Source organism: Archocentrus centrarchus, chromosome 13, assembly GCF_007364275.1.
Source record: "Archocentrus centrarchus isolate MPI-CPG fArcCen1 chromosome 13, fArcCen1, whole genome shotgun sequence".
Classification (NCBI taxonomy): domain Eukaryota; kingdom Metazoa; phylum Chordata; class Actinopteri; order Cichliformes; family Cichlidae; genus Archocentrus; species Archocentrus centrarchus.
In genome coordinates, this window is record NC_044358.1 from 12,395,167 (window position 1) to 12,464,898 (window position 69,732).

General features: G+C 44.7%; 2 protein-coding genes across 5 annotated transcripts; one reads left to right on the forward strand and one right to left on the reverse strand.

Annotated features, from left to right (window-relative positions):
* Positions 1-4,957: 4,957 nt before the first annotated feature.
* On the reverse strand, positions 4,958-14,452 carry bbc3 (BCL2 binding component 3). Its single transcript, XM_030743568.1, has 4 exons — positions 14,152-14,452; positions 12,551-12,932; positions 8,031-8,236; positions 4,958-5,817 (listed from the first exon to the last, which is right to left on the reverse strand). Exons 1-4 carry the CDS (start codon positions 14,221-14,223, stop codon positions 5,722-5,724), a joined length of 756 nt encoding a protein of 251 aa, XP_030599428.1. The 5' UTR covers positions 14,224-14,452; the 3' UTR covers positions 4,958-5,721.
* A 16,026-nt stretch (positions 14,453-30,478) lies between these two features.
* ccdc9 (coiled-coil domain containing 9) lies at positions 30,479-60,564 on the forward strand. Of its 4 annotated transcripts, none has more exons than XM_030744498.1 (16): positions 30,479-30,591; positions 31,154-31,216; positions 31,554-31,658; positions 32,846-32,980; positions 36,833-37,144; positions 38,561-38,644; positions 39,172-39,336; positions 39,451-39,632; positions 40,797-40,855; positions 41,430-41,474; positions 43,645-43,765; positions 43,898-44,030; positions 44,217-44,730; positions 45,764-45,898; positions 48,149-48,304; positions 58,712-60,564. In XM_030744498.1, the coding sequence occupies exons 2-16, from the start codon at positions 31,214-31,216 to the stop codon at positions 58,714-58,716; spliced, it is 2,154 nt and encodes a 717-aa protein (XP_030600358.1). In that variant the 5' UTR covers positions 30,479-30,591; positions 31,154-31,213; the 3' UTR covers positions 58,717-60,564. The 4 variants fall into 4 exon arrangements, with proteins under 4 accessions (XP_030600358.1, XP_030600357.1, XP_030600356.1 ...); XM_030744497.1 differs by having other exon boundaries at positions 39,175-39,336; positions 45,740-45,898; positions 58,712-60,563; XM_030744496.1 differs by having other exon boundaries at positions 45,740-45,898; positions 58,712-60,562.
* The last annotated feature ends 9,168 nt before the right edge of the window (positions 60,565-69,732 follow it).

Consider the following 69,732-nt stretch of genomic DNA (forward strand, 5'->3'; position numbering starts at 1 on the left):
CAGAAATGATATCTTTAAATGAAGATGGGTCTGTTCACACACGGGGTTCACTGCGAGTTCAACGCAGAATCCTGCAGAACGAGGAGAGTCTGGGTGGAGAATAATACCCACACACGCAGTAACTGCGTGTACTTTTGAGTGGTGTCGTGTCTTTGGCTGATTGAGGGCTATGAGAGCACCAAAACAAGTGCAGGCTTGTAATGAAACCAGAGGGGCGATTAGGCAGCGCGGGGTGCCACTGCTCTTTTTCTGGGATTAGGAAAGGAGATTAATTATGGAAGGTCCCTTTAAGCTCATTCTGCTCCTTTAATTAAACTTAAACTCTTATCTGCCAGCACACACACTCATTTCACTCTCTGTGCTGTCAGGACTGCATGCTGACTGCTGCACTTCATCTCTGCAGCGCCTTCTTCTTCTCTCAGCCTCTTTCTTTCTGTGTTCTCTCACACACACACACACACACACACACACACAGTTAAATCCCAGCCCGGTGCTCCTGCTGTGTGGTCACTCTCTCTGTTTCGGCCTCCACTTAGCAGCAAAAACAAGTGCCTGTTGTTGCAACCAATCATATCCCAGGTTTTACTCTGGGAGCTGTGTGATTGGCTCAGTCTGCTGAGCAGTTTTAGTGAGGATATCGAGTCCCAGCGCTGCCTGTTGACTCAGTAACAGAGTGTGTGTGCGTGTGGACTCAGCAGGTGGGTTATGTAAAATGTCTGTTATTTAATTCCAGTTAATCACCCAAATATTTGTTCTTTATTCATTTAGTGTGAGACGTGTCAGAGTGAAAATGGCCCGCTGTTCCTCAGGATGATGTAACAACCCTAAAATATCCTGATTTAACAGATATTGTGTCTAATACACTGACCTCGTTACTTATTGTGTAATATGAGCATCTTTACCTGCATGTATGTGACATGAAATGAGTCGTTAAACGATGAGATTCAGGAGAACTCGATCATATCGGCCAAAATTAAAAACTCAAAGTGGTGAATCTAATTGCTAAACTGCATTTTGTTTCCTGATTATTTTCAGCTTCTTATTTTAAATTTAAGTTGTTTATAAATGTGTTTGTTTTATTTGTTTTCATTGTATTCTGATGACTTCAGTAACAGATGAATGTGCTGCTGGCAGCTCTTCAGTCCTTAAGTTAATTGAACATCATTTTTCTGAGCCACTGAGTTTATGTACTGTTCTTTAACTAAAGCCAACTCATTGTATCTCACAGTGTGCTGTCAACACAATATCTGAAGAATAAAATGATCCCTGATGCAGTAACTGTGACAGAGAACCACCCGATACATTTGACTTACTGCTGTTTGCTAACCTTGATCTGAATTTCTCACAGAATGAAACTTTATCCGCTGAACAATGCAGGAGTTATACAGAGCACCCAAACATGTGCTCGTGTAAGTATTTTGTCCACATGTGCCAGATTGTTGTGCTGATAATCACAGTAAACACTTGTGGTGTGTCTGTGTGAGCTGCGAGGGTCTTAGCCTCATGTCTGCTAATCTGCGGAGCTCTCCAGATGTGATGAAGACCGCACCGCCCGCTGTCACGCACAGCCAGAGGGCTGTCGCTCTGCACACAGAGCCGCCAACATCTGTAAACATCTCGTGAACAACATCCTAACACACTGCCAGTGCAGTAAAAGCACCTGGATGTAAAAACACACGGGTGAACACTATCAGTCATGGTTCGGCCTCCTCAGAGCCCGGACCTCAGCATTACTGAAGCAGTGTGGGATCATCCTGACGGAAGGGAACCAAAGGCAGAAACATCCAAAGAAGAGCTTTGAAAGTTCTTCAGGAAGCTGGAGAACTGTTCCTGAAAGAGCTCAGAAGAAAGCTGCCTCAGAGACTTCAGGCAGTGCTGGAGGATTAAGGAGGTCACACCAAAGTCACCAAAGTGAATCAGCTTGTTGGAATCATACAAGCTCTGTTTTTGGCCTCATGTGCTGCATTTCCATGTTTGCACATTTCAATAACTCTCCACCTGTTTCCCATTTTCCTCGCTAGATATAACGAAATGAGGACTTAAGACTTTTGCACAGCACTGTACATAAACTATACTGTCTTCATCCAGAGGCTTTAATATGATGTGGGCCCACCCTCTGCAGCTGTAACAGCTTCAGCTCTTCTGGGAAGTCTTTCCACAGGTTTAGGAGTATTTATGGGAATTTCTGACCATTCTTCCAGAAGCACATCTGTGAGGTCAGACACTGATGTTGGACAGAAGGCCTGGCTCACAGTCTCTGCTCTAATCCATCCCAAAGGTGTTCTATCAGGCTGAGGTCAGGACTCTGTGCAGGCCAGTCAAGTTCTTCCACACCAAACTGGCTCATCCATGTCTTTATGGAGCTGCTTTGTGCACTGGTGTGCAGTCATGTTGGAACAGGAAGGGGCCATCCCCAAACTGTTCCCACAGAGTTGGAGCATCAAATTGTCCCAAATGTCTTGGTATGCTGAAGCATTAAGAGTTCCTTTGACTGGAACTAAGGGGCCGAGCCCAACTCCTGAAAAACACCCCCACACCATAACCCGTGGCCATGGAAGAGACTGGATCACCTGAACTCAATGATCTGGATGGTGAGTGAAGACTTCAGCAGTATGGTGTAGCAGTAATCCCTGTGAGCTCGAAGCTCAGGCTTCAGACTGCTGTCAGACAGCAGATATCAGTTTTGTTTTATGAGGGGCAACCAATCCAAATAAAGTTGGCATAAAGGGGGAGGGGCTAAAATGGCTGAAGAAATGTTATTTAAACTGTGACTGTGGAAAGCTGCTGTAGCAGAGTCCATGAGTTAAAATATGGAGTCAGCCCCTCTTTAAGTCAAAGTCACAGTAAAATCCTGGAATGTTACATGAACTAAGATTATATAATCTTATCAAACCAAACAAAATATCCATCAGACTGCAGTGTGTCAAAGTTAGAAATGAAACTCAAAACAAATGAAAATGTTTATTTTTATCTTTATTGTATAAAAACAAAAACAGTACAAAATTCATGTAGAAATTTTACAATAGAAAAAAAAATTGAAAACAGCAAATAGAAACTGCATGTGACCGGCCGACCGACACGGAGCGTCGCTGGTAGGAAGGAGGCGCCGAAGCAGGAGGAACATCAGCTGCGAGCAGAAGGCCCAACAAATCAGCCCAGCGTCAGCTCAACGTCTATCACTTTATTCACAAAAGCTTTCAAAAATCTTAAAAACGAGGCCCTGGGCTAAAAAGGTACAAAACGGCATGGCTAAGGCCGAGTGAGCGCGGTCTGAGGAGGCCGATCGGGGCCCGCCTTTCCAAGGAAGTGGGCACTTTAATCCAAAGGATGTTACAGTACATAAATCTGTATTTTTACCATGTGCAGCACCAGCAGCACTACAGCGGTTAAATCAAAACTAATCCCAGTTTTGGAAATAAATTTACAAAGAAAAGCCGCGGCTGTTCGGTCCCGTCATTACAAACACTGAGTATTGCTGTGAGCCTGTGACGCCTCAGTTCTTCTTCTTTGTGCTTTAAAGAGGCTAAAGGGAGACTTTTGGTACCTTCGTCCATCACACTGGTTATACACAAAGTGGCTTTCAGGTGGATCCGTGATGCTCCTCACATCTCAAAGACAGCAGATGGTGTGTGTGTGTAATGCATTAAAACTGCTGTGACTGTTTCTGTGTGATTGAGTGTGGTTCCACCCGGGGTAACGCACAAATTTCCACCTATTATTCACTCTCTGGTTTTTAACTGTTACATCTCCAGGACAGCGGAAATCATATTGATCAGGAATGTATGGAAAAAAATAATATTAACATAAAAAATGAAAACCAAAAACATGCTACAGACAGGCTACTTTCCAAAATAAATATGCTCTAAATACAAGCAATCAGTGTTTCCCCTTAAACTATGATGAAAACAGTCCCACAACCAAAAGGTCACCTGACAAACATCATCGAATACTTTTCAGCAATCAGAAGATCCAAATCATATTTTCTCTGATGGAATCTCTTCCCAAATCCACTGGATTTAAATTCAGACTAAAACATCTCCCAAACTCTCCACCAAAGTCCAGCAAAGCTTTCGGATTAAGTTCGATTCGTCTTCCGAGAGAATATTTACAGTTGATCGAGTAACTATGAACACTGTGACACAGGCGGGCGAGAGAAGCTGGAACCTCTGAAACAAATGCTCGAAATCCAGTGACGAGCCGCTCAAACATCTATGGTTTTACTGTGTGTGTGTGTGTGTGTGTGTGTGTGTGTGTGTGTGTGTGTGTGTGTGTGTGTGTGTTGATTGTCCTGGAGGCGGAGATTAAACCTCGACAGAGCGCCAAGCAGAAAGGCACATCGCACAGTGACATGAAGCAGATTGAGAGGAAGGTTCAGTCTGTGGAATCACACCGACTTTTTCCCTGCGATGCAACGACAGCGTCCAGTTTCACAGTTTTATAAGAAGGACACAGGCTGCACAATGAAGACACAACGGCAGCACGCACACATCAGACGAGGGTCAAATCATGCCTGCAAAGCTCGAATGATATTCAAAAATCCCAAATTCAGATAACGTATGGTTGGAATTAGGCTCAGAGACCTCAGGAGGTCACGTGCTACTTTTCCACCGCCGAGGAGCCGGTGCTAGTGCCGGTGCTAGTGCTGATTCAATGAACCGGTGAAACGCTTAAGAATGGGCCCACGTTCCCACCGCGTTTCTGTGAACTGCTCCTTTACGTATGAGTGTGGGCGGGTCCTCGTCTGGACACGAAGCCGAAGCGCACAAACGTGGGAGAACACGCTCCCCTTTCTGTGCTGCAGATACGTTTTAGGGTCCAAACCAAACTACTGCAGCATCTGTGTGCAGCACAGAGGGAAACACAGACAGCGATTAGAGCAAGACGACAAGTACGCACTTTGTGTCCTTTTATCTGTGATATGAACTGATACAAAGCAGCAAGTTCAGCCTTAGAGCCCAACCTAATTCACAGCCGTGAAAATTGCTTCTCTTTTCTCCTGTAATACACATGTAATATGGTAGAAAACTTGATGTTGAGAGTCACGCCCTTCTGCCGCTTTCGGCACGGGTTCCTGGTTCGAGACCAGTTAGTTTGCGGGGCCGGAGTTGAACCCGTTTTTCAGCTGAGCACCAAGTGTGTTCAAAGTGGAAAAACCGCTGAAGGGTTCAAATGCTGGCACCGGCACCGGCACCCTGTCAGTTGAAAAGCGGCCACAGTGGATTCAGGCTCCATTTACACGAGAACGTTTTCGAAAAGTATCGTTTTCACGCCGTTCTCGTGTAAACGGGAGGCCGAAGAGACCTCTCAGCTTCAGTTTGACCCCCGTCAGCCACGTGCACGCACACACACACACACATACACACACACACACCGAGTCACACCTGCTACATAAACAGCTGACCCCGAGACAGGACAAGGAGAAAAAAAATAACAGTTTTACAAAATCTACAGGTCGGTCTGTCGGCGCCGGTCTGTGCCAGCAGATGGGCCGACAGACCGATGACAGGCAGTCAGACAGGTCCGGCTTCCACAGGGAGCGATCCCGATCCAGCTGCTGATTTCAGCTTCCCAACTTCTCCTTTGTTCAAGCAAACGTTCTCAGTGGCACCTCCTGGTGTAACCTCTGACGAGGAGCAGCGCAGCACCCAATCCGGGTTGTCTTATTCACTACAACAAGTCCACAGAGTGAAAAAGCAAACCCTCAGCAGGTGAGACAGGTGTCTATGTGAGCCTGTAGAGAGTGCTGAGCGTCTGGGTGATGAAGCTGAGGAGTCCTCGGCAGATGTCTCTGAAGTCCTGCCACTGAGGCCCAACGTGCTGCGAGGTCAGAGAGAAAGAACAGACCGAATGAAACTCAGCAGCATTTCATTATTCAACAGCTGACCTTTTTAGATGCTAAAAAATGCGCATTAATTGACAGAGTGACCCAAAAACAGCTCATAGAAGAGACTTAATCACATGGCTGCAGCTTCATGCAAGTCAATGCTGTCCCCCGATGCCCTTGCTGGCATGTGTTGGAGCAGCAGCAACAAAGATGTGAGTGAAACTGCATAAATAATGTGAGGTGATCATTTCTGAGCTGGCTGAGCTGCTCTGCAGGGTCAGACCGCTCGGTGGACGAAGGTCGGCTGTGGGAGGTTTTTGGGTTCTTCAGCTGTTGTTTAGTGTAAACAGAGCTGATGGACAATGTTAAAAACCTCAACCACGGTTATTTGGATCAATATTTTTAATCTTGACTTGATTAATTAAAAACAATAATCATGCATTTACCAGAAATAAAAAATATAGATATTTATATTCCTGAACAGTGACCAGAAACAACAAGCTGTGAACCCCAGAGATCAACATATGAAGGAAACCTGAAATAACTGAGGACAAAAAGAGTTTTTCTGTCTGCATTTTAAAAAAGAAAAACAGCAACATTTGGATAAGGATGTTACCATGCTGTTATTTCTATTTTTGAAATATTAATAAAGATATTAACAGAGTAACCAGAAAGAGATCATGGAGGGAAGGACCAATAATGAGGAGCGCTGAGCCCGAACACGAGGACGATGAACGGGTTAACCCTCCCTATCTGCTTCCTTTACAACCTCCATCCCTCCTTCCTTCCTTCCTTCCTTTCCTCATTCCTTTTGTTTCCAAGTGCTCAGAAAAACTGACGAGATCATAAACAACACGCGCCGTTTCCTCAGTTTCCCCTCGAGACTGAAGCATCTCTCAGTGCACGCAGACAGAGCAGCAGACAGTTACATGAGAAGCAAACCCTGAAACCTGCTGCACTTGTCTGCAAAGGGGGGTCGGGTAGAGCGGGGTGGGGGCTGCTACAACCTCATAAAGTGAGCAGTTCATGTCTGAGTGCGAGCCCGGAGAAGGTGACGTCATCTTTGTTTATGAGCTGAAGGCAGGATGGCGAGGGAGGGAGAGGGGAGAGGAGGTCGGAGGGAGGAGGGAGGAGGTCACTGCCAGCTCCTCACGCGATGTAGAGCACAGAGGCAGGGTGGGGCAGGAGAGCGAGCGCGATAAAGAAATAACAGGCAGTGACGGGAGGAGAGCGCAGTCATTCAGAAGGATCGAAGGGCAGCGCGTGCGCTGATATCCAGAGGAAAGTCAGGATTTCTGCTGCTGCAGGACGACGTCTGTTACCTCCTGCTGAAAACACTAGATACAAGGCTTTTATTGTGCTTCTACTCTTCATCTATAACTAACCTGAGGCTCTTACTGTGAAAATCTGACATAATTATGAGCATCCTGTTAACTTTTTATAAATAAAAGGGACTTTAATTTGGAAAATCCCACAGGATTAAAACAGCTTCTGGTAACTTCCCATAAGTAACCGGAAGCTTTATTTAGGAAAAAAAACAATATTTTAAAGCATCCTAAATTCTTATAGCTAAATGATGGCTTTTAGATTGAAAATCTGAAACACCTGAACATTCTGACAACTTCCTATGACTCACTGGTGGCTTTTATTTTGAAAACTGGACATATTTTAAAGCAGATTGGCTTAAAGCAACTGTTGCCTTCTTACTGCTACCATCTAACGTATCTGCCACACCCTCATAATCCACAGTATCCTTTGCTCTTATTGGCCGTTGCTTCCATCACTAACCTCTAAGGTGAGAAAGTTTTAACTTGGGACCTGCATTCATTGCTGCTAGTTTCTTCCTGTGCGGATGCCCCTCCATGTGAACAACTAAAGGCTTTTACTTTTAAAATCTGACAGCTAAACGTTGCAGTAACGTCCTGTGGTCTCCCACAGTCAGACGGATAATGAGCAGAAGAAAACACTGAATAAAAGATGGAGGAAGGAGCGCACACAGTTGTAATTGATCCACGTTCTCACACAAATATCGATCTGTGTCCGCTCTCGTGCACGTGTGCAGTTACACACGAACTCACACGTTCCTCCATTTAAGACCCACAGGAAGAATCAATGTACCTGCTTCCAAGGACGAGACTTCACACTAAACCGGCTCAGTAATTTCAGGGTTAAAGGTTAAAAACGGAACCATCATCGCTCTCCTTACCGCTCTGCGCAGGAGCGTGGCGTTCAGTTCATCTCCAATTGCCCTCAGCTGGTTCGCCACTCTCCTGATCTGCAGCTCCTGCTCTGCGTCCCCCCCAGGGACTCGGTGGTGAGGCGAGGCCCAGGGTGGCTGCTCGTTTTGAGGCAGCATGTTATTCCGAGGTCGCTGCCGGCCGGAGGCCCGCTGGTACGCCCGTCTGCCTGAGCCTGCAGAAGGAAAGAAAGCTGGATATAAGAATTTCTCCTTCTTGTTTTGACCTTCCTCGTGCGCGCTCTCTGCCCGCCTCGTGAGAGGAAATGTTCACGTATGAACGGGCAGAAGCTCGTGCAGAGCCTCTGGTTATGCTTAATTGATTCTCAACAAGCAGCATAGATTAATGGCCTCCTTACACACTTGTGCAGACAGGTTAAGTCAGAGGGGATGTGCACACACAGTAACAGACCCTCTGCAGATTAAATATGACATACATGTTTAAAATGTTTGGATCTGAGTGGGAAAAGTGACTGAGGAGTAAATCATGGTGAAAATAGCTGTTTGGTTTTCTCACACAGGAACTACAAACGCACAGATTTCTTAGGGAGCCTGATGGGGTGACGGTGACTTATCTTCCTCTTCATGAACTTGGGAGAGTAATCTCTTAATCTGCTTAATAAGTCTGGTATGGAGAGGGTTTGTGTGTTTGTTGTGTGTTTACAGGCCGTTTTTTGGGGTTTGGTTGTGTGTTTTTGGCTGAGCAGATACCTGAGCCTTCTGTCTGCTCGATGATAAACAAACCTAAATGTGTCTGAGATATTAGGACTGTAAGAAAGTTTATGTACATCTTTACTTCCTCACGTATCTTCTTTTTTTTCTTGGCGTTTTCTTAAACCCTGTTTCATAGTGTGGGCAAAGCATCATTAACTGCCCCGGTGCTTTAATTCTGATACACAGGAACTAATTAATGTGCTCGTTTCCACATTAGATTTCAGTTTCTGATTAACTCTTCTCTTTAAGCTGAGCAGGTGCCCTCTCTGACCTCACTACGGCACACCTTTGGCTCCCCGACCTGTTTTCTATTTCATCCAATCACAGCTTTTTTATATACTGTGAAACGACCCCCGTCTCCAGCACGACGCCCGAGCGCCAGCGGCGCCCCTGGCAACCGCAGCATCCGCTTTGCTAGGAGGATTACAACTGATCCTGTAAAGATGCAGGTGACTAGACAGAGAGGCGGAGTGAGACAGCGACAGAGAGACAGAGAAAGAGGAAGAGAGAAAAGAAAAAGCAGCAGGGAGGAGAAAAAAACACAAACAGGAAAACCCTGGCTTGTTGCCAAGGTAACTCTGAGGCAGCACTCCTGGAGACATCAGCACGCGATTGGAAGACACAGCGGGGAGGCGAGCTGTGATTGGGTGACCTAGAGGAAAGGGGCGGGCCTTGGCATGAACTTGTCCGTTTGATAGGCTGATGGGCTGACAAGGTGACAGAGAGACCCCTTGACCAGTTAAATATGGGATCCAGTAGAGACAGAAGGGCTGGGTGAGGTGGGGGGTGAGGTGTGTGTGTGTGTGTGTGTGTGTGTGTGTGGGGGGGGGGGGGGGGGGGGGGGGCATTAAAAATCACAGCAGACTAAATCTGAAGCTGCGCCGACAGGGAGGGCAGGAAGCTGATAACTCCAACTTTAGCTGTGCTGATATTTCACTAATATTATAAACAATCCTCCAAACCCCTCTGCTCTCCTCACACCTCGGCTCTTCTTTAGAGGCGACGACCAAAAATACTTTTAACGATCCTTAAACACGATCATCTCAGACTAATATTAACAGGAACCCACACATCACACCAGGGGGCGAGGCCGCCGCGATACGATATCTTGGATATCTGTCACTGTTCCAGAACACCCTTATAACACTCTTATAACACTCTTATAATACCCGTATGCACCCTTAGAATAAACAGATATTTGCAGATGAACAGAAACAGGTGGAGTGGTTTTTGGTACCTGTAAGCAGTCTCAGAGAAGAGCCAAAGAGGGAACATGCTGGCTGGTTATCAAATAGGTTAAATTTCTGCTGACTGTGCTGGAAGCTCTGAAACATTAGCTGTGCTCCCACATTGTTCCCTTAACAAATAACTCTAATAAGCAGATAACCAACCGACTGACTAAGCAAATGCAGTGCAAATGAACCCGCGAATGACGTAACAGCAGAAGGAGCAGTGAACATCATCTTATCTCGATGGCAGGCTGGGCGCTTTGAACCAATTAACCGACTGATGGGTGAGCACCACAGCCACAAACTTTCCGAAGCATCACCTGAACGAGAGCGCGTGAGAGCATAAATATCTGACACTTTAGCCGCTCGTTAACCCGTCAGCTTCCTGCTAAGAAAATGTTTGATTGTGTGAATAGCTGCTCTCCAGTGTCGCCCTCACCCAAACCACACAGAGTACTTCCTGTGGACTACTTCCTGCTGTAGAGGAAAACCAGAACGTGTCCTGCCCGATCCTCCGGGAAGCATCCAAAGTTCTTGTGTGAAAACAGTCTGACTCTCTGATTTATGAAATAACTGACAGCTTCCTGACTAATTGATTAACTCGGTTTCAGTGTCGATAACTGAATAATCAACTTACCCACTCACTGAATTACAAATCCACTTGGCCATTAACTGACTTAGTGATTGACTGATAAGCCTGCTTAGCAAACCTTTAATCTGATGAACTGACTTTTCTAAAGCTGGCTGTTTAAATAAAAAATAGCTGACTGAATAAATCCCTGCAGTTTAGACTCTTTGGCCTCGTTTCCTGCTGGTGACACACTGACAGGCTAATTTGACTCTGTGCTGCTGGGCTGAAGCTCTTTTGAGGAGGAAGTGCTGCAGATTGTTTCTTTATTGCAGGCGGGGACATGTCTGAACATGCCTGCATGCACAGCTGACCTACAGCTGAGAGAGGAGGAGGAGGAGGAGGAGGAGGAGGAGGAGGAGGAGGAGGAGGAGGGGATGCTAAGATATTTGTTTACACTGCTGCAGCTCTGTCACAACACTGTGGCCCCAGAGCCAAGTTTAGGCTTACTTCACCTGATCCATGCAGTAAACACCTGCAGAGGTGACTCTTTCTGGAGCTGAGGGAAATGTCTCCAGCAAACTTAAACAGCTGCAGGCACAAATCAACAACTCGCAGACATCCAGAGTGACAGCAGCACAATGAGCTTTCAGGGCGCTTTATCCTGATATTACAAAGTAGAAGCTCCTCTAATGTCCCCTGAAATGAATCCCACCTCACACCATAAACTCAGGAACTGGTCTGAGCAGTTTGGGGGACTTCCTCCAGCATAAAGGCCTGCTCGGCTACAAGGTCACTGTGCTAAAGAGGGACCGCATGTTTATCCCTGCGACAGCTGTAGCACATCTCCACCCTCCACCTGTGCCCACTCATCAGCGCTGCCCAAACAAACTCCTGTCCAGTAAATAAAGCCCCGGCTGCAGTAAACACGTAACGAACCGACGCTCTCCCGCTTTAGGGTGGGGGTCTGCACGGCAAACGCTTGTGTGCGACCGTGGCTGAGTCGCATCTGATCGTAACCACTCCTGCTCATTGTGTACACTGCAGCTTGTTTCGTTCAGCAGTGGCTTTGAATCAGGTCTGCTGCGGCTCACCTGACCAGGCGTCACATTCTGAGACAGTTTCTGACATTTTGATTGGCTAAAGTTTACGAACTCAAAAGTCCAAGACAGAGATTTTTATCTGTGAATTAACACAACTTAAAGTCATCAAACCGCACCACAGACAGGCCCTCCACCCAAAGCTTCATTTAAACAGTTTAACACGGCCAGAGTGGATGAGTCTGAATCTCTGCAAGAAGAGGTTTGTTAAAGTGGTGCCAAAATGGCAGACTTCCTGTTGGGTACAGAAAACAGTTTGAAGGGGCTTTTTTTGGGCATGTGGGGGTTTTACACACATGCAGAGGAGGGGCTCCAGTGCTCAGGCTTTGTGTGGGGTGCTACAGCACACAAGACCCATGAAATACACACAGTTTCATCATTTCTTATGAGAGTCTGAACACGTTTAGACCCTCAAAAATGAAATTAGTTAGCATAATAATAATAATAATAATAATAATAATAATAACAATAATAACAACAATAATAAGCAAAGCCCTTTCAGTAGTAAGACCCTAATACAAACTGGGAAACTCATACCTGGATGAAACTGTGTACCAGGTGATGGATGAAATCTAATTTATTAGTAGACTGAAGGCCAGTGGAATAAAAAAAGGTAAAAAGAGTCCTGCATGAGTCAAAGTTTAGTTTCCTCCTATTCACGTCACGTGTTTGTGTTAAATCCCTGTCAGCATGTGCCTCACACAAACATACTCTCTGTCCCACATTCACTCTGCTGGACTCGCCCCAGCTGTGCCTGAAAGGCCTAATGATTAACACCCTGCTCAGACCCAGTGTTACATTGACCCCTTAACTACCTCATGTAGTTTTAATATTACACCATGCTACAACTCACTTTGTGTAATACTATGTAAATATTACCTGACTGCTCTCCTGAGAGCCTCCCACCAGGAGACGATGGGGACGCCGCAGGTAACTGCTGGTGATTACGGGGCTCGCCCTGGTCCTCTGGGTGGGAGTACGGCAGCGGGTACGACAGATAGAGAGCCTGCACGGGCTGCAGGTGATGATGGTGATGGTGATGATGGTGGATGTGTATGGCACCGGTGCCAGTCCCAGAGGAGGACAAGGAGGTGCTGGTGCTGGTGCTGGTGGTGGTACTGGTGAGCATCCCGGGCCAGGTGTGGAGGGGGCAAGGCAGCTCCACGCGGCAGGTGTTGTGGCACGGAAGAGAGGAGTTTCCTCCTGCAGGGGTCTCTCCGGCGCTCTGAACGGTCTGTGCTCGGGCCATCTCAGTGGGAGCCTAAATAGGGAAGACAGCGGTATTACAGTTTTGTGTTTATTTTCAATTTAGTTGAGTTTTTACGGTTTCAAAATGTTGTGTTTGAGTTCAGTTTTTATTGGTTTCAGTGCTCGTTTTGGTTTTTGTTATTATAATACGGCTGGTATTCATCAGAGAGTATGATTTAAGTTAAGAATACATTTAACACACATTCCAGTCTCAGTAGAAATATATACCCAAGCTTTAAGACATCTCCTATATATGATTTATATTATCTTACATATTTTAATAAATACGCAAAAATACACAAAATTACACAAAAATACACAAAATTGTTTCAGTTTGTTAGTTTGTTTTTAAAAGTGTAACTTTGCCCTTTTCTTTGACAAAGATGTTTTAGTTGTTTTTTTTTTTTTTTACTTAGTTTAACTAAAATAATATTGGTAAATAATATGCACAAATATACAAGAAAGGGTTTAAATTAATCTATTATAAAAACTAAAAATATGTCATATAATGAAACACTTAAAATAACAGGGAAAAAACTGTATTTTATTTCTGAAGCACAGAGGCAGCCGAGTGGAAAAGATTAAAATAAACCCGCAGCTCTAATTTTAGCTGCTGTCCTCCTGTTGGCCGCCAGGAGGCAGCAGCGACTCCGCTTTCGGAGCACGAGACCTGTGTTTGTAAACAAATCCGTGCCCGATGCAGCGCGCTCGCGATGTTCGCTCATCGAGCAGAAAGCGACGAGCGAACATAATCGACAAAAATCGTTCGTTTAATATTATTGCAGCACCAACGCGTCCGGTTTTGATTATTTTAAAGTCTTTATTGATTATAAAGTCAACATTTATAAATTAAGATAAAATCCACGAGCGGCCAAAAACCGGCGCTGCGCCTTTTTAGGACGCTCGTCCGGTCCGCGGCGAAACAAGACGAGCTTATGTTTCTGTTTTTACCGCTCCGCCGTCAGCGCTGCGTCCTCCGACATGTCGGGGCTTGTCTCGGTCGGAGAAACGCGAAAACGGGCTGCCGGCCGGTGGAACTCAACGCGCGACCTGGCGTGTAACCGCTCCGTGTGGGAGCGCGTTTGTACGAGTATAAACGGAGAGGAGCTGGAAGTAAACGCGGCGGTTCGGGTGAAGTTTGAGGCTCAGCGCTTTTCCTGACAGCTGGGCAGATGATGCAACTCTGCGCTGCAAACTTCTGCAGACAGAAATCTGAAGTGAAGGGTTCTTACTTGGTGGCGGTTATCGGAAGGTCCGCGGCGACGCTGCGTGCAGGTGTGAATCTGACGGTAACAGGTGTCCATGTGACGGAATCAAAGCTGCCGAAAAGAAGCCGTGGATGCGGCCGGGAGGAGGCTCGGAGATATTTAAAGTCCGCCCGGAGAAAGCCGCGTCACTCCATCTCAGGTGTTCCGATGTGAAGCGTCTCGGTGAAAATTTGTCTGTTTCTGTCTCAGGTTACGTCATCAAAACACTAACACTGATGCCGATGAGGTGCAGCGGGCTGCGTGCTGCCGGGGCGGCTGGCTGTCCGGGTTTTTTCCGACTCGGCGTCCGCCTCGGTTTTTAAGCGCATGGTCAAGCCAGACCCAGACATCAAACATCCGGTCTAACTTTCACAATAAAACCCGAAAACGCGTTCAGTAAATAAACCTTTCGGCTGCTCCCTTTAGGGGATCATTCTGATTACCGCCTCCAAAAACACGCCTTCCCTGAAACATAATGGATCTGAGTGAGGGATCATCTGACCTGACTTTAATTTTCCACTGTTATACAATCACCAGTCAAACTCCTTATGAGTAAAGTAAACAAGGGTTTTAAAAAGCTTTTCCCCATCTTTGCTGATTTTCCCATTTCAGTCCAGGGAATTTTGAGAGCCATGTCTCTGTTTTAAAATGTCTCTGAGTTAACTATGAATAGACTCAAAAAATTAAATTCATTTTAGTTCATTCTTGTTAACTGACATAAAAATTAAAACACAAATATTTATTATAATACCTGTTCTGAACTTACATATCCTGCCCCCAACAAACACCACTAATACTCCAAAAACGAGCCTGTGTAAAAACACAGTGAAGCCAAAGTAAATAAATACCATGGAAACCTCCACACCTGAGCTCACCTGATGTGCACACTGAGTCACCTGTACTTTCTTTCCCATTTGCATCACTCTAGTGTATTTGCATTGTTCTTATTGTGGCTTTTATTTTGATGGCTGGTGAGTTTGACTTCCTGCCCCTCCCTCTCTCCTCCTGCACAACAAGTGCTGACATGCTCCCCGACAGGATGCTGCTGTGTTTTACTGCCCCCTCTGCCTCCCTTCTCTCTCTCTCTCTCTCTCTCTCTCACACACACACACACACACACACACACACACACACACACACACACACACACTCACACACACACACACACACTCACACACACACACACACACACACATTTTCTTTCTATTTTAAATTCTCTGCAGCACATCTCCATCTTTGTTACCTCACACATCAAACCTCCCTCACATGAAGCCCTTCTTGTCCGCTGTTTCCTCTTCTTTCACCCCGTATCTTTAACTTTTTTCACGTCACAGCCCTGCAGAGAGATCAACAAAGCATCCCCCACCCACCCACCCACACACAGACACAGACACAGACACACACACATCCTTTCCCTCACAACCCCCCAGCCGCTTTTCCTCTAATTTCCTTCTCTTTTTCACACATCCTCAGCAGCTGTAAACAAACAAGCAGCCTTCCTGTTTGGAGTGGAGCTGAGTCAGCCTTCAGCATACAGTAACACTGTTAGTAGCACATTCATTGCATAATCAGTGTGTGACCGAAACGTTAGCACTTCTGACTGTGGTGATTTCAGGCTGCATGTGATTTCATGCAAAGAAGAATAAGGCTCTCCTCTGCACTGAGGTCACAGCCGTGGGAATTCTGTTTGCTGCGTTATTCGGCAGACTGATCCGAATTTAGATCCAGGAGCTTCAGGGATGTGTCTGTGGCTTTTTGTTTTTGCTGACTCTGCAAAATGCTCGGCACTGTTGGCAGTAAATTTGACCTTATTTGCTCTGGATCTGGAGCGTCTCCAAAATGCATGCTGACCTACTGTACTGAAGGCTTCAGTAAAGTGGAAGTCAGTGGAAGTTCCCAAATCTAAACACTGGAAACTTGTGTCCATCATACCCACAGTGCTTCCTTCTTCCTGGCAGACGTCTCAAATATCATTAATTACAGTTTTCTATGATTTCTTTTTAAATGCCAAAATTTGGCATCCCTTTTCCACCAAATCTTCAGCCATACTTGGCTGGTTTGGAAGAGCTGTGCTGCCTGGAGCTGCACCTGCTTCTGAAAGCCACCAACTGTTCATCGGCACAGAGATCAGCAGGAGGGAGAGGGAGTATTTGGGGAAAAGGGCTCCAAACATTCCTCACATATCCCTGGAAGCAGCGAGTTTGTCCGTGGCCCACCTGTCTGATCTGGTTACTCGTGTGTTAAACCTGCACACACTTCAGGGTACCTCTGAATCTGCTCCATCAGCCGTGGCTCACTGAAAAACATGACAGTGTGGTGATCAGAAGTGGAAACTATCCTTGTAGTGCCGATTCCTATAAAAAACTATGAAAAGTTGCAGGAATAGACCGAAGCACTCATCCAAATAAAAACATGACAGGAGCGCATGTACTCGGCCACTTGAAGGTTATTATTCCTTCTTTATTTCTGCTCGTTCTTTAATCTCACGGTGACACGTCACAGCTTGATTCTCAGGCTGCTGGACTCACGTGATAGTGCTGATATTTCATGCAGTGACAGAAGCCTGCAGTATGGTTGTGAGTCACAACAGCAGCCTAAGTGTTCAAGCTTTCGAACCCCAATCTGAGAGCCCTGCATAACATTAGCATGCTAAATGACATCAGAAACTCCAGTCATCCTGACCCCTGACCTTCAGATCATTGATTTTTAGGAGCACCCCTCAGCTGCAGGGTATGAGAAGGGGGGGTAGCTCAGCTGAGCAGCGGGGTTGGAGGTTGTTTAATCGGCAGGAAGTGGCAGCTTGAACCCCCTCCAGCAGCACACCCCCTTTGTTTGTCAGGGAAGGGGTGGGTCTCCCGTCAGGTACATGCCCGGGCGAACATCCTCTGCCAGCTTTGACACAAGCAGACTTTGGATGACATGTGGTCAACAGTTAGCTTGGAGAGGCAAGATAATGAATGCTAATTTGAGTCAAGACCATCAGGCTGCATCTGTTACTCATTTTGTTATGAATGCCATGAATTATTTTAAATATAATAAGCTATCAAATGTTTGTCAAAACAGTCTGAAAATGCTTGATTAACACAGAAGGTAAATTTCCTGCAACTTTGTCTCCCTGGTTGTTCTTCTTCTGTCATCTTCTGCTCTTCTTCTCAGGAGCATTGCATCATTCACATGACTGCACAGGTTTGACCACTTTTGGAAATAAACCCCTGATCAAGACAATATATTCCATCCATCCATCCATCCATCCATCCATCCATCCATCCATCCATCCATCTTCCTGACAGCTTATCCAGTTCAGGGTCGTGAGGGGGCTGGAGCCTGTCCCAGCTTGGTCAGATGCTGTTCAGTGTCTCAGACTCTTCTTGTAGAAGTTTAAACACTTTTTGTTTTCATTGTGAAACCTCCTCTGGCCTCTAATAATCAGGATTTTCATGCTGTGATCAAATGTAAACACTGAGTTTGTTGGTTACCTGTAGGGTATTGGTCACCTGTGAAGTCACCTGTGTGGTTACTTCTGCAGGCAGTAAGATAAGCTGATTGAGGGAGTATTTAAACATCCAGCAGTTGGAGGACACATGACCATAAATTTGCAGTTGTGTTTGTCTCTACCAGCTCCTCAGGCTGATATCAGCCTCTTTAGCTGCTGAATGCTGGCAGGCTGATCTGTCTGCTGTTTGCTGGTGAAGTACACTGTTGTACATTTAATAAAACAACAGCCTGTCACTGCACAGTATCCTCTAAGGTACTGCTGCCATAAGTCAGACTTGAACCTGTGGTGAAGAGTTTGTACCTTAATGCAGCAGCACAAACATGGACCTTTTCAAGAAGGTGCAAAATTAGGTACAGGGTTCCTATTTTTATCCACTCATATGCTTGGAAACGTGTCTGCACCTGTGCACACCTGTGGCCTCTTCTTTTCATTTCAATAAAAACATTTAACTGCAAAGAGGTTACATCAGCAAAACTTCAAAATCTAACAGTAAAATTAACATTTTACCAAATTTCTTTCTTTTTTTTAATGTCTGGTTAAGCACAGACTGTCTCCCGATACTAAACCTTAAAATAAAGTAAAAACAGTGCAATATTCCTTTAACAGCTTGGATACAAATTGAAGGATATGCTCTTTTTTATTATGGCACTCTTGATTTCCAGCCTCTGATACCTAAACACGACCTTTCTGATTCATCACATACTTGCAGGCTGGTTAAAATCTGCAGATTCCTGCAGCAGGAGAACAAGTACAAACTGCAGATCTCAGGCCAGCCTCCGGGCTCCCCAAACACCTGCTGATGCCACCTGTGATCGAGTCACCTGCCAGGTTTTTGGTTCCAGCTTGCATCACCAACCTTGTTTTCTATCCTGCAAAGCTCGTCTCTGTGTTGAGGGTGTTATTCGCTGTAACCCGAGGGCAGTCGTGCAACAGAGAGACGATACAACGGTGCCAGATCAGGTGTGCTCACACTCGCTTCCCTCTCTCTGACAGGTAATCTATACCTCTGAGGCTGTGATAAGCATGTAAATGAGATCTACCACCTCGAGTCTCATCTCGCTCTTTAGTTCAACTGAAAAACCTCAGCTGCTGTTTCAGGAGGTGGTCGGATTAAGTTTGATCTGAGGGTTACCTGGTGATGCAGCAGGTTGTTTGCATGGCTGACTGAACGAGCCAAAGGTGAAGAGCTCAGGTTAAATCTGATCATTTTATTATGTAAATGTGCTTTGTATTTTTCATTTTAATCAAGGAAATCTTTCTGTTACTCTTTAGCTGGATGTGAAAGAGTTTGTCTGGTTGTAGCTGCACAAACGTCCTTCTTTCTCTTTGGTGGTTCTACAGCTGGTAACACGGTGCGAGGTTACAGGAGCCTCCTGACAGGTCAGAGGACTCCCCATCGTGTGTGTGTGTGTGTGTGTGTGTGTGTGTGTGTGTGTGTGTGTGTGTGTGTGTGTGTGTGTGTGTGTGTGTGTGAAGCTGCTGTTTGTCCTGCAGTAACCAAAGCAGAAGGCCTCAGCTTTTGTCCCCACAGCTGAAAGCTGAGCCAGTGTTTGGGCTGTTACAATGACATCATCATTTTACCCCTCACCCCTCCACCCCTTCATCCCACTCCTCCTCTTCCCTGCATCCAGGGCTGGTTTCAGGCTGGGGTGCAACATTTAAAGGATGTCATAACTCAGAGGTAATCATGGAAATTACACTCTGTGCATTATGAACAATTACATATTAACTGAAGTCTAAAGTTTTAATCTTAATGGAGAAATAATCATGTGGCTGATATTTATTATTCTGACTGATAATGTTTGCAAAGGTCACCCTGCCGGGAGCCGAGAGTGCAACTTAAATGTTTTGGCAATGATAATAAATATTATGGTACATTTCTAAAAAAAAAAAAAATAAAAAATGTCAGCCTGTTATTGACATCATGCAGAGAAAAAGTCAAAAAAATCATCATCATCAGCAGCAGCAGCAGCAGCAGGGGTACTGTGTGGGTACAGTCACTAACAGGGCCGGTTATCTCTACATGTCTGGACAGAAGACAAAGCAGTGATCAGACTCTCTGAAGTCGCTTTCCTGATTTCTTTCAGCTTTTCCTGTTTCCTTTGTCACCCCTGCGCCCTTCCTCCCTGCACCAAACTAAAGGTGTGTTTGTGTGGGACACACTCGTGCTGTGAAGTGGTCTGAGATTCAAAGTGTGTTTTACTTTTTATGAGAAGAAATAGAAGCTCAAGTCTGTCGTCTCCTGTGACAGTTTTGGTACCAGCCACGGGTCAGAATGAGTTTTTATAGGAGAGGCCGGCTCAACAATGCTTTAAACCACCATAATGTGTCCATTTGTTCACTTCCTTTTTATGCCACAGTCACTGTTCAAACTGTTGTTTATCTCCTGCTCCTGCTTTAACAAATGAGCTCCCATTGCTGTGACAAGCATCCTCTAAACAGGCAGCAACAGTGGGAGAAGCAGTGGCTCTCTCTGTCATCAGCTGAGCTGCAGAAAGCTGCCTGTCAACAGGTAAATGTGAAGCTATCTGAATGTGCAGGGGGAGCCCAAAGCTGGCTGTTATCAGATGTGCGTTGTAATGCTAGCTGAGTGCTGATGGCGTGATAAAGAAGCTTTGTGCTGGGTGTTTGCAGCCAGAGATAAAATGAAGCTCTGCTGTCACGGCCCAAACAGCTCTGCCCTTTCTCTCACCTTTAGTCTGGTCCTCGTGATGGACCTGAGTTTATTTAATCTCATATTTGACCCTTGACGTATGCACTCGTGAGAAAAACCAATGATCCAGTAGCTTGTAGAGTGTGTGTGCTCAGGATCATTGTCCTGTTGCATGACAGCTGCCAATACTTTGGCACACAGAGGAGTTCACGATCGACTCAGACGCTGCAGGGTGCTCGGGTCCTGTGGCTGCAGAACAAGCCCAAACCATCCCGCCTCCGCCACCGTGCTGACAGGTGGTGACAGGTGGTGCTGTGCATTAACCAAACACCTCCACTGTTGCTGCCATCTTCTTTTTAGTGAGAAGAGGCTTTCTCCTTCCAAGCAAGTCATATTGTTCAGTCTTTTTCTAATTGTGCTGTTGTGAACTTTGACCTTTAACATGCTAACTGAGGCCTGTAGCGTCTGAGACACTCAGCTAATTCAGTGCATTTGATTAGCAGCACCTGGCTACAACTTACCCTCTTAAATCCTATGGGAGCAGTGAGGGTGTACTTAACTGATGGAGTAAATGTCCTGCTCTGGCCCTACAGGTACGAGCTACATAAACAGACTCGTTACTCACGTCAAGTCAGTTTATTTATATATTAAATTTATGCTGTGTTCCTCTTGAAGTGGGAAGTCAGAAATCTCAAGTTCCCAGTCAGAATTTTTAGCTGGAATGTCCCCTCAAGTCAGACCGTCCACTCGGAAAGTCACGCTAGCCACACCAACCAATTCACGGTGGCAGCAATGTGTGTAATAAAACTGTAGTAACACTGCAGTAAAGCTTGCAATCTGTACTGCCACTGTTGTGTATCTGTGAACGTGCTGCACCATTGTGTTATACTTCAGGTAGCGACAGTGGCTCTGCTTCATGAGATCACCTGTTTTCCTGAGTATTTCCACCTTAATGCTCCACCATCCAATTTCTGAGGTAAAAAGCCCAACAGGCATTGACCTTATGGTTAAAAATGTAATCTTTGATTCGAAGGTTTGCTCATTATTAAAGTTAAGCAAACAGCATCTGATACATTTTGACACGTTTCAGTCTGTATGTGTTGTGCGTATCGACAGCGTGGTTGTGCAGAGGTTAGCACAGTAAGAAGAACCTGGGTTCAAACCTGTGGCTGCCGGTGCTGCAAAGATGTCAGCTGATGTTTCGAGGACACAGATCACTTAATGCACGCCGGTCAGGTGTTGTACAGTGAGTTACAAAAATCAGTTTCAAACTGAGTCTGTGACTCTTCAAACCTGAGATTGTTTTTCCTTCTTCGGTTTGGTGTTGTAGTAGAAAACTTGAAATTTTAATATCTGATTAATAAAAGGTTAAAATGACCCAGCAGTGTAGAGCAGTGTTGTGCTTCCAGCTGGTTTCACAAAGCTCCTTCAGACTGCTCTGCAGGGTTAAAGCAGTCTGTTCAAAGGTTCAGTTTAGACAAGCACAGCCTGGCAGCAGCAGCAGCCTCTGCCGTCCACGGCTGCAGGAACAGGTGGGCGTCATCGAGTCTGAAACGCTGAATGTCAAAGAAAGCCGAGCGGTAAGATCTGCAGACGTGCTCTGAGCTGGAGGAGAGTAAAATCCTGCAGCTTCGCTAGATAATGCAAATCTCAAATCTGCAAACTTACAGAATAAACGTGTAAGAGCGAATAACAGGTGTCAAACTACACGGCCTCTTTTTACTTTACTCGCTTTGATAGAGGAGAAGCTTCCTTACAGACTCAACCCTGAGCCCTGAGCAGCATCATCTGATGGTGTGAGTTTACAGAGATCACAGCAGGAAACAAAGAAAACAATACAAAGAGAAATCAGGAAGAAATCTGAGAAATCTGACAGGTTTATGAAACGGGAGAGCGGAGGGGTCAGCAGCATTACCTCATCATTTCCCCTCAAACAGAGCCGGACAGATGGACCCGGTGTGTGCGCGCGCGTGCGTCCACGTGCGTGTGTGCGCGTGTGTGTCAGCCAACCAGATCCCTGTTATGATAAGTTAAATCAGCACAGAGTGGAGGAATGTGCATCTGCAGCACATCACATCTGTTCACACATGGATTTATTTCTCCTGAAGCAACAGGGCAGAACACAAGGACGGGAACATTTGGGGTCATTTAAAGAGGCTTAAATTCAGCAAAAGGCATCAAAAATCTTTCATGTTTTCACGTAAACCTGGAAATAATCACAACACTGTGACATATGAATGACAGATAAATGCTCCTGCATGGTTTTCAGGTCAGAAATCAAGGCTGATTGTTGCTGTTCGCTGTGTTAATGTGTGTGCAGAAGGTCAGATTCCCTTCATCTGGATCCCGTCCGCTGGAGCAGGAGTTGGGATGTCCGGCTCGTGGCCGCTCGAGTTTATTAATAAAGCATCGATGTCGACAACTGTCAGGGAAACATGGTTACAAAAGGAAAACAGACACAACACACACAGTAGACCGTTAAATACAGTAATGAGAAAGCCATCAAGCCATTAAAATAAATGAATTTTAAATAAATAAGGTCTGATTTAAAGGAGCCGTGAAGGGGCAGATTTGATATGGAGTGGCTCAATCTTGGAGGAACCACCAGGAGCACCTGATGAAGCGACAGTCGCTCTTGCTTAGGTCATCATCAGGGTTACACACACCAGTGGACACCCTGTGTGTAAATTAGCCACGCCAGTGATTTTGGCAAAGCGGTCCTAATTGATGCTGTGGGGTGAGAACAGGTTGCAAAGCCACATGTACCGAGTCACCAGACAAAGCCGATAAAAACATTCACTTTGGGGACTTTGGCAACGTCAGGGCTTCATTAACAGCAAACTCCAACATGCTGAGATCATCCCCACACACCTGACACGCTGGTTAACTTCCACTGTACACGTGCATCAGAGCAACCTGATTGGCTGATAAAGTACCTGTACTGGGGCTGACTCCTACGGGGACAGCCACCATCTTTACATCTTTAAAGAGTCTTTAAGTGCTCCTTATATGACATCTCTGCCTGCAGTGAACACACTATCAGATGATTAATAAATCAAGCTGTCGCCACAGAGACAAAGAAAACAAACAGACTCAAAGAACCTGTCTAAAGATGGCTGCCTGGCCGTGGTGTCAGAGAGCGAGGTCAGCATCTCTAAACTGCTTCTCAGTGTGGAAAGAGCGTTTATCAGCTGATCTGAGCTCTCTAAGGAGGAGAACTGGAGGGAGAGAGAGATCGTGGTGTATCAAGCCCACAGCCGTATGTGGCAATGTTCAAATCTGGGGTTTGTTTTGACTGTGGAATCGGACACCTGCACCACCATGACTCCATCTTACCCAGGAAGAGTGGTTGTGTATTGTTTAAGAAGTGCACCTAAACACAGAGCAGCACAAACACCCTGATATCAGATGGATCTCTGTGGAACATGATCAGATAACACGGCTCTATCAGACCTGTGGGCTTCACGCAGCTCATCTGATGAACTCTGGTGTATCCTTGAAACTGACTGATGTTGATGACCAGGTGTGTGTGTGTGTGTGTGTGTGTGTGTGTGTGAAGGCCTGCAGCAGCTCTCACCGCTTTGAAGATGAACCTCAGACTTTGCATTTCAGTGAGACGAGCTTTCAGTGGTGATTGGATCCAATAAATAAGCCTTTATTTCTCACACTAAGCACTCATTTTACTTACTTTTATTCTTATTCTGTGCTAGAATAGCTTTGCATGAGACACAGTTCAAAATAATCTGTGCTGATCCGGTGCAGCCCTTCTGTTCAAAACAAGCTGTTTTTGCTCCCTCTGACTCTAATTCAGCTCTGATGGTAAAGTATAAAATACTTACAGTATTCTGAATCATTACCACAGCTCAGACCCTACAGAGACCTCTGACCTCTGCCTAGTCAAATAATAATTTGACAAACTATTAGTTTAAGATCATTTTCACCAGGTCGTGCATCATTTTTCAGGTTTTTTCTTGTTATTTGTTTAAATTTAATTGCTGTGTTGCTTTTATTGTTGTTTCGGTAACTTTTTGCCAATCTGCGTTTTGCATTTCTGTGGAAAATATAACTTTAACTTTATCTTGTTTAGTTTAAAATGTCTGGCTTTGATTTCAGGTCCCTGCTCCTGTCTGTCTGTCAAAAACACTCTTATTATATCAATACATTTTTTTAGGGTTATCATCGTTAGTATTATTATTATTATTATTATTATTAGGATGATCAAACTGATTAACCTGGAGAACCAGTGTTGGACTAATTTGGGATATTAAAACCCTCTCGTATGACTTTGGGGTCTTTTTCTTGGGGGATTTTAGTGGAAAGAGCGCAGGACAAACGTTGAGTTGAGCGCTCATCGTTCTGAGAAAAACTGCAGGGGTTTTCCCAGAGAAGTTAACGGCTTCTCCCAAACAAACTTCAGCTGTACCCTCTGCTCGAGTCACTGACGTGAACGTCCGCATGCAGGTTGTTTATATCAACAAGAGGAGCCGTCGTCACTTTCCTCTGTCCGTGATCGCAGCCTCCAGGGATCTCATGTTATCCCGGGGGGAGGCTGCTGTTTGGCTCTCACAACAATGAGCTCATCGCTGACACCCCCCCTCCCCCCCCCTCATCCAGGCTCACAGTGAAAGCAGATCCACGTCTCTGCACAGCGCCGTCGCTTCACAGAAGGAGCTCCGGGACTTTTTACACTCACATGGACCTGTTTCATCATCAAAGCTTTAGTGAAAATACCGCAGCTAATAAATGCTGAGTGAATAACTGTAAAATACTCATTATGCTGTTTGCAATGATAGAATTTATGTTGTTGATGACATCAGCACTCAGAACATTATTATTATATTATTATATTTGTTATGATACCAAATATTATTCTTGTTTTGACCCCCCCTCCCTGGTTCTGGTTCTGATGGAGGTTTCTTCCTGTTAAAGGAGTTTTTCCTTCCCACTGTCACCAAGTGCTGCTCATAGGGGGTCGTTCTGACTGCTGGGTTTTCTCTGTATTATTGGAGGGTCTTTACCTTACAGTTTAAAGCACCCTGAGGTGGCTGTTTGTTGAATTTGGTGCTATATGAATAAAACTGTATTGAATTGAATTTTGTAATAAAGATAATGAGCGAGCCCGTCCTCATTCTCAGGGTATCAGTGTTGTAAAACATACAACCCAACATGATCTCAGTAAAGCTATGGCATAATAACCTGAAAACACACCTCCACATTTCCCTTCTGTTTAATGTAAAGAAGAAGAGTATTTTGAAAACGTTAGCATCTGATGAACAACACATTCGCTAAGCAGAAGATTTCAGCAGTACATGCAGTCATTCAGCTGAAGGCACGACGAGGCATTACTGCCATAAATCCGTACGGCTCCCGTCTTTCTTCAGGGTGGTACGGCAGGCCACAGGTGTTTGTCAGAAAGAAAGCTGTGAAGGTGATGATGATGATGATGATGAAATCAGAAATTTGGACAAAACGTTTCTCATGATGTGACTCTTTCCTAATGACTTGCAGCACAATGATTCATGGAGCAAAATAAATACAGTAAAAAGCTGAAAATGATGCTCCCTCTGGGAGGGCTAACCCTTTATAAAGCCACGCAGCGGGGCCGGTTTGGACCTTATAACAGCCGTGTTTTTGGCATCAAATACTGCCACACGGTTTCCTTTAGTGTTGCAGCACTTCCAAGTTTAACCAGAGTCTTTCAACCCAGTATGTTTGGAGACTAAAGCTGCCAAGGAGCTGCAGAAATAGGGTCAAAACCGGAGAACATAAAACTGAAGAGCTTGTGATTCACACAGCCTGCCTGCTTATTCCATTCAAGACCACCTTTATGAATGTTTGCAGATCAGCTGCACAGTCTTTATTAAACATTTACAATAATCACGATGCTCATAAATGGTTTATAAAACAATTATTAGTAAACAGGTTTAATGATTGTTATTATAAAGTCACCATTGCCTTAGATTATGTCATTTGTCACATGATATATTTCCCTAATGTATGTGATGTCATGTGACATCATGTTACATAAAGCTTGATTACACCACATCACATTGAGCCACATCACAGGTTTGTCACATCGCATTATGTTTCAGCCTAATTACGTTATGTAAGGTTACATGTTTATGTAGCCTAATGTTGTATTACCATCAGAGTCCTCCCAGCAGCACCTCTGCAGCCATCTCGATCCTGGCTCTTATTTATGTATTTATTATGAAATCTAAATGAGCTCTAGTTTCAGTGAACATAAAAACAGCCTGCACAGAACCACACGTCACGAAAAGCTTAAAAACTTTGGTGACTTTGCAGCTAAATAAGATTTTAAAAAGCTTTTTTATGCATGTGGCACCATTTCTGCTGTTGCAGACTTCTTTGTGTGCACTGTCTCACTCTCATAGTTTCCCCACTTACAGTCCACTAAGACTGCTGGGTCTGCTGGTTCTGCTGGGTCTGCTGGTTCTGCTGGTTCTGCTGGGTCTGATGGGTCTGCTGGGTCTGCTGGTTCTGCTGGGTCTGATGGGTCTGCTGGTTCTGCTGGTTCTGATGGGTCTGATGGGTCTGCTGGTTCTCCTGGGTCTGCTGGGTCTGCTGGTTCTGCTGGGTCTGCTGGGTCTGGTGGTTCTGCTGGGTCTGGTGTCTGGTGTCGTGTAACTGAGGCTGCCAGGCTGGTGTTTTCCTCCACCTGTCTCTGACTTTGGCAGCAGGTCTCCTCTGCATGTGTTCTAGTGACGGTTAGATACACTCGGTCTGGTTGCAAGATCTTATCAGGTGATTAACAAATCCTGTGTGGTCATTACTCACTCAGCCTTCTGCCTAACAACAGAGGAGCTGTTTGTTTTGACTGCGTCCACAGAAACTGGGCCACAGCAGGAAAGTCTGTCAACTTTGTGTGTGTTTGTCAGACAGAGCCAGTGAGGTGGCAGATGCTTTAAATGTATGCAACTCATATTAAATGATTTTGATTCTAAATCAATAAAAAAAAACTGCACATGAACACGCCTGCGCTCTCCGGGGGAAACATTAAAAGGAAGAAGGCCAGTGAGACGTAACCTGCTCAGCCTTATCTCACCTGTCCAGAGTAACGAGAAACAGCACGTCATCCAGGCTGCAGGGCTCTGAATGTGCTTAGTCACTGTAAAGCTGCTTGATCCCATTACCTTGTGAATTATGTGCGACAGTCAGAGTGAAACTCCTGCTGTAAAAGCATGCCTGCGTTATGGTGCTGAAACAAAAGAGTGTATATAATTTTGACAGACTGTGCAGCAGTGTCGCTTCAAAAAAATAATCCAGCAGCTTCATGGAGGAACTGAGTTCTTTCTACTGTCGACATCCACCACCCAAAAGAAAGGTGCAGGCAGCTAACATCGGGGCCTTGTGAGTTATATATGGTAGGTATGGTTTTCTAATAGTCCCCCACCAAAATAAAATGCAGTTTCCATTATAGGGTTATGGCTCTCATGTTTGCACTGGGTGAGAAGAAGAGCTTCTGCAGTGGCCGTCTACAGACACGAGTGTATCTGTGCTTCTACATCACTAATAGACTGATAAATAGGCTCGTGTTGTGTCAACACATTAAATCATTAGAGGGCAAAGAGCCAAAAAGTTTATTCTGTCGAATTACAGGAAAGGAAAATCAAATTTTCCCGAGACTCCCTGAGACACCCTCCGCTGAGGGTGGATGGCATTAATGTTCACACCCTCATCATGGCTGCATGAACAAACAGAATCTATATGTTTATGTAACGCTGCAGGGCAGAGGAAGAAGAAGTCAGATTTGGGGTGTACCGTCCCTTTAAGAGCTGCACCTTTATCAGGAGCTTTAAAGTTAATTTACTGATACAGGCTGTCATTAATTAAGTTGTCTCTGTGCTTGCTGTTAAATTGTCTAATGTACTCTGCCTGCTGCTGTGAATGTGAGTGAGTGAGTCTGTTATCTGTCCTGTCTTGTTTTGTCAGTTCATCAAGTTTAAACATGTAGATCAGCAAAGATGCAATGACTTTACCTCCTAAACTGTTACTAACGATGCTAACAAAGGCTCCGGTCTATCCACTGATCCCAGTAAAGCCTGTGTGACAGGGACCCACAGCAGCTAAATGAAACACTACTTTTTATATCTCCTGTAAAAATGCATATATATCAAATCCCTTATAAATAAATAAAATAAAATAAAATAAATGAACAATGCAAATAAAAGTGTAAAATATAACTATTGTGCTGTTTTTGTGTCACATGATGTATATGATGTCACATGATCCTGGAGCCACTGTTTACCTATATACATGTTTTTATATTTAGATCTATACCGAACAGTTGTGTTTGTTGCATTTTATTTTGCTCATTTATTTTACTTCACTTGAGCTCTTCCTTTTTTTTTACTTTATTAAGCAATTCTGTTTTGTTCTATCTTATTTGACTGATCTGATTTACTGTAACACAGGGATTTATCATTTGGGGGATATATAAAGTATATCTTATGTGTTTAATCTCACTGATATTAAGATAAATCTGAATCTGTGAAAGTAATGAGCAACTACAAGTAAATGATCAACATTTTCATTTGAAGCCGAGCTGTAAGGATGGAGCAGTGACCTATATGCTTGAAGCAGGCAGTGCACTTTGTCCTCACTTATTTTCCACCTATAAATCTTCTCAGGTCACATTTTTGTGCGCTCAGGCCAGATTACCGCTGCGCCACCGGCTCGTGTCTGCTGGCTGGTTGCTGCTGCCATCTCATGGACAACTGATGAATGACATCCACCGGCTCAGTGTGTGTTTTGGGATCCCAGTGAAAGAAAAGGTCACACACATACAGAGATTGTACTTTGTGAGAACATTACGCAGCAGTATTGGGGCCACACTGAGAAAAAAAATAAATTGTGCATTTTGAGAATAAAGTTGAATTGTGGAAATTAAAGTTGTTGTTTCACTAACTCATCTACCCGAGGCATTTGTTAGAGGGTATAGCAGCTGTTTGACTTGAAATCTCAAACTAGTGCTTCAACTTTTTTCTCAAAATTTGGACTTTATTCTCAAAATGCACAATTTAAATTTTTGTCTTAATGTGATCCTAATACTCCGTCGTAGAACATGGATCAAGAATGTACATTAAATTTTGAGCTTATTAAAACAGAAAAATGATGGTAGAGTCCTGCCATCTAAAGCAGAAGGAATATTTGATCAGTCTGCAGAGCAGTCATATGTGATGGTAGATGAGTGATTATTATCTATGCTTTAACAGACTCTGTCACCATGATTATATGGCTCAAAAATCTTTACATATTTTTAAAGATTTTTGGTCAAAAATTGCTCAAAATGATTATTTTGACAATAAAGGCTGCTGATTCCTGATACTCATAGTTCAAAACATGCAGTTAGGTGCATCGTTTGGCACAGTCCTTCTACTTTTGGGTCTGTAGATTTGAAATCAAACAGTCAACATGTGATTGAAGTGCTGACCTTCAGCTTTAGTTGAGGGCATCAACTATTTAGGAATTACAGCCAGTTTTTATATATAGTTCAGAGGCTCAAAAATAATTGGACAGTGTAACATAATTTAATGTCATAAAAATCCTTTGCAGTCAGGGACTGCTATCAGAAGTCATGTCACCAATAAACACCAGTGACCTACTTCACTCGGCAGCCATACATGCCCATGCCCTATGACCATGTGTGACAGATAATGTGGTCTGCTTTGGACCATGAGCCATTTCTCTGCTTCTCCAGACTTTTTCTTCCACCGTGCCGGCTCTGTTAGACGTTTTCTGTTGTTGAGTGTAACCAGAGATTTGCACCTTGTTGTAAGCTCTATGTTTACACTCATGAAGGTGTCTTTTGATTGCAGACTGTATGAATGATACTCCTGGAGAGTGTTCCTCACTTGGTCACATGTAGTCAGGTTGTTTTTCTTATACATGGTAATAATTCTGTCATCATGCAAATGGAGGACTGTGTATAAAAATGTCTGTAATTACCACAACAGCTGATGCTATTTTTTTGTAAAGCCCGCTGCATTGAAGCTGGAAGTCTGCACTTCAATCACATCCTTGTGATGTTTAAAAGCCACTGTGGAGGCGCTGAGGAAAAGTCCAGCACCTGCAGAGCCTGTCAGCCCCTCACAGGGAGGACTGTCTCTTTAAGAAGCAGGGGGCGGGCTTTATTTGGAAGGAAGTTAGCCGCTGCTAACAGGAAGTCGAATAGAAAGGAGGGATTGAGGCGCAGGAATTGGAGAAGAGCAGTGAGTTTCTGTTTCTTCCGTGACTACGACTCCTCCCGATACAGGTAATGTGAACAGACCGTGACTTTAGCGCGTGTATACATCCGTTCAGGTGTTTCTCTGCGCGCTGTCTGCGTGTTTGCGGCGGATTCTTCCACGTCTCGTGGGCTCCTCGGCGCTTTGTAACGGCTGAGACATGGCTCACTGTGCTCTCCTTACCCAGCACCGGCCCAGACACAGCCCACAGCATCAGACCAGTACTGTGTGTGTGTGTGTGTGTGTGTGTGTGTGTGTGTGTGTGTGTGTGTGTGTGTTGCCGTTCCTCAGGTGACATGTTTACATCCTGTGTGCAGCTCTAAGACGCTTAGAGGAGCTTTTGAGACGGTTTAATGACACACCTGGCTCTGACCTCACCTGTGATTGCCTGCGTCAGTGTTTAAAGTGAGGAAGAGGGGGCTGCAGATAATCGTTGTCTCCGTTGCTGATTAATTTAGGGATCATTTTCGTTCCTCCTTACAGACGACCCTGTAATGTCTGTATAAGTGGAGGTGAAGAAACAACAGATTTTAGGTGGAGTGCTCTTATAAAAGTGAAGGTTCTTCCTCATCCTCATCCTCTTCATAACAGGAGGAACAGGCAGTCAGCCACCAGTCTGTGTGTGTGTGTGAGGAAAAGTCGAAGGCAGCCATGGTGAGTAAAACACTGAATGCAGCGTCTGAAGTTTACTCAAAACTTTCAGGAGGACCAAAGTCATCCTGGTAACAGTTTCAGGCTCTTATTTTGAAGAGTTATCTTGTTTTTATTTATAAGGCTCTTGTTGGTTTGCTCACGTCTTATATCTGATTTTAAAAAGTGTGCAAAGTTCTTCTCTTCCACCTCGAGCCGTGCATTTAATATTGGCATGTGCATGTTTGACTCGTTAATCCTCTTTAACAACAGCAAAACAATTATGTAACTATGCGAAGACATTAAAGTAATTCAGGCTAAACTGGTCTTATCACTTTTGCTCTCCTCCTCTTTACTCCAGTCTTCAACGGTGGATCTCAAGACGAAGGAGGAGAAGGATGCAGAGCTGGACAAGCGAATTGAAGCTCTGAGGAAGAAGAATGAAGCGCTGATGAAGAGATACCAGGTATGGAGAACTAAATGTGCCTTTAATACTACCTCCATAATGTTAAAAGACAACTTGCATCACTGAAGAGTGACGATGCTCCAAAAATGTCTCAGAACAGAACGATTTGCACTTACTTACTCAGTGGACTCATTTCTGTATAGAAGCAGACAGGTACACATGTTTTCCACATTAATCTGGATTTTTACTGCGTATTAAAATCACAGCAGGACTGAGATTAAAAATATTTAACGCCACTTTCTTTTAAAATGAGCTTTAACTAACTCCAGCTTGAAACAGAGAGATGCATAGGTGTCTGTGAAGCTAACACAGACTCTTTAAGTGGCCTTTAGACACATTCAGTGGGGCCAATCATGCTACTGCACACAGTCACCCCCACAACAAACCTGAATGACTGTTTTTATTTCAGGTTATACTTTTAATCCTGACACTAAACGTATTTCCCTGCTTTTTACAGTTGTTTTAAAAGAGTTTGTCTCTGCTCAGTTTGTTTAGTCACAGAAAGCAGTTAAAAAGCTCAAGTCACCGCTCGCTGCACTGGGATCAGGATTTACTGTGCATGAGAGGAAAAAGTCACATTGGAGCATCTTTGTTGTATTTTCATTCACAGCTGCTGCTGATTACAGTTAGCCAGAAAAACAGCTTTGAATTGGAAGATTGATTTTAGGTTTAAACTGTGGCGGGCTGAGCATTTAACGTCAGGGAGTTAAATGAGAAACTTGGTCTCATCAAGAGATTTTAGAGCTGTTCAGGAAGTTAACAGCTTTCATGTGTGTTTGTGATTTCTTAGGATTCGTGGCCACTGAAATATGATGAAAATTACTTTGGAAAATGTTTAAAAACCCGTTTTGTTTTCAGATTTTGTGCTCAGTTAAGATGCCGCCGCAGCTTCAGTTTCTCCAAACCTGCAGACAGAGAAAAAGAAAATGGCTGTTTGAAGGACCGCCCACATCATCGTTCAGAATGACTCAAATAATTTTATTTTTAGTAACCAGACTGAATGGTTTTCATTTTTCCAGATATTAGTTGCCACAGTATTCCTTTGGTGCATTGCATTGTGGGAGAAAAACGTCCATCAGCAGCATTCTGATGCATTTCAGTGTTCACACTCCAAACGTGAGAAAATGAACACAGTCCGGACCTGTGTGTGTTTGGCACTAAGCATTAGTCATTATTTATTTTAACAGGAAATAGAGGAAGATAAGAAGAAAGCGGAGCAGGAGGGCATTGCCGTGACAACACCCCGTAAGCCCCGCCCCCACGAGCCGAAGACGGAGAAGGAAAACATCACCGTCACACTCGACCTGTCTAAAGCAGCAGGGGTAAGAAACCGAGCAGCGCCTGGACGTTCTGTGTGCGGTGGCGCAGGTTCAGACTCTGGAAAAACAGCTTCGCTTCTAAACTCAGAGCAGCTGCCGGGCGAGCGTTCGTGCTCTGCGTCGGCGGCGCGTGCTTTGGCCCGATTCCAGGCGGGTTCCTCTCTGTGAGGAGTCTGAGCTGCTTAAAGGTCTTTTAATGATAGAAATGCAGTTCCAAGCTTTGGGACAGCTTCACTGAACTCTGCAGAAAACACAGGTAGATGAATTCAGGATGTTCTGTTTTACTTTCATTCAGGTGTTCATCACTTCGCCCACCGATGGGTGGAGGCAGGTTATGTTTCCTGTCTCTCTGTCAGCAGGAAAACTCATCAGCAGAGTTCAGTGAAAATTCCTGGAGTTGTTGGGGGTGGTAATTCTTTAGCATTGGGAGACAGGGACAGTATTCACATATTTGTGTGTAATCTTATAGGGACAAGTCAGAATCCTCTAAAAAGCATTAGGGTCCAACACAACCTAAAGTTCTGCCATATGGCAAAGTTTGGTCATGATCGAAGGAGGATTCTGGATCCAGTGATCCAGAATGCTGAAAGTTATTGGCTCAAAATGTAATTCAGTCCTGGAGAGTAACAAATAAAGCCAGTGGCATGCAACTAACACCAAAATATGGCTGAACCTGATGGAGTATGACAGTATCGGGTGGTTTGCACTGCAGCGTAGGATCAGCACATAGAAGACTTGGGGTGGGCGAGGTTTGTGCTCTACCAAGTGCCTTTCTGCTTCATATCTGTAGATGTGAGGCGTTTACTCCAGATCACACTAACAGGTGCTGCAGCCTCAGGTTGTAGTTAGTAAGCCTGCAGACTCCAGTTAAAGAGCTTTATAACACACTTCCACTTGAGGCTAGTCGGTTACCGGCGCTCCAGGCGAGCATGCTAACAGAAGGAAGGTGTGTAGGAGGCAGGTGCCAGACTGTAACTGAGCCACATGTGTGGGAAGTACATAAATCATTACACAGTTACTTTTGTTTTATTGGATTGTTTGCATTAAAAAATGTGTTGGTTCCTTGGACACAGAGCAGTGATGACAGGGATGACTACAAATCTGTAAGTGTGATTTTTACCATGAAGCTCTTCTGCTGCCACATTCCAGTTTGGCCCAATAAAGTCCTTCGTATAAAAAACTGAAACACAGCACACACTAAAACACCCAAAGTTACCCTGTGAGAGTTCATGAGGGGAGTTTTCTGGTTAACGTGGGTATCTGTTCATGCAGCTCTGCTGGGCAAAAATTTGATTTAAGAAACATTTCGGGTAGTCAGAGCTGAGGCGATGGTACCTGTTGCACTAACGTAATGCTGTTAACAGCAGAATGAACTTGAGCCAGCTTATTAAAGTTCCCAAACATGATGGAGAATTATCCCTGTAATCTGTTTATCCAGCTCTTTCTGCTGCGTATGCAGATCATCTCTGTGTGTTACATCTGGATCTGTAACTGGAAAAACACCGTCGCTATATTTGTCCATTTTTCACATGAGGAAAAGTGCGACTTCAGTGCACGAGGAGTGATCTCCAAGTTAAAATAAATCTGCATAGTGTGAGAGGGGGGAAAATATAGATCAGATAATAGATGGAAGAAGCCACAGCAGCAGCATCTTCTGGGTTTCTAGACTCTGGTAGTTTTGAAGTCTGCATTTTAGCTGCCACCATGTTGGGTTTACTCTTGTTTGGGGGAATCAGCTAAGCTTGGCTAGCTGCGCTAATAAACTGCACCACACAGAGACCCTAGATTTACTAACGGGCCAATAAAATACTAGAATTAGGCCCTGTTTGCACGAGACGTCAAACGATGTGGTTCCAATCCCAGGCCACAAGTTGGCTGTGTGTGTGTGTGTGTGTGTGTGTGTGTGTGTGTGTGTGTGTGTGTGTGGTCGCAACCATAGTGCACATTTAGCCGTTTACACAGGGATGTGAACAGAGCTGGAACCAGTTTTCAGATTGTGCCGTTTTCAGGGTCTCCAAATAAACTGTTTTGTAAACGATGGGCCAAAATGTAACAAAATGTAACAAAATGTTACCGTTTTCACCGGAAAACGTTCTCACGCACACGGGGCCTTAAACTCAAGGAGGCAGAGGTACTTCTGGGACTACTTCTATTTTGCTCTCGCCAACAGCTCTCTGCTGTTTCTGCAAATGAATGAGGCCACACCCCTAACTGTCTGCAGAGCAACAATATGATTGATTTGGTGCTGCATTCATGGCCCATTGGTTTAAGCAGTGCTTATTTTTTGTCAGCTCTTTTTGGTCACAACCAGTTCCTGAGGGGAGGTGTTTGCCTCATTAGCTGCTTACAATTTGTCACGTTTCTAATTAGTCTCCTGTGGGCTGAGGTAGAACAGAAGTTGCTTGTAAGCAGGTCTGGGAGGGAGAGAGGAGAAAGAGCGGAGCGAGCTCCTGCTGAGATCCAGATTGCCTCAGAAATGGCTGCTGATCACGGCGGACGCCCAGATTTCAACCTGGAAAGGTTACAAGACAAAAGAAGGGCCTGGAGACCGGCAGGGGGCCTCCTGCTCCACATGAGTACCTGTCTCACCGGTTAAAGGGTTAATTTGGGCCCATTAGTCTGTTGAAGCTTTTCAGAGGGTGGATCGAGTGCTCCTGAAAGCCCTGTGAAAATCTGATGAACGACTGTGGCCTCTTTCTGTCTCATCACTCAGCCTCTCGGGGTTCATCACGTTGTAGCTCTTTGCATAATCCATGGCCCAGATTAGTCTTTTTTTCTTTGTGTGGCAGTAATTCATTAGATTGAGTTGAATTTTTGAGTGAAGGCTGCTCAGGTGGTCCTGTTTCCTCAGTGGAAGTCATTAATTGTTATTCAACGATGATGTGTTGCTATAATGTTATTATAGCTGTTATTCCCTGTAAATGGGGGGGTATAACCTCAAAATTACATCACAATAGTTCAAGAAGACTTGCAAAACGATATTTCTGATGCTACAGGAAAGAAATACCGAACACTTCTTTATGGATATGAGTGTGTGTATAATGAAGGGCATTTTCCACCTTTCTTTTCCAATGAGCTGCTGTTATTGATCACACCTCCTAATTCAGAGTGAATCTACTGAAACAACTCTTGGCTCTGTATGTCAGAGAGCAGATATCCCTAATATGGTTGTCTTTGTGCACACAGAAGCTCCGCCCACCTGCTGTTTGGCTACCTCTCATAAATAGAAGGTTTAATCAGAAAGCTGTCTTAAAGGGGGTGGAGCTTAATCGTCTTGTTTTGGACAGAGGATGAGCTGAGGGGGTGCACAGGGACAAGGGTGGAATATGAAGGATTTTATTTTGGGTTGAGTCATGCAGAGTTACTCTATCAGAGCTGGAAATAAAATATTACTTTATGACTTCTAATGTGCTCTACTGCTGACAAGTACCCTCTTTAACTAATCTAAGGCAGTCTGTACAGATTTATTTGTAGCACCACATGAACACAGAATCAGTCAGAAGCTAGAAACTTATAACTTATTAGGAGGCAAATATGATTTATAGACTGTGCAGAGGAATACTCCTATATTCATAACACCTGTGTGAGGCAGGTGCAAAGGAAGTGAGCTCTGTTATCCAGTGTGGGTAACTTTTGGATCTCAGGGAAATATAATATGATCTATAAGTTACTGATCCACATTTAAACAGCCTAAAATGTGCACTGAAGTTTATTAGTTAGAGAAGTCATCTTTTTATGCTGCATCAGACGTCACGTTGAGACCCCTCCTCTAAATGCTGACTGCAGTAATAACTAACGTAGTATTAATAACTGCCCCGTCCACACTGAAAGTTACTGCATGTGTGTTTCTGACAGGAGAAGAGAGTTGTGAACGACTGGAAACCGGCAACTCCTCGTGGCCGGAAGACATCAGAGGAGAGCGAAGGCCACAGGGGGCAGAGTGACGGCCACAGCCCCCCCAGGAGGACCGGGTCTGGGCGAATGGGTCGGGGAGGTCAGAGAGGAGGAGGAGGTGGAGGAGGAGGCGGTCGCCAAGACAGGAGAGACCGGGAACCGAGAACACCCAGAGACGGAGAGCCTGGCGAGCCAGGAGGTCCTGGACGCAGAGGAGGGAGGAGAGGAAGAGGAGGAGAAGGGACACCAGGAGGAGTGGACAGGAAATCCAAGGTGGGTGTGGATGAACTATCTTACCGAGCATTTCACAGAGGATGCAGCCGCACGCCGCGAGGTGCGAACCATTAGACATGATGGGTTTAAAGCTTGCCTGCACGAAGGCCGTTATTCCTCCCAGAAAGAAGTTCATATGATTGGCTGTGGTTCAAACATGGAGCAGAGGGAATTTTCACTCCTGTTGGAGGTTTGCCGTCTCCAACTGCTCGTTTACTTGTTGATGTGAAGTCATGGTTATTGCCATTACATCCACCTACATCAGCAGCTAATTGTGTTCACTGCGCGTGTGCAGACAGGATGCTAATCTCACCTTAGTTTGGATCCATAGTTTCTGCTTCAGTGACAGAAGAATCACCTGCTGAAAGTCTGACACATCTGTCCACAGCTGTGGGGTTACTGTAAGGTTCAGTTTAAGCCAAGCTGCAGGTAGAATTATTTTAAGTACCGGGGTGCATTGTTCAGTCTAACGACCTCTCCTTTCATCCTGCCCCTCTGTGATGTAACTTTCTCATCTGCACACGTGCATAATTATAAAAAGCTGATTACAGCCTCACTTTGTTGCAGAAGAAGTGTACTCTGGGAAATCAGGTTTCTCTGATCCTCTACACTGGAGTATAGAAACCAGGTTTGTGTTCACATGGCATTTTAGAAATCAGCTTTCCACCATCTTACAACATCTTAAGATCATGTAAGACTGACTGAAACTGTGTTTTAACAGCTACATTATTTATGTACATTTGTGTGTAAGCATCATAAACTGCACCAGAGAGCGAGCGATGCAAAGCTGATGCTGTGTTTGTGCCATGTGAGAACAAGCCCACATTTTACAGGGTTTTTTTTTTTTTGCATTTTTGGCCACAGCGGCTTTTATGGGCAGTGGAGAGTGACGGGAAATGGGGGAAAGATACAGGGAAGACACGCGGGCTAATTGACGACGGGCCGGGACTCGAGCCCGTGCCACCCGCACCTCAACGCAGCATATGTATGTGGTCGCCAGCTTCACCACTAAGACACCCAGGCGCCCCAACATTTTACAGGGTTAACACCCAAATGTTTGGTTGTGTTACTGAGCAGGAGTTGGGATCATTTCTGTGTGAAGGAAAAATGTGCTGCAAAGAATTTATGGGCTACAAATGTGCTGCCGTAGGACCTCCTATAGCCACGGCTTTGGTCCCAGCAGTTTTTGGCGCAGGTGCATGTGGGCCATTTTTTTTATTTTCAACACAGAGGTGCTAAATGTGAGCTGCCTGATTAAAATTAAGCAGCATTCTTACAGAAAAAGCTTTAATCTGGCTCCAGATTTTCTGCTGTTACCAGTCAAAGACTCCTGGTGGACGACTTTGTTAAATCTGCTCCGATCTAACATTAACATCCTGTTAACTAATAACTGGTCTGTCACAAACTTCCTGACAGGAATGGGAGGAGAAGAGACGGCAGAACATCGAGAAGATGAATGAAGAAATGGAGAGGATAGCAGAGTATGAGCGAGGACAGCGGGTATGAAAGTCACTGTTTCTACAAGTTTAATCAGATATGACAGACGGGGATTTTATGAGGTTTTAGCCATTTTTTGTTTGTTAATAGTTACTGTTGTAGGTTTCAGCCACCTTTGGCTGGCTCCGATCCCAAACTGATAGCATGCACAGTCCCTGTGACGCCAACGAAATCCTGAACAAATCTATATTTAGATTTGGGCATTTGTGGGCTGAAAACGCCTTTAAAAACACTTCCCTGCACCTTCATTCGTTCCTCTGCACCATAAACATTCACACAGAACTCAGTGCGTACACGTGACCCATCTCCAATAAAATGATGATAAAATAAGATGAAAATGCATAAACTCGTGTCCAGTAAGGTAACCTAGATGATGTCTGGGCTGTACGTGGACCCCTCATGCTTATGTGCTTCTTAATAAGTTGTCACGTTTTATTGTCATCTTAAATTAGTATACGTGTCCCCGGGATCAGGTGCTGTAGCTGTCTCTGTTTTGGTCTCACAGTTAATTGGTGGCATTCTTTTCACAGCAGGATGGAGACAAACCGTCCCGTAACTTCCTGGATGACCCGAGGCGTTCGGGTCCAGCCCCAGACACGGACCGCAAGGAGGGCAGCCGGAGACACGTGCGAAACTGGGGAGGGCTGGACTTTGACAATGTGAAGACGGGAGCTGAACTGGAAAAAGAGTGGACCGTGAGTGCTTCTTTAAAAATGGGGATGGAGGGTTCTGTTTTACAGCATTTCTGCGATTAATAACTGAGCTTTTTTTTATTTGTGGCTGAATTATTTACTGTGACGTCTCTGTAGAGCCGCAGACCTGGTCCCAAAGGCTCTGTGGATATGACCATGTCCATGACCGGCCGGGAGAGAGCGGAGTACCTGCGCTGGAAGAAGGAGCGAGAGCAGATAGATGAGGAGAGATTAGCACGCCATCGTAACGCCACAGGCCAGTGGAGACGAGAGTGGGACGCACAGAAGACGGACAGCATGTAAGCGTGGGGAGAATGGGGAGCTCTTTGTTTACTTCTTAAATTAAACTGAGGTCCTGTAGTTCAAACTGCAGAACAAACTGATGCTGTGAAGTCTAAAGTAACTTCTGCAGAGCTCTGTGATTAAAACTGTGGCACAGAAATAGATGAAGCAAGAGAATAAAACGTCTCCAGAGTCTGAGCGTTCCAGTGAGCTTAATAATAGTTAAATGGAAGATGCCAGCAGTCTCAAGAAGAGGGCACCAGAAACCTGACGGTGCTTCAGAAGTCGTCTGCAGAGTTTAGAGAATGAGCCGGAGGGGCGATCATCTCAGCAGGATTTCCATCAGTCAGCCCTTCATGCTAGAGCAGCTGGACAGAAGCCACTCAGGGGTGAAAGATGCCACAGCCTCCTTGGAGTTTATCAGATGGCGCTGAAAGGCAAGAGGAGCTCCGGGCTGCTCCATGGTACGGTGCTGCTCAGTGGCAGGGACAGAGAATAATGGCCCAGACTTAAAACCCCTCCTTGAACGTCTGTGCAGAGATGTGAAGATGACAGTTCATGCTTCCCAGGGAGACCGGGATAAACTGCCTGCATCCAGGTGTGCAAAGCTTCGAGAGACTGACCCACTCAGCCATCCCAAAAACTTCCCAAGAAGCAACTCTGGATTCCTGTTTGCAGGGCCAGATTTTCACTGAAGACTCATTAAGCTGCACGAAGCATGAAGTGTGTGTGGTCACCTTCAAAACAAAACTCCATGTGCAGTACTAATACTTAGCATCCTAATGCTGGCAGTGTGATTTGTAGCCATGCTGCAGGCGCCCAGTTTAGTCCCGAATGGCAGCGTGTGCAGATGCAGCAGCTCGGCTCGCACTCGCCATCATAAACAAAGTGTTAGCAGGAAAACTCGCTCCTTAGAGGCAGATTGCACTGCTTTTGTTGCTGCTGCCTTATTTTAATGAGACACCATTCAATGTTTAACTGTACTGTAGTATAATGAGAATAAAATTATTCTAAAGATGAAGGACGAGGTGAGCGTGATGGAGCGAGTCTGAGTGCCCGTCTGTTGGGATAAAGATGGCGACAGATGGGCGAGGAGGACGCTAATGTGTGTGTGTGTGTGTGTGTGTGTGTGTGTGTGTGTGTGTGTGTGTGTGTGTGTGACCCTGTGGCTACTTTCACAGGTTCAAAGAGGACCCATATGTGGCTGCTGAGGGCATCCCAGCGGAGGGCGGCAGGAGAGGTGAGTACACAGACACACACACTGCTGTTGCACAACAGCTGGCAGGACAAACACAGCAGCCGACCCTCGATCCGTCTGCGTGCCGAGCCTTCGCTCATCTGACATGATGAGTCTCCACAGTGCTGATTTATCAGAAACTCCTCACAGTATGTGGGACGCAGCAGTCACCCTCCTCAGTAATTAAGCTTGTTATGTAAATGCCGTATTTCCCCGGAGTCCAGATGAAACTTGGAGTTAAGCTGCGGTCGCTCTGAGGAGTCCGGATTTCCTTTATGGTGCTGACTGACTTTGGCCAGTGATACTTTGTAGCTATGACCAAAGCTCGGTACATGGTTATTTGAGCAAACAGAGATTTTAATGGTCTTTACTCTGGATTAGTACCAAGATAAATTATGTTTACGGAGTTGCAGTGTGTTTGTCTAAACCTTACTTCACAGGCAAGGTGTGTGTGTGTGTGTGTGTGTGTGTGTGTGTGTGTGTGTGTGTGTGTGTGTGTGTGTGTGTGTGTGTGTGTGTGTGTGTGTGTGTGTGTGACAGATGTACTGTAATGTGTTTGTGTGTTTCCTCTCTGCAGCGCGGGGGCATAACTCTCGTACAGAGCCTCGGGGCAGGGCCTCAGGTTAGACCACAGCATGGGCCTGAGTCTACACTGTGTGTGTGTGTGTGTGTGTGTGTGTGTGTGTGTGTGTGTGTGTGTGTGTGTGTGTGTGTGTCACAGCAGCTGCACCCCAAAAACAGCCTCACCCCAACTCACATGCCTGCCTCACCCTCATGATGACTCAGTCCTTGATGATATCGATCAATGGTGGACTCGACTTAGTCCAGCATTGATACCAGTCTTTCATTTTTTGTTGAGGCCTGTCGGGTCAGTAGGTCCGTTTGTCAAATCTACAAAATAATAATAATGTTCCACCTTTTTAACTCAAACCTGAAGTAACCTGGGTTCAGGCTCCAGAAGGTCCAAACCAAAGCACAGAGAGTAGGAAAATTATAGTCCAGCTTAAATTATGTAAATTACTGTATAACGATGTAAGAATTAAGCAGCACTACCGCCTCATGATTTGTGTAGGCTAATCTTGGGTCTCAAAGAAATCTCCAAAGACTGTGAACTCGTATCTCGACTCGCCCTTTGACCCTCGCAGACCCCAGGCTACATTTTAGCTGCTTGCATCACTAAAATCACTTGCAGCGTGTAGATTGTGAAAGTGCATCTTTAAGCTTAACCACAGCCCTGAGGGCTTTGCCTCTGGGTGAGCTAATCTTTCTGTGGCTGGCAGCACTTCAGACGCTGCTGGCTGCACACACATCGAGCTCAGGGTGTCCAGCAGTGGCTGCAGATACTTAGAGGCTCTGCTGCCTTTGGCTGCGTGTGTGTCTGCGCTCTATCTTCTCCCACTGTCTCTCATTTCCGGAGTGACGTGTGTGCCCTCCTCAGTCTCAGGCTGCTCTGTTCAGTCTTGTCATCTTCATCCTCTGTTTTCTCCTCACTGATCCTGTCGTTTCTTTTGTACGTGTATCTGTCTCTCTATGACCTTTTTTTTTTTTTTTTTTTTTTTTTTAATCCCCCCCCAATCCTCCGCCCTCGTCTGAGCTTTCGTCTCTGACCTTCTCCTCGTCTTCCCTCCCTGCCTCAAATTCACTTCAGCTCTCTTCCACATTTACGCCACATCTTTCTTTATGCAGTGAAGACATGGAAAGTTTAACCTTCGTTCTGTGAGAATTTTATGTCTGATGTATATTTAAACAGAAATGAGCATCAATGTTTGATCGTTTACTGGAGAAAACTTCAAAAACTTAACAGGCGGCCGGCCGAAACGAGCATATGGACGGTCTCTTCGACTCCTGGCTCGTCTTCTAACTGTCACTCTGTCCGTGTCCAAACAGTGACATCAAGTTGGTGCAGCTTTGCTGCTGAAACTATGACTTATGATACCGATGCTCAAGGTTGGTCATAAAAATATTATAAAACAGAGTTTTGGCTTTAGACTGACAGAGTGGGTGTAGAATAAATCTGATATGGATATTTCCTGTACTTGTGAAGTAGTGAGAGAACAAATACTCTGACCTTTTTCCTCCCTCATCCCTCCATCAGCTGCTCTTCTAATCCATTTCTCCCTTTTTGAATGCTCTTTATTTAAAGCCACCTTGACTGTTGCCTTTCTCTCGATAGAGTTTCTTTTTTTTCTCATGATCAGGAGGGAAGAGTGCCTCAGAGAAACAAGAACTGATGACATGTCAGCTGATTTAACGGCTCCCTGCCTGGTTATAAGAGGCGTGCAGAGCACTCAGCTGCTGCCACGTCTAACGATCGTCCTAAACGAGGTGGCTTTAAAATCTGGATCTTCGTCATTTTACTCGGTCTCGTTCCTCGTGCCTCTTTCTTTCATCTTCCTCCCACGTCAGAGCCATCAGTCATAACAGACGCTCAGACGGACTCTGCAGGAGGCGGGACAGCCGCAGGCTATGACTTTGGTGTTATCGAAGGCTCTGAGACTGCAGCGGGTGGAGGAGTGAGCCGAGGCTTTAACAAATGTCCCACAAGAGTTTTTAAATGTTTCATATTTAATGTAGTTCTTAGATGGACTTTTACATACCGCATACTTTCCAGCAGACAGCTTATGCCCCCCCATCATGAATGCACCGCTTGTTGCAGCTTCTGTTTCAAGCTGTGATGATGAAATTTCAGTCACCTGTTTCCTCTCTTCCAGCCCCTCCTCTTCCTACCTTTTTAGATTATAAATCAAGTATGTTTTGCTGTGATATTCACTCACCATCGACCTCTCCTTCAGATGACAGTAAGCGACCTCCGAAAGCACCGACATTTGGCGACTTCCTGTCCCAGGGCAGGACCCAGGGGCCACGGGGCGACCGGAGCAGAGGCAGGGGCCGAGGACAGAAACAGAGCTACAGGTAAGAAGTTAAATGTTGAAGGTGTGTCTTCCTGTCAGCTGACACATGCATTTATTCATTTCTCTTTTAACAGCTTTTTTTGAGTGTTTTGACGTGAAGTCCGCTGAACCTTTACTCTGAATCCTTTGACAGCATGCATGACAACCGCTGGGAGGGAGAGAAAGAAGAGGAGGAGAAGGAGAAGGAGGACAAGACGAAGAGAGAAGAGAAGAGTAAAAAGAAAGAGAAGGAAGAAGAGAAGGCCAAACCTCCCACAGTACAGAAGGTGATGGGAACCCTCTGGATTTACACGTACCTGTCATGCTGACCTTTACTTCTGTAAAATTGATCCTTTTTTTAAAAAAAAAAAAAAACTTGGTGTGAACAGAAAAACCTTGAAGTGCTGCTTTAAACACTTCTGCTGAAACCAAACAGCCCAACACTGCAGAATTAAAGCTAACTCTTTTCTCAGGTGGAGGAGAAGAACGGAGAAGGAGAGGATGACGACGAGTGGGAGGATGCCAGCGATGAGGAATGTGAGGAAGTGAACGCCGCGGAGCACGACTCCAAAGGCGATGAGAAGAAGGACGTCGGAAAGGAGAAACAAGCAAAGAGCAAAGAATCCTCCCCGAAAACTCCCAAACCTCGTTCTCGTCAGACGTCAGCAGGAAGCCCCAAAGAGCAGCGGACTCCCCGGCCGAAGGTCCACATCCCGGCCCCGGCGGCCGCTCAGGAGTCACCCGAGGGAGGCAAGCCCCTCAGCCCCTTCTCCCCGCTGGACGGCCACCAGCCTGTGTCAGACTGGGGGGAGGAGATGGAGATGCTGTCGCCTAGAAGCAGCATGGGAGGCGAGAGCCCGCTGAAACCCTCCAGCGTTGATTCCAGCCCCCCACAGAAGAAGGAGGAGGAGGAGCAGGAGGAAGCGATGAAGAGCCAAGCCGCCGGCTCCAATGAACCTGCTGAGCCACAGACGGAGGAGCATGCAGGTACAACGGTTCCTACCCCCTGCTGTAACCTGAAATTATTATAGCAATGTGCTATACCAGTGTTAGCATCACATGATATCCCAGGTGCCTTAAACTCAATACATTTGATAAATAACTCAGTTATCAATAAAAATTGCAGTATGAACCGGAGAGCTGCGCTCTTATCTGTTAAACTTTATCAGAGGAGACGCAGCACTCGGAGAATCCTGCATTCAAATCTTTGGGAGAAGCAAGTGACGTAGAAAGCAAAGAAAAGTCCTTTAAAGTCTTATTAAAGTCATTTTTTAAAATTAAAGTCAGTTTATGTAATTCTGTACAATAAGGGCATAAATAAATAAATGCCCATTACCAAGATGGCTCACCTCCCAGGTGAGATGTTTTGGAGGAGACCCGGACGCACTGGAGAGATTTGATCTCCCGGCTGGTTTAGGAACACTTCGGTGTCCCCACAGAAGGGGGGGGGGGGGGGTGGGGTCTGGGCTTCTCTGCCTCCCCTGCTCTAAACTCTAAGTGAGCTTAAACTGGTGCTTGTAAAGCTGCAGACGTGATGGTCATTCTGCTTACTGTGACCTTTAATATTGTTCTGAGGGCTGAACCTTTACTCTGACGTCTCAGTGTGGGACTTCCTGCACATTTACGCTCTGGGTTCACCTGCAGGGAGTCCTGCAGCATGTTCCCCCCTCTGCACAGGTGTGATGCCGCTGCACCTGTGACCTGCAGTGGTCAGTGTCGCTCCAAGTCCTTCAGGGACAATTATGTAATGTGATATTTTGTCGTTTTTAGAAAAAAAAGAACTCATTTGAAATTATTCAGTGTTATGGAAGATCATCATCAGGTTTTATTCTGTCGTAATGATGCATAACCGTCAGGTTTCTCCTTCATTTCAGATTCAGTCAGTGAGGGGAAAATATTCACATCTGTCTTACTTTCTTTTATTTTTTACTCTCCTCACCAACACTCTGCTCTTGTTTCCTCATTTTCTCCTCTTCCCTCCATCCTCGGTGCTCAGCCATTGATGTTTCGCCTCCTCCAGAAAAAGTTGAATCCCAGGAGACCCAGGTGATAGCATCAGAACCGACCCCCACAGACTCACCTGCTGCAGTGCCATCTGACCCCGCCCCCTGTGAGGTGAAGATGGAACAGGATACGCCTCCTGCTCAATCACAAGGTAATAAAAACATAAGCATTGAGTGAGTATTTGGAGATGTATGCTTAATTAATGCTGCAGTAACACTAAGGAAACCTGTTTTTGGAGACAGTAATTTCAGCTGTGTCCAGTTTGAGATCTTTTTGCCTTTTGACATGGTTGAAGATGGAGACCAGGCCTGCGACCACTCACGGTGGTCATCAACACAGCGATGAGACGGGAGTCAGTCTGCTGTCAGTCTTTTTGTCATCATACAGCAATTAACGGTGATAAATGGGCAAATATCACTAATCTGTTGCTGTCTGCATACACAGAAACTTGCATTAACTACTTGCATTCATATTCAAGCCAGAATCTCACAGATGTGAAACAAATTCATACATTTCTCCACAAACAGTAACATAGTTGCTGCAGGAAGGTGGTTTAACTGCAGAATGACAGGCGCTCAGCAGCCTTGTTTTTATATGGGAATATAAGCAGAATATAACCAGTTGAGTTGAGTCCTTGTTTGCAGAGAGACTCATCACAGATTACTCGATCACTCGATTACGTGTTTCCAACGTGTTGACATTCCCAAAATTACTATAAACGTAAGTTCTTTGCAGATCTGACACCTTAAATCTTCAGTCCAAGTCAGACTGTTTGCAGACAGGTTACCTCCTCCCAGCTGACCTGTGCAGTCACCTGTCGTTGCCCAGAGGTTGAGGATGTTGCACACTCGACCTCTGAGCAACCAGGAATCAGCTGCTTGGAATCGATGGCTTAAAAAAAATAAAAAATATCAGTGCAACAGTTTTTCCCAGTCACAGGTTTTTAAACTCTGTGATGGAGTCATAAGTACTGGAGATAAATTCATAATGCTGCTGCTTTCATGTATCCTAAAACAGACACGACTGTATGAACGAGACACTTAAAAAACCTTCTAGATTCTGGATGCATCTTCTACTACAACCAGAATTATTATAGTTTCTTTTTTTTTGAGACATTTATTTACTGTGAGGTTTTTCAGGTAGTTTCTGGAGTGGATTTTTACACTGAATTCAGTTTTTATTGTTTAAACATGTTTTTCCAGTTTATTTTTTGTAACTTTCTATGATTTCAGTTTATTTTATTATAATCTGGGGCTCGTTTGATGGGGACGGGATATAAGAAGTCCAGAGCAATTATTGCTGCTTGAGTCACAGTCTGGATAAATGTGCTTGGAGACAGCTTTAGTTTAATCCAGTGTTAGTACAACATATAGTTTCAGTTGGTTTAGTTTTTATTTCAGTTAACTCTTCAGTTTGAGTTGACTCCAGTAAATTTATTTTCTCATTAATTGAGACACTCGACTTGTTGGACTGATGCTGTGTCCTCAGGGTCACAGTTCAATGCATTAAGTTCACGTGGGAATAAATGCTGCAGCGGTAACCTGCTGCACACACACCGACTCCTCAGTCATGAAACCAGTTCAGACCAGTACTTTTACTTCAGTACTATGACTGCATTTTGCTGCTAGTTTATGTATTTTTACTTAAGTAGGGTTTTTGTGGAGGAATTTATTTGACTTGTAATCACGTCTTCTGCGACAGTCAGCATAGTTTGAATCATTGCTCACTGATAGGGCCCCCTGAGGGGCCCTTGGTGCGGTGGGGACCACTGAACCACATCACTGCAGCAGCTCTAATCCAGCTCCATCGGGAGAATTAATCCAGGTGCTTCTAGTCCATAATCCTCCCACAGCGCTCTGCTTCTCCGCTCAGCTTATTTTCAGTTTAAGTGATGTTAATCTCGATTCACTTGGAGCGTAAATGTGTGAGACTCTGATACCTGCACATGGTGTCCAGGGCGGCCTTTCAGGTAAGCAGTTTGAAGGCTGACCAGATGCCAAAGCTGTGCGTTAGAGTTCGCAGCACCGAGACCGGAGTTTTACTTCTCTAACCGTCGTCACAGCTGCAGTTATTTTCTCTTTCTTGTGACAACAAAAGGGAGGAATTAAAGAGGAATTAGAGCCTTTGCTGTGTGCAGCCAGTTTCCTGTGCTTTCACTGCATTAAAGGAACCAGATGAAGTGCTCTCCGCTAACACAGCACCATGCTGAATGACACTGTGTTGCTTTGCAGTGAGTTTTAAATAAATTACAAGGCTTTTTTTGTTCCCCCTGAGCGCAGCTTTATTTCCTTCCAGATTTCCTTCAAACATAAACTTTCGTTTCATTTTGAACTTCCCGGATAGTCCAATAATCAGAGAATCTCTCATGTGCACAAACTGTTTTTTTTTTCCTCTGTGACAGAAGACAGAACCGACTCCCCGCCCTCCCCCACCGTCCTGGAAGCCGAATCGAGCTCTTCTGCAGCGGCGGCAGATGAAGATGACGCCACGGCGCCTGCTGAGAGCGACGCTGCTCCGACAGCAGAAACGCAGCCGTCCTCGGAGCAGCCGTCCTCAGGTGCGGTCCTTATCGCTGACTTTGAGACGGTGGCGTACTGTAAGAAATCCCCTGCGTGCCTCTAACGCCCCCCCCACGCTCTGCTCTTCCTTCTATTGTGATTGTGCTGGTTTGGTGTCCTTCGTGATGCGGCTCGCTCTGCTTTTTGTGTTCAGCCCTTATAAGTAAATCATGATGGGAGCTGTTTGGGGCCCGAAAACCCAAAGATAGATTTATACTCTTACAGCATGTTGTCTGCTTTTTTGGATCTGATACAACGCTACTGCCTCCTTCAACCAATCAGGACCCACTTCCTGTTTGAAACTCTCCTGGCTGTCCTCCTGCCACTCCTTTGATGGACTGAAACATTTAACTCCACCTCCTTTGTTGGATCTACTCCCTGTATGGTGTATATACTGTCCCTGTCCCTCCTCCTCCTCCTGCTTTGCCTTTGCCCCCCCCCCCCCCGTTTTTTTTTCATTGTTTTATGGCTGCGATGAAATTGCTGCTCGCTGCACACTCTGCATTACCAAACCTTTTATTCTGTCTTCTCCTTTTTCTTTGGTGTTGATGTGAGTTTGTTAATCAGATGATCCAAGTGCATTTGCTGTTTTTGCCTGTTTTCCAGTTACATTCATAGCATGAAAGGAACCAGATATTTCATTTCTGAAACGATCTAAAACGGCTGCATCAGTGTCTATCAAAACATTCAGACTCATAAATAACCATTAATGTGCTGCTCCACCCATTAATGTGCTGCTCCACCCGTTAATGTGCTGCTCCACCCGTTAATGTGCTGCTCCACCCGTTAATGTGCTGCTCCACCCGTTAATGTGCTGCTCCACCCTGAAATATAATCTCCAAACCTTTTGCTTTGGTCTCATTTATTTGATTGCATTTGTAATCAGTGCTGAAATCTTTCAGCTCTGATGTCTGGAGGCTAAAGAAGGCAACGGCTGTCCAGACTGAGCAGCGACATTATGAAACATGATCCTCAAATCTGAGGATTAACCAACAGCAAATGTGATGATGATGAGTGTAATTTCCAGAACCTTATTTTGCTGCAGAGCCTGTGGTGGGAAAAATAAGTTGAGCTCTGAAACCAAACAGATTTCTTATTATTTATTGAAAGTAAACAGTAAACCTTTGCAAAGGGATCAATACAGCACCAACAGCCTTCACACCAGCACTGACCAAAGAACAAATAACAGCTCACCATGGGGGGGGGTCCTCTTCGCTCCACCATGTAGCATCAGCATGATGATAACCTGCGTCATGACCTTGGACACAGCTTACCTTTAGTTATTTTCTCGTCTTCACTCGGTCTTTGTACGAAAAAACTACAGTTACAAACCCAAGGAGTTACCGAGGTTATCAGAGTTGAAACATAAATTTTCCAGCACAGATACTTCAAACTATTTAAGCAGTTTTTATTGGCCGGTGATTCTGTTTGTTTTTGCTTTTTACGATCTCTGGAATTCAAGTTAATTTAGATATTGCTTTAAAATAACTTCCCAAATTAGCTTCTGGAAGCTTTTTAAGATTTCTGCATCTACCAACAAGCAGCCATGTTGTTTTTTTTTGTTTTTTTTAACATTTGAATCAGTCCAGATTTTCACAATCACTGCATCTCTATACAAAAAGGTCCCCCTCAGCTATAATTTGGTCCTAATTAATCTCTACAACCATTTTAGGTACTGGAACTATTCTGGTTTCTGTTTATAGTCCAAATTCTGCTGACATCGTGTTTGAGAAGGTTTGATTTGGATGCAAATACAGTAAATACTCCCAGTATGGGAACCAATCAGCTATTTTCTGACACTAATAAAAACTGATTAAAAATCTATAGTTGGTAGATCTCTTAATTATCTATATCTGTGAACTGTGTCCTGAGGATAGAAATGGAAATCTTGACCCAGATATCTGCTGACTGTACAGGAAGCCCAGAAAAACTGGCCACTAACCCCAGAGGCTCAATAATCAGGCAGTCGGGGTTCTCAGATTATACCCTACTTGCCACACGGTGAGCATGCTCAGTGTGCCCAACAAGGACTGGAAACTTCAAAATAAAAGCAGTTCTTGCCTGCCGGTGTTAGCATGTTTGCTTCATCCTGGTGAGGTGCGGTCTGGAGTTTGATCCTGTGGTTTGGCGCTTTGATGGTTCCTTCCTGCCATGAATGTAACAGACTGCCTGCTTCATGCTTCCAGGTTCCCATCAGAACTGTTTCTGTTGCTCCTCTCGATTAAACCAGTGGTTCTCAGACCTGCTGAGAGTTTGATGCTGTCCTGCTGACCTTTATGTCACTAAAAATGTAATGTGGATCGTTTGTGGTGTGATGTTGGGCGTGGTCAGAGAACAACTGGTTTAAACTTGATTTGTTTTGTTATGATGATGATTTTCATTTTAGTGCCTGCTTTAAAAACCTTCTAGTGAACTGTCAGCATCCAGCCCTTATATAAGTGAGAGCACATTATGTTGCCACTTGTGAGCATCCAAAGCACTTCATGGTACCATGAGTCATGCACCGATGGGAGGAGTCACTCCCCCGGGTCAGAATCAACGTTTTGCACGTTTCCATTGAACTGTGATCCATTCGTCCGTGTTTCTGCACCCTGCGGTTTAAAAGTGAGCTGAGTGGATAAACCACAGACCGGAGGAAATCCAGTCATTAGCGCGCTCCTGTACCCACTCATCTTGTGACTAGGGTGTTATCACTTTGGCTAATGGCAACGCTTTAAATAATGAATATTTCTTTTCTCTAGAACTGCCATCATGTGGAAACCCACACGATGGGCCTAAACTCAGATAGTTTAGTAAAAGCTTCAAACGATGGAAAGGCGATCTTTGGCTGTAGGGTTAATCTCTCCAATAAAGCCAGAAGAGACCTGAATAAAATGGTACAAACCAGGGTTATAATAGTTTTGGATTTTACATTATCGTTTAGTTTTAGTTAGTTTTTACTTTTTTTTCTTTAATTTGGTTAGTTTTAGTTTTCAGAGCAGTTTTGCTCATTTTTATTAGTTTTTATATTTGGTTTATTGCTTAGTTTCAGTATTAGTTTTAGTTTTTCATACTTCATCAGGTGCAAGATTCAAGAATAAAAGTGACTACTGTGTAATAAAAAGTCAACTAACGATACCGTTTAAAGAAATATATTCAACAACCAACTGTTCACAGACAGCAGCACTACGTGCTAAATGTGTGTAATATTAAGGACACACATGAACAAAAACAGGGAGAAACAAAGAAAAACATGAACTCCAAAACTCAATAAATTCTACAATAAACTCAATAAAGTTCAGCATCAGTGCAGCAGATTAACAAATCAAAGCTCAAATCCAGCTGCTTCCTGATGTTCTCACCACCTGAAGCTGCTTCTGTTTTGGAGCTAGCTTGGTTAGATGCTCGCTAATTAGACTTGCAGGGTCTTTGCGGCCTCTGTACACAACTTAAGGAAGTGGCCGACCTCATTTATGCTTGTGTAGCTGGATTGTGTGTGTTCATTACCTTGTGGTCGTGTGCAGGTGTTTTATATGCGGTGCCGGCTGGGACTTCTTTTGGTCCTCGCTCTTTGTCTCAGTTTTTTGGCTGCAAACATATTTGTCCCTGATTTTTCACTTTCTTCATTCCCTCACGTCCATCCCAACAGTTTCAGCAGCTCCCTCCAGGAATCTGCTGACATTGAGTCCTTATATTGATGCTTTGATTATTATTCCTGATTATTATTCTCTGACTGATAAAGTAGCCGGAAACGCACAAGGACTGAAGAGGTTAATCACAACGTTGTGGCTGCGTGGACCTGACAAGTAGTCACATTTCTCCAGAGGTGAACATCAGGTCGGTTCAGAGCGGCTCTGCCGCTTTCTCGTGCACACGCACGCACACAGCTGCCCGACGGCGCTCCCAGCTTAAACTCAGAGAGAGGAAAAATGATCAATCCATAAGGCTTTTAAATAAAGTGACAAACAAGAAAAGAAAAAAGGTAATTTAATCTATAATTTTAGTTTTAGTTAGTATTTTAAACTCACAATACAGTTTTAGTTAGTTTATCGTTTTTTCCTTTTAATTGTAGTTTTTATTTATTTCAGTTAACGACAATGTTTTTTCAATTTCAGTTTTCATTATTGACCATGGACCTCACAACAATGTGGGTCGTGTCGAGACGTTTCCGAAAACATATATATGAAGGTGACTGGAAAAGCGCATTATTGGAATCGTTGGCGACGTTCATTCTTATTCTTATACTTCTTATTTTTCTTTCTGACGACACAATCGCAAATTTGAACCCCTAAACGTTTACGAAAAGTCACCATTTCTTGCATACAAGCCAGGTCTGGTGAAAAATTTTGTTTTTTAATGGCCCCATTAAAAAGCAAAAAAAGTGTTGAAGCCCCGCCCCCTAGAATATGCAAATTTTGCATTCCTATGGGCGGGGCTAAAATTTATTTTGTCATAGAATCACAAAATTCGAGTCAGACAGAGACCATATGAAGACCAACAAAAAATTACATTATGAAGTTGCCGCCTGACAAACAGGATGTCGGCCATCTTGGATTGAACTTTGACCTTTGCCGATTCAACGCTTTTGCACACCTCGTATTTGAATTAGCTTGTCCTAGGGCGTTCAACCGACTGCCGCCAAAATTGCTCAGGATCATCTACGCAGGTGGGGCATCAAAAGTTCTTCGTGGTTTTATAGAATATTAAAAGGTATTGCCATGGCAACTGCATGAATTTGGTCTTCGTTTTTTTTGTTTCGCCGCAAATTTGTTTCTGCATTCGTTCGCTCTTTGGCCAATCAGCCTCAAAATTTTATCACTTATGTACTGACCCAGCCTGAACCCACAATTAGGGAATCAAGTTTCTAGGTGCAATAGCGCCCCCTACAGAAGCAAACAAAAATTTGTATTGAGGTCCAGAAATTTAGTTTCACTGAAATGCATCAAAATTTGTGTCAACATTCTTGACATCATCACAATCAAAAAAGCCAATCACACCCATACTCTATTTTCCAACACGTTGCCATGGCGAAGTCCGAAATGCCCCATTTTATCCTTATGGGAAAAAGTGAAATTTCTCCAATACTAAAATTTCAGCTTAGTTTGCCCAAAATACATGAAATTTGATACACACATTCTCTATGTCAACCTGATCAAAAAAGGCAATCACACCTATATCATATTTTGGATGCTGTTGCCATGACGATCCCAAAACTACCCCATTTTATCCCTATGGGAAAAAACGTAAAATTTCAGCGATTGAAAAATGACCCTTTCTTTCTCAGAAATGCATAGAAATGCATGAAATTTGGTACACACATTCTTCACATCTCCCTGAACAAAAAACCTACAGTTGAAATTGATGTAATATGTAATGTGTTGCCATGGCGAAGCCCGGAATACAGCATCTTTTTCGTTGAGTTAGCCAATTCATCCATTTCAGTATCTCATATGTAGGAGCTATGAAAAGGGCTAAAATAGGCACGGCTGGAAAAGCTGGGTTCAAATCAGCACCAGCACCTGGGCGGCAGCCTCTTATCGCTGCTTGCAGTTTTAATTTCATTTGTTTTCGTTAACTATAATAACCCTGGTTCAAACTAAATGGGGCCTGTCATGCTTTTTGTTGTTTTCTGTTACATATACCCTCTCACTGTAAACATGGCCAAAGTTTCAAATAGTGAGGTCAGTGTGCGCACGAGTAATCCCTGCCAGCAACAGCCCAGGCTGCTGTAAATGCTCCATTTTAGACAGGTTTTTTCTATTCTTGGCCTCATCTGATGTCAGAGTGAGTGGAAATCCCAAATATGGTCATTCCAGTCACAGAAGCCCCACCCACTTTCTGTTACAAGTGGCAGGCCTTAAAGAAGGAGGAGCTAAAACAGGTTGTTTCAGACATCATGAACTGAGGGGCCGTACCAAGCCACAGTATAAGATAAGGATTATGTTGAACTGTGAATCATGCAAAGCTGTTCTGGTATTGACCAAGAATAAAAATGTAAAGCTGGAAATGAGCAGAATAGTTCCACTTTGACCACCCTATACTGAAGCCTCGTGGAATAAAATTAGATGATTAATCTGATATTCTTTTTTTTTTTTTAACAAATATGTGAACACGTGTTCAAGAATCATGAAACTAATTTGATTCTAAATGTATAATTTAAGTTGTTGCTGCAAAAGTCAGAATGAGGCTAGAGGAAGTGAAGCAACCACCAAAATGCAGAAAACAGCCATAAAACAATAAAGTTAAACTGATATTTTTGAACATCCACAATGAAGATTTGGTGCTTTTCTGTCATGTAGTAATATTTTAACTAAAACCAGTTAGAGTTTTAACATTTGGACAGGCAGCACCACAGTTTCCACTGCTGCTTTATACTCTGGTATAAAAATCCACCCCGGCTACATTTACACCTCTGATGACTCATTTGTGATAAACGGCACAAGTCGGATGAGCTCATGTGGGCTTTGTGTGTCAGTGCCAGTGTGTGTGTGTGTGTGTGTTGGCGTCAGGGTGGAGATCAGGAAACCAGGGAAATTAGAGGCACAATTAAGCTTTTAAAGGCTTTTCAGAGGAAATGAGCTACAGCCTGCTGGACAGATGATAGGGCAGATAGAACGGAGGCCGTTTGAAGTCTGATTGAATTAAATCGTGTGATGTTTCTGAGGCTCCAGTGTGGAGAGGCTAAATTGCACAAATCACTCAAGTATTGGCAAGCACCACCATTAAAACACAAGAATACTGTTGTTTGCAGAGAGTGCTCGACAAATACAGGAAAAAAAGGTGGCCATACACTATTCAAGAAATGCTCATCACCTTCCACTAACACTAAAAAATTGCATGCACACATTCAGCACAGTTAGGTCTTTAATTACCCCCTCAGTGATGTTCATGGGTTGTTGTTGGTGCTGAAATTTGGAAAAAGCCTGACGACAGACCGTAAAGAAGTGGCCGAGTGAAACCTGCTGTCTTGTATATAAATGTTGCTAAAAGGTAAAAATGTAGTTAATTTTGGAAGGTTTTAAACTTATGAAAAAACAACTGCTGCGACTTCATGTAAAACATCCGTGTATTGTGATGAAGAGATATCAACTAAAATTGGGTTGGGCCGTACCTTTGTGTAATACCATTGTGTACCACATGATGGTGCAGCAAGTAACCTTAAATTATATAAAACCTCTTTAAGGAGTGTGGGTGGGGCCAAAAAGAAATGTCAGAAGTTAACGATCTTGGAACGAGCACTGCAAGCTAGCTTAGGCTATAAATGCTGTGTTGCCTGGTTTATGTAACATACTTGTCCCTGTGTAAAATGAACTAAACTGACCCACCAATGAGAAGAAAACAAATACCAGGAGCATGACTGGTGTGCCCCAAACCACCAGTGCTCATGGGAGGAAACAATGGCAAAAAGAATAAAAAATGACAAAACAACCACCCCCCCAAAAAAGGTCCAAGCCGATACATGTTGGTGTTACTGTAGCTCAGTAGGTAGAGCGGGTCACCTACTGATCGGAAGGTCAGCGGTTCAATTCCTGGCTACTCCAGGCTACATGCCAATGTATCCTTGGGCAAGATACTTAACCCCAAGTTGCTCTCCGACCGTCCCGTCGGAGTGTGAATGTGTGTGTTAGCTAATTAAAAGCACTTAGCTTAGTAAACATGGAAGTGCTTGTATGAATGGGAGTGCATGGGTGAATGTAAACATGTTGTATAAGCGCTTTGGGTGCTCATACTGAGTAGAAAAGCGCTGTATAAGAACTAGTCCATTTACCATTTATTTTATTTGAGGGAAATTACAAAAAGTACTTTTTTTTTTTTTTTTTTAACCCCAAAAGTTAGTTATGGCCAGGGTTATTATAGTTAATGAAAATGAACGAAATAACAAAAACTGAAATTGAAAAAACATTGTTGTTAAGTGAAATAAATAAAAACTAAAATTAAAAGGAAAAAACGATAACTAAAACTGTATTGTGAGTTTAAAAAACTAACTAAAATCGTATAAAATGACCTTCCTTTTCTTGTTTGTCATTTGATTTCAAAGCCTTGTGGACTGATCATTTTCCGCTCTCCGAGTTGAAGCTGGGAGCGCCGTCGGGCAGCCTGCCTGCTGCGCTCACCGAGCCGGTCCTCAAAGTAATGGCAGCGGTCTGCAGAGAAAGCGGCAGAGTCCCGTATGGAGTTTCTTTGTGTCCGATAATACAGACAGAAGCGTGTCTTGTTGTGAATGATGAAAAATGTATGGAACACGTCTCAGTGAGGAAAAAACAGCAACGTCAAAGTCCACCTGAGAAGCGCACACAAGGAAACTGCTCTGAACCGACGTGGTCTGGGGTTCAACTCCGGAGAAATGTGACTACTCGTCGGGTCCACTCGTTGGGATGAACCTGTTCTGTTCTTGTGCGTTTCCGGCCACTTTATCAGTGAGAGAATAACAATCAGGAACAATCAATACAAGGAATCGAGGGAATGAAGAAAGTGAAAAAACAGGGACAAATATGTTTGCAGCCAAAAAACTGAGCACAAAGAGCGAGGACCAAAAGAAGTCCCAGCCACATATAAAACACCAGCACACGACCGTAAAGTAATGAACCCACAATCCAGCTACACAAGCAGAAATGCGACATGAGGCCACATATGGAGCATCTAACAAAGCTAGCTCCAAAACAGAAGCTGTTGTTAATCTGCTGCACTGACGCTGAACTTTATTGTAGTTTATTGTAGAATTTCTTGAGTTTGGAGTTCATGTTTTTCTGTGTTTCTCTCTGTTGATGTTCATGTGTGTCCTTAATGTTACACACATTTAGCACGTAGTGCTGCTGTCTGTGAACAGCTGGTTGTTGAATATATTTAAACGGTATCTTTGGTTGAGTTTTTATTACACAATAGTCACTCTGCCTTGAATCTTGCACCTGACAAAGTATGAAAAACTAAAACTAATACTGAAACTAACGAAACTAAACTAAAACTAAGCAATAAACCAAAAATAAAAATGAGCAAAACCACTCTGAAAACTAATTAAAACTAACTGAATTAAAGAAAAAAAAGTAAAAACTAACAAAAACTAAACGATAATGTAAAATCCAAAGCTATTATAACCCTGGTTATGGCAGATTATTCTGCTTCTGTAGCTGCACTGTGACCACAGCTGTGACACGTGCAGCATGCGTGACAGATGAGTTCAAGGTGGGGTGGGGTTACATCAGGGATCTGCTCTGAGCCCCTCCTTGTTTGCAGTGGTGATGGACAGGCTGACAGGTGAGGTCAGCAGGTGTCTCTGTGGACTGTGATGTTTGTAGATGACACTGATCTGTAGTGAGGAGAGCCTGGACAGGTGGAGGTATGCTTTGGAGAGAAGAGGAATGAAAGTCCATAGAAGACAGAATCCAGGTGTGTGAATGAGTGGGAGACAGGTGTAACAGTGAAGCTGCAAGGAGCAGAGGAAGTGAAGGTGGATGAGTTTAAATACCTGTGGTCAGCCATCCAAAGCAACAGACGGTGCACAAAAGAGGTGAAGAAGAGTGTCGGCAGGTGGAGACGGGTGTCAGGGTGATTTGTGACAGAAAGAGAGCAGCGAGAGTGAAAGGGAAGGTTTACAGGATGGTAGTGAGACCTGCTGTGATGGTTTCAGAGTTGGAGATGCTAAGACTTCCATTGGGAGTAACCTGGATGGTCAGGATTAGAAATGAGTGAATCAGAGGGACAGCTCAGGGTGAGCAGTTTGGAGACAGAGAGGCTGTGATGGTTTGGACATGCAGAGGAGGGATGGTGGAGATATTGGACAAAGGATGTTGAAGATGGAGCTGCCAGGCAGGAGGAAAAGAGGAAGACCACAGCGACGGTTCATGGTGTGACAGAGGAGGATGCTGGGATGGGGTCAGATGGCTGTGGCGACCCTTAAAGCGAGTGGCTGAAAGAAGACAGACTGTGAGGTGATGTTATTTCCTGACTGGTTGACTCTCCGTGGCGTCAGCTGGAAGCAACATCATGCTGCAGCACATGACAAATGAGCTTGCTCGATATTAAAATGTATTAAATTTCCTCGCAGTTTTAATTACTCATTAATTGAAAGTGCCGGATCTTTCCAGCCCACTTTAACCCCTGCTTCCACATCTTTCCACGTCATGTTTGGGACATGAAATCAGCCTGCTGTTTGACTCAGGGTGTGTTTACACCTGCTCTGAGATGTTTCTGCAGCTGCGTGAGTCAGTATTGATTAGCAGGATTTGTGCTTCTGAATGGGAGAGATTATCATATGCAGAGTGGCTCGATACGCTCAGGGATGGCTGCTAATGTTCAACCTTTACAGTACTGTGAAGTATTAGGCGTGCACGCACACACATTTTCTAGGCCAGTGTGTGTTGTACCCCCAGCACACACACACACACACACACACACACTCCTAAACACCCTCCTTTTGTTTGCATCAACAGGGTGAAGCTGCAGCACGTCTGAGGATGGATGGAGAGCATCACACTACTCATCAGTGGAGTGACCATTGCATATCTGCATTTTATTTTATTTTTTAAAAAAGAGGAAAAGGACTTCATCCATGAGGAGGAGGAGGAGGAACTGTGTGTCGCCTCCATGGACCAGCCTCGTTTTAGCACTCTGAGCTCTGTTCCAACCCCCCCTTTTTGCTTGACCTCCCCTCTCTGTAGTTCTGAGATGTTCAAAGTAAAATGTTCATCAGTCTCTTGGTTTAAAAAGGCCAGATTCTCTCTGCTGACTGAGAGAATAAACTGAGCGTGTCTGTGTTCATGTGTATAAATGTTGGCACAGGAAGTGATTTAATAAAGGAGAAAAAGCGTCCACGCTGCCCTCAGAGCCTCTCAGTCTGAGCCGCTGAAGTTACAGATGATCACAGTAACATGAGCAGCTGAGCCAGGCATCGTGACGCCATCGGGGGGCAAATTATGTTTTTCTCACTTTAAATGAGTGTAAATTAACATTTATGCAAATATTTGAGTGTGGGAACTACACGGATCATTGTGCAACAATAAAAATGCCATCTTTAACGATGCCTTTCAGGAGGGTAAAGTTCATTTTTGACAATCTGGGAAAAAATAAATCTTTCCCTGCAAAAAATCCTTGAAAAACATATTTTAACTTCACGTTTTTTAGCGCGGCTGTTTGGAAGAAGAAGTCGAGCTATCGTAGCCTCGCGTCGGCATCTGTTCCACAGAAACTTTAACGGGGGCCGTAACTCGAGAACCACGTGGCCTCGGATGTTCAAATCCACACCGTAGATGCATCTACTAAAAATCTTTGACCTCATGCTAAAGGTCAGAGGTCAGGTTTTCTGAAAATCTTGTGAATGTAATAACTGCGTCATCTCATCTTTAATTTGCAGCAGTTTTCGGCTGCTGACGTGCCACGTCCTGATTACCTTGAACGTAATAACTCGAGCACTCTCACCCAGGATGTTCAAATCCACGCCGTAGACCACGGGTCTCAAACTCCAGGCCTCGAGGGCCGTGTCCTGCAGCTTTTAGATGTGTCCCTGATCCAACACACCTGAATGGCTGAATGACCTCCTCAGTATGCAGTCAAGTTCTCCAGAGTCCTGCTAATGACTTCTATATTTGACTCAGGTGTGTTGAAGCACCTAAAACCTGCAGGACACCGGACCTCGAGGCCTGGAGGTGAAGAGCCCTGCCGTAGATGCTGTCCGAGCCGGACCCGTCAAAGGTCACACACCTGCCCACTGACCTCACTGTAACAGCACGCTCACCCCCCCTGTTACATAGCCAAAGCAGCAGCCGCTCAGCTGCAGCATTTTAAATGTAACCCTGCAATAATGAAGTACTGATTGAATCTAAGACAGCTGGGTGTGGGATGGAGGCACAAACATGGGAATTACAGCAGGAAAAATACAGAACTTTATGGACAGTACAACAATGTGAGTGTATCCCGCTCTCTGGGATTGATGCTTTTTTTCCTTCCATTAAATTTAAGTTTACTCCTTAATATCAGGTACAGTCGAGGGAGGAGAAACTCCACAGATGTCAGTTTCACCTGTTTCTGACCTGTCAGCAGCACGAGTGACGTCCAGGTTAAAGTCAGTGAAACTGATCTTTCAGCTTGTTCCCGACGTCGTTTATCTGTTGGTATTTAAGGCTGGGACTGCACGACTTTGGCTTACAAACGACTCCTTCGCCGGTACCTTTCTCACCTGCTGTAACTCGGACTCTTGGGACCCACTCGAGTCTTCTCTTTATTTCACATCTATTAAAATATCAGTTATGCACTTGGGAAGAAAATCACTCCAAATTATGTTTAAGTGATGTCATTCTCTCCTGTATTACATCATATTTGACGCGACTGCGTTTTCCCCGCCCCTCTTAGAGGATGCACTGCCTCCATGATATGAAGTTTTGTTTCTTTTTTTTAATTAAACGTATCTTACAGTCTCTGGGATGTAACTGTCTCCCTCTTTCTGTTCCAATAGTTTATTATGAAGCGCGTGCTCGGACCTCAGCGGGCCGAGGGCTTCAGCGTGTTTGAGTTGGTGCTTTGGATCGTGTCAGGCGATGAAACCCAGGGATGAATGGACGCTTTCATGTTCTTGTTTTGTGTATGAGGAATAACCGTGCAGTGTGTGGAGCTTTCTAATGTGCAAAAAGCCTGTTTTTCTTCTTTCCTGTGGTTTGAGTTTGTTGATCCAGTCAGCGTCACAGTCGGTCCTTTTATCAGCCATCCACATGCAGACGTAGGATGATGAGTTCACCTCCTGAGCCCAGCAGATGTTTAATCAAGCTTTACTGTCCAGCGTCCCACGTTTCCATTCTTCAGATCACCTGCTGAGTCTCCTCCAGCAGCCTGTGCAGCAAAAGAGCTTCCAGGCAGGTTTTTCCTCAGTAATCGATGGGAAAATCAGAATACGTGATCAGAAATGGTGTGGGAAGCAAATGGAGAATGAGCTCTGTGCTCAGGATCTGCTCTGTCTGAGTGATGACTTCCTCTTCCATCACAGGTCCATCAGAGTGTGACTCTGAGGGCACTTTTGGTCAGTTTCACCTCATTTTTCTGGACGGATACCCGGACCTGAGTCCTCACCCTCAGGGGGGGCTGAGGGTTTTGGTGTCTGAGCTCCAGTGACTGACAGAAACAATGAATACAAAGATGCTGTCAGAGAAACCCTGATGAGCTCTAACCCTCTGCATGTGAGGACGGTGTGGTGAGATTTGCTCAGGAAACGGAGGGTTTGGATCCTCTGGGCTCATCTATCCGTCACAAAGACGCATGAATTCATGTGGGTATGAAGCGTTTCTGCCTCTGCGCGCTCTGAACCGCAGAGAGCTCCGTAATTTGAATCTTGCTCGCTGCAGGACAGGAAGACAAACGCTTCCTCCTTTCATCCCCAGTTAACGCTGCATTATGGGGGTTACAAATCCCCGCACTCGGTGCGCGGCTTACAGCAGCTGCCTGTGACTCATCTGCGCAGGGAGGCTTTTTATGGTGTTTGATGTCTCTGTTACGGACTCTGGTGAGCAGCTGCCGCGCAGATTTTCAGGCTGGAGGAGAAAATCTGAGGCGGTGATAATTTGTGGATGGGGACGGCTCTGCGCCTGCACCTCTCCCACCTTCTGCTGCGGGACGTTTCTCTCAAACTATGACCCAATCCTCGAGTGTTGCGTACTTTGAGCTCCTCCTCGTCCAAAGCTGCGTAAAGTCGGGCAGAAAAACGCGCAGGGGCGCCGGAAACGTGGCCGAAAGTCCTTCAGAATAAGTGGATTTCAGTTTTCTGTCGGCCCTCAGGGTGAAATGATGATTCGGTGAAGTGTGTGAAAGAGGTCCGCTCAGTCTCCCCATATAGGCCTGAAGGCAGGCCTGGGAAAAGGAGCACATTCTAACCTCTAAGTATTATGATGGACCAACAATGAATTGTTGAGCAAGACACCAGCAATAAGAAACCAGAGCAGCACCGCAACTTACAAATACTTCACACATAATCCAGCCATGGGGGCAGAGGGGTGCTCCACAGGGCTGAGTTTGGCTGTCTGTGCCCGAGTGTGGCACCAGTGAGGGATGGAGGAAGCTAGTGTGTTTCCTTCATCTAGTTTCAGGTTATTTATTCAGTGTTTGAGACTAAAATTTCCATGAACGAGATGCTGCAGGCTTTATGTTTACTTGCTGTGAAACGTGTGTGGAGTGGTTATAGGAACGATTTATAAGTATATAAGTATACAATATGCTTCATTTAAATATAACATGTCCATAATTTTGGCTTTGAAGAAACATCTTTCAGTTAATCCAAATTCAGCTGCTTTCTCCTAATTATGTTCACATTGCATGATAAATTATTAAAGCACCTCCTCAAAAACAGCATGAACCTCTCCAGCCCACAGAATTATGATTTACTCCTGCTCTCTCCTGAATGAAGCACACGGCTCACATCTTCATCTTATTGATCCAGATGTCTCATATTACTTTGAACAGCCAAGATGGCAAAAAAATGACTCAAATAGAAAACAAAATAAAATAAAAGAATTCCTTAAATAAGAAATAAAATGCAATGTAAAAAGCACAGCATATAATATAAGAAAGAACTCAATAAGGAAAAAAATTACAATGAAGGTAAAAATTAGTTTTAAAAAGGACAAAAATACAATTAAACTAATTGCAGAAGCTCGTTTGCGTCTGCATGCGTTTATGACTGGTTTTACTTTGAAAGGGCACACAGGAAGCGGCTCCTCTCACTCAGAGCAGCTTGTCAGCGGTCCCGCACAGCTGAGAACAGCGAAAGCCGCCTTGAGTTCAGTTTGCTCTGCGCGCACAGAGGGCTCGGAGGGGTCAGCAGCTCCAGCACCCCGCGGACACGCACCAGAGGAGGCGGCGGGACCCGAAGCAGCTGCGTCCTGAACCGGGACCGGAGGAGGGCAGCGAAGCGGGGCGGCAGTCTCTGCGGTCCGGACTCCAATGAACACACAACAGTCGGCGGAGGAGAATTCGTTGAGTAACATTTCAGCGCTGATACCGAGATGAAAGCGGCCAGCAGGCAGGGCAACATGACCGTGGAGAAGCTGAACGGGGACACGAACCGGAGGCCGAGCTACCCCGGCGAGCTGCGGGCCAAACACGCCAACATGTCAACTAAGATCTGGGTGAAAGTGGCGATGGCGATCGCCTATTTCCTCTGCGTGTCCGTGGCTGCGTTCATCCTCGTGATTTACTACGTGTTTTTCTGGACGTCGGACAAAGCGAGCAACAGCACCGTGGCACCGGAGCCGGACACCGCGTGCCCGAAGCTTGGATGACTTTTACAGCACGCGCACGCACGCACGCACGCATTAAATAGGTGACTGCACACACCTGACACGAGGCTGCGGCGGCGGATGGATGGGAGATGACGGCACACAGACAGACATGACTGCATCCAGAGTTTGGGATGCTGGCTGAGGACCTGAGGGAGGACAGAGGGGGGCAGGTGCTGCCGGAATGCATCAGTGTTCCGCATGCAGGATGCAGGTGGGGAGGAGGAGGAGGAGGAGGGGGCATTTTTCTTTCCAGCTTTACCCCAACACCCAGTCCTGAGGGGGGGTTATGTTTTTTTAGCATTTTCCTGTCACTGAACTCGGCTGTCCAAGGACAGAAAGTCTTAGAAACACGCGTGTTTTCCTTTGGTCGCTGTGTGCCCGTAAATGTCATGCATACATCCTTTAAATCACCCGTGGGTGCAGACATGCAAAAGGTCCCGCTCTCTTCCACGACTCCCCGTGACATTTTGCAGGTAGTCAGTGCTGCAGCTAAATTTCAGCGATCACTTCCCAGCGGGGATGGAGAGAGGCTGGCTGCCTCCTAAAGCACAGCAAAAATGACGGAAGCTTTACTGAAGCTCCTGCAGCCTCAGCAGAGGTCACATCATTTCTTTATCAAACGCTGTCTGCTGAAGCTTTCAAAGTTTAATTTTCCAGGATTCGATGACTCCTAATTGAATGTTTTTGAGTTTTCGGTGGATGATTGGAAAAGCCCTTAAATCTGGGCTCTGAGAGCATGCAGTAGGATGCATGTTTTCATTACTACCAACATATCATTAAGCAAAATGAGTAACAGAAAATGTAATCTCCAGATTTCTCGTTATGCAGCCGGAAGAAGTCACAGCTAAAGTAATCAGATCAGAAACAGGGATTGTTTATTGTACCGTTGGCCACCAAAACACAGGATCAATCAGAGAAATGACCCAGCGTCCAGCTCAGCTGCAGACCCTTCACTTTGACATTTGGGTGTTTTGTTCTGTTCCACGTGTCCTCTTGGTGTAAATCTTAGCAGCTTCTGTGCCCCGTTATTCGCCCATTAATCCATCCATGCTTTAACTTGTTGGCTTTCCTGTGAAAGGGGGACCTCTTCTGCTCATTTCCAGCTCTGTGTTTTATTCTGGGACTCTGTTAGAACAGCTTTGCATGACTGACGGTTCAGAATCGTTCTTATTTTCTGACCCTGGCCTTGGTGCAGCCCCTCGGCTCATCGTCTGTCTAAAACAGCTCCTCTCCTTTTATGCCAGTTTTCTTCTGATTGGTTGCCCCTTGCAAACAGCAGGCGGGTGGGAGTTCTGCACCTAAAATGACCATATTAGGGACATCCTCTCTCTGTGACATCATAGAGAGCCAAGAGTAGAAAAAAACCCTGCCTGTAAGAGTTTTTAGAGCGGCCTGAAGCGTGAGCGTTTTGCTCACAGGGATCACTTGTACATACACTGACCTTATTATTCGAGACTTTCTCCATGTTTAAAATGAACATCCAGCGCGGAGATATATGGAGATATATGACAGGAAATAAGGAAAAGCATAACAGGTCCCCTTTGAAACCTCACTTAATACACCGCTGCCCCGCCATGAATGTGCCCTTATCCTTTAAACTTTCTGAGGAACGTCCTAGAAGACCCTGAACCTTTGATCCCAGAGAAACCTCATTAGAAAATCCCAAAGAACCCCCCCACCCCCCAAAAAAAGAAACAGTGCTCGAGTTGAGCCCTAAACCTCAATGATTCTCCTCCACCCGCTTGCAAACCCCTTCAGGAACCCCTGCAACTCCTCAAGGACTCTGCTCTGCACTAATGGAGACTTCTTTTTTTCAACATATGCCTATAGAGGACTTTCTGATTTTTCTCTTTCTTCACAGCAGGAAGCTGTTTTTATTCAGGTATCTAGAGGAACTTAAAGCGATACTGTACTGTAGCAGAAGTAGCCTAAATTGTGATCTCTGGTAGCTCGTAGCCGTATGAAATGCAAGGCGATCACTCTCAGTAGTTGCAGCAATTTGACCTTCTTAGAGCCACTTTTTGTCTTGCATTGCCTCACAGAATGATGCAGTGTCACGTTTGTACCTCCTCTTCTTCTCGATGACACGTTTTGTTCACCTCACTTCCTGTTCAGAATTTAGGCTAAATCTACTAGACTGTTTTATTAACAATGTAGCCTTGAGAATTTATTGTTATGATATGATAAACTATGCATTTATTCCAGCGTGGGTGTCGTCATTCTGTCAGCAGATGAGGAAAAGCAGGCGACGGAGCGGGCAGCTCGGTGTCGTCCTGCACTGAAATAACACAGGGACATTTTAGTGGAAAGGCCAAGCTGACGTCAGAGGAAAGCTGGGTTGAATCTGAAGCAGCACAGCCTCCGCTTCCAGTATAAATCAGAGCCGTTAGATGTTCCAAATTACAGAGAAGTAACACTTGTGTGAGGACATCTGGCCTCTGCAGAGAGACGGCTGCTTGGCCTTCTCCTTCTCTGACCTTTCTCGTGTTTATCTGAGTAGCATGTTTTCATAACTAAAGAGTCTCACAGTACGGGAGCAGGATGCAGTGACACGTCCTGTTCAATGTGCACATTTTTTACTCTTTAGATAAACAGCATGTTGAGATCAGCAGGAGTAGGCTGTGCTGTTACTGACAGACTCACAGACTGTATATAAAAGCTGGACATAACCACTGTGACATCATCGGCTGGTTTTGGACTCCATGTTTTAAAGCCTAAAAAGGAATTTTTTCCTTAGCAGGTGCAATGCACAGGCAGATACGTGCTAATGAGTTCTTAGTAACAGACTAATAAAATAGACTTGGGCTGCATCTCGCAGTAAACCATCTTATTAATCGGATAATTACATTAAAAATGCTCCATCAGGCCCCAACAGCACAAACATGGTGGAGAAGTCCAGTTCAGTGACTCCAGTTAGTGGCTGTGAGAATTAGCAGCACCGACCAACTACAGCTCCCCGTCAATCAAAACAGCCACGCCCCCTAATTTTAAACCTTAACAGGATCCAAACAGATGCGTTATAGAGTAATTGTCTCACTGTACAGTTGTTAGGCAGGAGGAAATTATCCCGAGAGGCCAAAACTGTTTTTTTTTAAACAGGCTAAAAATAATGATTTTAAAAATATGAGTTTTGGTGCTTTAAGTTTGCACATTTTAGCATGGGAGTCTATGGAGACTCATTTTTGGAGCCAGCCTCAAGTGGCCGTTAGAGGAACTGCAGTGTTTGGCACCCCCGGAGTTTGATAAGCCTGCTTATGTTTCAGTGCAGGTATCTGTTATTAATGCTGGAGCTTTTCCTTCAGCCTTTCCTGCCACTGAATCAGGCTTTTATAGAACAGCCAATAGGAATGCTCTGTCCCAAAATCGGCTTTCACAGGTTAAATTTTCTAAAGCCAGAAAACAAAGCCAGGAACTGGAGCCAGGACACTCGGTCCCTGTCAGAGCAGTTCATGAGCAGGGAATGGGCAGCTTGTTGTGGATTTTTCTACCCAGCGATGCCAAAATATTATTGCCTAGCACAACTTTTAAAAAAGGTTAAATGCACTCTCGAAATGCTGCTCAGAATACTCAGTAATCAGTGTCTGCTGATATAAATAGTATCAAGTTATTCTGTGCTTGCAGGGACAGGGTTAGAAACGAGTGCATCAGAGGGTTTGGAGACAAAGTCAGAGAGGCGAGGCTGAGATGTGCAGAGGAGGGATGTTGGACGTCCTGGACAAAGGATGCCAAAGATGGAGCTGCTAGGCAGGAGAAAAAAATAAGACCACAGAGAAGATTTATGGATGTAGTGAAGGGCATGCAGAGGGCTGATGTGACAGATGCAAGGTACAGGATGAGATGGAGGCAGATGATTTGCTGTGACGACCTCTAAAGGGAGCAAGAAGGACCGCCAAGTTATTCTGCTGTCTGAGATCACAGTGGCTTCCAGCCATGATGGATCATAAAGTAAAGAAACTGCTCCACACTAACAGATATACCATTATGCACACACATTAAAGCAGAGACACAGCTGCAGGTCTGAAACACGAACCTTCAGATTTGAATGTGATGGCAAAGCTGTAAATCACATTTTACTGTGAAGTGTTTCTGCAGTCAGATACTTGAGAGAAAGTGTGCTGAAGTTTTAATGCTGACGCAGCAGGATCAGTCTGGGTCGCAGTGAATGGACTCGGCTTCTTTCCCTCCCGCACTCACGTGCCCTTGAGAAAAGGGACTGAACTGCAGGCTGCTGCTGCTGCAGTGTGGCTGCACAAAGGGCAGCACCGAAACTTCACTGAGCAGCTGAAACCTTCCACTGGACAGATAAAAGTAAAACAGCAATCAATCCTAAAATTAATTCACTGATTAGGCCTCCACTAACCTATTAAAACAACGATGACCCAGCTTTGACACAGGGAGCTTTAACTGTTTGCTGGGACTCATCTCGCTGATGGGAGTCACTGAGCTGGGCTTTGCTGTGTGGTGCAGAGGTTTGTGCTCCAGTTTCGTTCAGAGAACATGCAGCATTTCATTAGTTTGGGACTCAGCAGGTATCTGTGTCTGCACAGTGCATCTCCATATTTTTTAACTGTAGCTGGCCAAGCTCGGTCACTCCTGGCTCCAAGAAGCATGTTGGCAGCCAAAATGCTGAAGTTAAGGCTTCAAAATGTGGAGTTGAGGAAGGGTGACCTCACAGTGGCTACATGTGACATCACAGGTAGCCATTCCCTGTCACAGTCCTGGGTTTGGTTCTTAGTTTATCATTTACATTTGACTTTCATGCCTTTTGGGTCTTTTTGTTGGATTTTAATTGTTCCTGAGGGTTTGATGTTCTTTCACGCGTGTCTCTGTGCTTTCTTGGTTCCTGGTGTTTACTGTATAAGTATACTGTATAAGTTCTCATAAAGTTTTCTGTTTTCTTGTTCCCTTTGTCCTTCCTCCTGTGCCAGGTTTTCTGTAATCAGTGTTTCGTTGTTGTTCATTTCCTGTTTTATTTTGGTAGTTTTTTCTTTCTTGTATTTAGTTACTTCCTTTTGTGATTACCTTGATTGGTTTCAGCTGTGTCTTGTTTCCCGTCCCCCTCATTGCCTTATGGGTTATTGTAGCCTTGGTCTGCCTTCAGTCTGTCAGTGTGACTCCCAGTTTGTATTTTGGAGTTTCTTGGATTCAAGTTCTTTTTTTTGGCTTCCTGTCTTTTTTTTTTTATTATTATTTTTAAATGCCAGTTTTATGTTTGCCTGTCAGTCCTGCAGTCAGATCCTGTTTCTTGTTTCACCCAGCTTTTATATACAGTCTATGGTATAATTCCTAATTTGGTCCATCAGTGATGACAGGTCATCCTGGCCCAGATACACTGAAACAGGTCCAAACATGACATCAGCACTACGTCACAGACAGAATATGGTTTTTAGGCTGGAGTTTGGTGTTCTCCAAATGTAATGCTTCTCTATTGTTATGTTTTCCAGCAGCCTTTAGCATGTATACCTGATTGTTATGAATTATTGACCTCCCAGGAAAGGAAGGGGTAACTTCTCCAAAACTGGCCTCGTTTTTAGAGTGATCTCTGTTGATTGAACTCTCCCAGCCATCATCAGCACTGGACTTTAAATTCTTTCATTTGTTCACCATCTGTCTGACTGCAGATTGGTGGAATCAAGACTCAAGAATTGGCTCTTTAACCTTTTCCAGCATGAAAATCAACAAATCTGAGCTTTAACTTTCTGATCAATTCTCTAAACACATATAATTCAAACAGATGATCCAAAAAAACAGAATTGTATGTAGACAAATTGATCGGGGATGAGGGACAGATGGAAGCAGTCAGGCACAGGTGGAAGCAGTCAGACGCAGGTGGAAGCAGTCAGACGCAGGTGAAGGCAATCAGATATTGGTGGATGCAATCAGACACAGGTGGATGCAATCAGACACAGGTGGATGCAGTCAGACGCAGGTGGATGCAATCAGACGTAGGTGGATGCAGTCAGACGCAGGTGGAAGCAGTTAGGCAGAGGTGAAGGCGATCAGGAAACGGGGGAAAGCAAGACGAGAATTAAAAACAAGTGATGTGAGAAAGCCAGCTATGCAAGTGAAACAGGAAATAATTACAAGACGAATAACTGACAGCATGATAACAGAGGCATTAAAACACAGAACGGATGGGGAAACAGTGGGCATACCGGGGACTTCAGAACATTAGCAACAGAATAAATATCAAC

What these genes read in the sequence shown, in the direction of transcription:
- ccdc9 (XM_030744496.1), top strand. An exon ending in AACTGGAAAAAGAGTGGACC is followed by an intron (nt 39,337 to 39,450) that starts GTGAGTGCTTCT and finishes ACGTCTCTGTAG; the next exon opens with AGCCGCAGACCTGGTCCCAA. An exon ending in GCACAGAAGACGGACAGCAT is followed by an intron (nt 39,633 to 40,796) that starts GTAAGCGTGGGG and finishes CTACTTTCACAG; the next exon opens with GTTCAAAGAGGACCCATATG.
- bbc3 (XM_030743568.1), bottom strand. Translation starts at nt 14,223, where the DNA reads ATGGACACCTGTTACCGTCAGATTCACACCTGCACGCAGCGTCGCCGC. An exon ending in GCTCTCAGGAGAGCAGTCAG is followed by an intron (nt 8,237 to 12,550) that starts GTAATATTTACA and finishes TTCCTTCTGCAG; the next exon opens with GCTCAGGCAGACGGGCGTAC. An exon ending in CCACGCTCCTGCGCAGAGCG is followed by an intron (nt 5,818 to 8,030) that starts GTAAGGAGAGCG and finishes CTGACCTCGCAG; the next exon opens with CACGTTGGGCCTCAGTGGCA.